Raw genomic sequence first — 72,089 nt, 5'->3', positions numbered from 1 at the left:
CTTGCCCCTACAATTCCTTCTGACTCATCTCACTTGCCCCTGCAATGGCTTCTGACCCTACTTGCCTTCGTATTCCAACTGCCTCCTACACCTCCGCTTAGGAAACACAACATTCTCTTCATCGCAAACTTACTCTTCTCCTTTTAAATCCAGTTGGTCAGTTTCTGGGCATTTAACTAATAATTCATTTATTAATTTAGCAGATAACCATGTGCTCTACTTTTCTGGTCCACTTTGCATCCAACTTGTGCATAGCATGTGATTTGTGTTCTTGATTTTCTTCATTTGGCATAATGAGAACTAGGCTTGCAACCATTGTATAGCTTCATTGCTTTTCAGGGTAGATAATATTCTATCAATATACCATAGTTTATTTATTCACTCATTATTTAGTGGACATTTGTGCTATTTCCATTTTGGCTGTACATGAGATTTTGTGTGAATGTGTGGTCTGGGGGAGTGGGGATTATATACTCAAGTTTGGAATTTCTGGACTATGTTCAAAATTGGAAGGAACTGCCAATTTTCCAAAGCAGTTGTAGGGTTCCAATGTTGTACATTCTCATTGGTTTTTGTCTGTTTTATAGCCATTCTAGTGGGATAGAGTGACACGTGAAATCTTGGTTTACATTTCCCTACTGACTATTAACATTGAACATTTTTTTCAGCTGCCCACTGGCAATTTGTATGTTTCTTGGGAGAGCTATTTGTGTTTAGTCCCTTCCAGTTTTGCAGTTGGATTATTTGCCTTTGTGTTATTGAACTCTTTATATATTCTGAGTACAATTCCCAAAGAGTGATTTTCAATTACTTTCCATGTTCTTCCTCTTCCTCTTCCTCTTTCTTTTCTTTTCTTTTTCTTTTTTTTTTTTTGAGGAAGTCTCTTGAAACTTCAATTTATCTTATTTTAGCTGACTTACTTTCAATGTGTCTAAGAAGGCTTTGTCTATCTTTGTTTGTTTTTGGGGGGGTTGTTTGTTTTTGGGTTTGGGGTTTTTTGTTGTTGGTTTTTTGAGACAAGGTTTCCCTGTGTAGCTTTGTAGACCAGGCTGGCCTCAAACTCACAGAGATCTGCCTGCCTCTGCCTCTGCCTCTCCAGTACTGGCACTAAAGGCCTGCACTACCACCACCTGGCAGCTTTGCCTATATTAAGGTCATGAAGATTGACCCATTTTCTTCTAAGACTTTTATAACTCTTAGCTCTTGTGTTTAGGTATTAGGATTCATCATTGGTTTAAAATTTTAATACATTTCATTAAAATTTTTAAAGACTTGTGAAGCATAAATCTGATTAATCTTAATCAATAAAAACCAGGAGTCAAATATCGGGGTAAAAACTGGAGGATCAGAGAACTGGGAGCAGCCGCCAATTGCTCCCTACCTCTTCTCTTTCCTCTAACCAAAAAGGCTGAGATCCTCTTTTTGCCCTGCCTTTTTACTTCTTCTTGCCTCTCTGTCTACAGTCCTCTAAACCTCTATGGTGAACTGGTGGCTAGCTCTGCCCTCTGACTCCAAGCAAGCTTTATTTGTCAGAACACAAACAAAATATCACACAACAGATTTTTTTTTTACTTATTTGCATGTGGTGGGAGAGAATAGGTACCCAAGGAAACCAGAAGAGGACATCAAATTCCCTGTAGCTGGGGTTACAGATGGTTGTGAGTCATAATGTGGGTGCTAGGAACTGAACCCAGGTCCTCTGCAAGAGCAACCAGTGCTTTTAATCACTAATCCCCTATCTTAACCATTCTTAAAGGGTAGACTAGTAGTGTTGAGAACATTCTTTTCATGGTTGCACCCACTCTCTAGAATTTTTCATCTTGCAAAACTGAAACACTAGATCCATAAAAAAAAAAACACTACCACAGCTCTAATGTAAGGGGGTTCAGTCTCACTCCCGTGTGTGCTGTCTGCAAAGATATATGCACATATCTTTATATAGTTCCTATTCATATCTTTTTTTTTTCAGTCTTTAAAATAGATTGAGTTGAGCTTTTTAAGTGCTGAGCCATTGAAGGTGTTAGGTTCTAGATACAAATCTGTTTCAAACTAGGCCTCGCAGTGCCAGCACTTGGGAGGCTGAGGCAAGAGGACACTTGGACTTCAAGTCTTACCTGGGTGACAGAGCAAGTTCCAGGCTGGGAAGACCGCTCAGAAAGACCCTGTCTCAACATTTACAGAAGATTAGAAAGGCTTAGGCGGTAGCTCAGCGGTAGAGCTGTTGCCTGACATGTGCAATCCTTAGGTTCACACATCAGCACTGCACACACAACCCCTGTGACAAATGTAGAGACACAGAGGTGTGCTCACAGTCATCACTGTCCACCTCCCACTCACTTCCTTAATGGTGTCTCTGCTGGGCAGAGATCTGTATTTTTTGTGAACTCCATTTTGGTTTTTCTTTTATTCTTCTCATTGTGTAGGCCACACCTGAGAAACCTTGGTCTTTCCAAGGATCTCGCCCATCGTCTAAAACATTTCTTCCTTCCAGAAATGTCTCATAGCTTACCCCAGCCTTGTTTGCTGAGTAGGCTTCTCTGTCCGTATTGAACTGCTCTGACCTTGGGATGAAAATCAATGGGCTACTTTGTATTTCTAGACTAACAATGCAGTCCTATCCACCTGATTTTTCCAGATAGTGCCAGTTGTACATTCTCCTGATTTCTGTGTCATTGTTGCCAGTTTGGAGATGAAGCAAGGAAAGTTCTTCACTGTCCTAGTTTAAGAAATTCATTCTATCTGGGTGTGATGGTAGGTGCCTTTTATCCCTGCACTCAGGAAGCAGAGGCAGGCAGATCTCTATGAGTTTAAGGCCAGCCTGGTCTACAAAATGAGTTCCAGAACAGCAAGGACCATTATACAGAGAAACCCTGTCTCAAAAAACCAAAGAATAAATTATTCTAGATCATTTATATTCCCATGTAATTTTCAGATCCAATAGCCTTTTTTCCTTCTTTTTTTTGTGTATATGTGTATGGCATGCATGTGAATGCATGTTTGCATGTGTGTGTAGGGGTGAGTATGCACGTGTGTGGATGAGCAGGTGGAGATGTGAGATTGATATACAGAACCATCCTCTCTCATCAGTCCTCTACCACATTCAGTGAGGCAGGGTCTCTCAATCAATCCCAGAGCTCACCAATATGGCCAGTCTAGCTAGTGAGTTAGCTCTGGGGATCCTTGTCTCTACCTTTTGAGGCTGGATTTACAGGAGGGCCACCAGGCATCTACATGAGTTTTGGGGATCTGAGATCCAGTCCTTAGACTTGTACAGCAAGAGCTTGAACCACTAAGCCATCTCCTCAGTCAGTTTCTACAGAAAGAAATGCCTGTTGGAAATTGATCGGGATTTTTTTTTTTTTAATCTATCCATCTGTTTGGTGAGAAGTGCCGAGTTCACAACACTGCACTCTCTCAGTCCTTCAACACGGTTGATGCCCGCTCATTTAAGTACTTCAGCTTCTTCCATCAATGGTTTGTAATTTTTAGTGTAAATGTCTTAGATGTTTGCTCAAGTCATCTCTAAATATTTTTATGCTTTGTAAATATCAAAATTCTTCTTCTCCAGTTGCTCCCTGCTAGCATGTAAACAGCTCTAGGTTAGGAGATTTGTCTCTGTACATGATCATGTTCTTTGAAAATGCAGTTTCACTTCTTCCAACCCAGTCTGAATGCCTTCTCATGACTTTTCTTGACATATTAAATGATAAGTTCCTGAAATGAACTGATGATGCAAATGTCACTGCCTTGGTCCCAAACGTGGCAGGGAGGTACTCGGTATTTCACCATAATGTGTGATATCTGAGATCCAGTCTTTAAAAAATTTCATTTTATGTGTATAGGTATTTTCCCTGCATGTGTGTCTGCATAAGGGTATCAGATTCCCTTGAACTAGAGTTACAGACAGTTGTGAGCTGGAAACTGAATCTGGGTCCTCTGGAAGAGCAGCCAGTGCTCTTAACTGCTGAACCATCTCTCCAGTCCAAAATCCAGGTTTTCATAGATTCCTGTTAACAGGTTGGGTGTGCTTTCTCCCATTCTTAGTTTTTACAAAGATTTTTTTTTCTTTTTCTCAAGTATAGGTGTTAAATCTTATGCAAACACAGTTTATCTTCCATGTGCAACTGAATGGGTTCCTTGTGGTCATTGAGAGCCTTAGTCTACAAATACTGCTCAGGTCAAGTCGGATCACAGTCTTACAATTTAATGTATCATATTGTGAGATATTTGTACACTGAAGATGTATTTCTGTGATTTTGTATAATAAAAAGCTGAATGGACAACAGCTAGGCAGGAGGTATAGGTGGGACTTCCAGACAGAGAGAGAACTCTGCAAAGACGAAAAGTCAGAGTTGTCAGCCAGACACGGGGAGGAAACAGGAGGTGCAAGATGGAAGGGAGGTAACACCACATGGCAGAATGTAGATTAATATAAATGGGTTCATTTAATTTATGAGTTAGTTAAGACAAGCCTAAGCTAATGGCCAAGCTTTCATAATTATTAATAATAAGTCTCTGTTGTTATTTGTGAGCTGACAGTCCCAGCGAGAAATGCTACATATAGCATCCAACATAGAGGCTAAAAGATCCACACAGAGCCTGAGAAAGCAGTCTCTCAAGTAAACTCAGCAAACAGAGGCAGGGCTCTTTTAAGAGGCCCTGCTGTGCAGCTCAACACTTGAATATTTTGGGTACAAAATCCTACAACAAATTCCCAGAACTGGGGCAGGTAAATGTGGCTCCAGGGCCAGTACCTACCTGCATGAGGCTAGGTTCTCACAGAGCTGAACTGGGCACTGCAGTAATCTAGCAGTTTAAAATTTGCCTCACGGTTGGGTGGTGGTGAACACCTTTAATCCCAGCACTCAGGAGACAGAGGCAGGCGTATCTCTGTGAGTTCGAGGCCAGTCTGGTCTACAGAGCAAGTTCCAGGACAGGCTCCAAAGCTACACAGAAAAAACTTGTCTCAAAAAAACAAAACAAAACAACAACAACAAAAAGGTTAGATATTTGTCTCATGTGGTCAGATGAGGCTACAGACACACAAAAAGTCTGGTCCAGGCTGAGAAAATCTCTGAACAGGTTACAGCAACTTAAAATGTGCTTAGATGGCAAAGAAAGAAAAGAAAATGGATATAGACTTTCATAGAAAATAAACAAATAAATAGTTTAAAAATAATAAAGTTTTTAAAGAAAGAGTAAAGTAATGCTTTTTTTTAAAAGCCATGGGAATATGGGAAATACACAGGGTGTTTGAATCCTGTATTGTGCTTTGTAGACTTTGAATCTTTTAAATGCTAGTGAACAAAAAACAGCAGCTGCTGAGAGACACTGGATTATGGAAGCTGCTGAATTAAACCAACCTACATGTTCTAAGAATGCTTTAACTTCAGAATGAGGTCAGAAAATGTGTTGCATTTCAGGAGAGGTTTTGCCTTTGTTTCCACAGGAAACAAAAAGTTATGGATCTCTTCGAAATTAATGAAGATCAGGTTTGAGAGTTCCTGAAAATCTTGTCTACAGACATAAAAAAAATAAACAAAAGGAAAATACAAGACAGGTGATGTATGCACTGGTCCCTCTATATAGGAACAGCTCTGAGACTGGATGAGAAATAGTAAATTTTGTTGACTACAGAGTCCTCATGAAAGTTTGGTTGTAGAGTCCAAATGGACTTAGTTGACAGATGCTTTTTATTTGCTAAAACATAGAACAGAAAGTCATCTTTAGCTGACTTGTACATACCACACGTTTATACTTGCATTAGTACAGATATATATGTTACCTTTAAGAGTTTGTGTGTTTTCAGGGGAAAAGAGCCAGACACCAATAATAACAAGGAGCCCAGGTGATCCAGCCTCTCAAAATGCATCTGTTGCAGTTTCCTCAAAATTATGCATCCAGAACAATTTCAACGGTGCTGGCTGAGATTGTCCAGCCTCACAGCCAGGACTTCAGATAAGCTCTGCACTTTCCCATCACACAGAGACTAAACAAGAAAATAATACAGGTAGCTCTCCCAGGGCTTGACCATTGTCCCAATTTTCTTAGGGTCCCTTGAAGATGCCATCACCCCCAGACAACAGAAAGCAGTCTAGAAAATAAATGCCTACATTACCAAGAGGTGGGATGGGTGGTTTCTGGTCATTCAGTGTGCTATGAGTGTTTGTCATCATTTAGGGGGTCAGTTACTGGTCATGGTCAGGGGAAAAATAAACAAAGTAGGTTAGATTCAGGGATGTTTTTCTAAAAAATAAAAATAAAAAGGGGGATATAGGAATGATAGGATAAAAGGGTAGATTGCTGAATCTACTTTTAAACTAAAAAAGCAACTACAAGTCTCAAATATTTCACATTGGTATGGATTTTTTTGTATATTGATACAAATTTAAGGTTATTTTTGTTATACTGTATATATGTTTCTACTCTTATTTAAGGTATTGTACCTATGCAGCTCATTTGAAAATGTAATGTATAATTAAGAAATACAGGTTAGTAGTTAATCATCTATAATAATCAAATTTGTAATCATGTTAGGTATATTTTCAAGGTTAAACAGAGATATAATTTTTGATAGATGTTGTTTAAACACTTCAGAGACCTATAGAATATGGCATTTAAAATGTTTAATAGCCTAATGCTTTTCTTTTTTTCCAGGTCTAATTATTTTTTTCTTTTTTATTTAAATTAGAAACAAGTTTGTTTTACATGTCAATCCCAGTTTCCTCTCCCTCCCTCCCCCTTGCTCCCTACCAACCCCCTATTCCATCCCCTTTCTGCTTCCCAGGGAGGGCGAGGCCTTCCATGGGGGATCTTCAAAGTCCGTCATATCATTTGGAGCAGGGCCTAGACCGCCCCCCTCCACCCGCCGTGTGCCTAATAACCTAATGCTTTTCATGACAATGAGACACACCTGCTCCTGGCAGCACCAACTTACCTCAAAAAAAGGATGATGGTCATTGAAGGGCCTCCATATGGAGTTTGCTTTCTATGTGGCAAAGCTAGCTATTTAGGAAAGAAACTGCCCTTGCCTTGACAGTTGACGGTATGCTCTCCAAACTGGATGAGCAAGACACAAAAGAAAGTGACTGCCAAACATTCCAAGACAATGTAGGACAGTCCTTCAAAATTCCTGCTTCACAGAAAAATCTATCAGATATTCTAGGCCTGTAGGCCAAAGATGGATGTCCCAACATTGCAGAGGAACCTTGGGTGTCTTCCATGCAGCCAGATGTTTCTGTCATTTCTATAGTTTTGGAAGTTGTTTGCTCTACACATCCTATTTACTCAGATAATATTATATCCTTACGTCTCTGATGGAGATTGAAGACTTAGATAGTTACATAGTTTTCCTGGTTACAAAATTCAGAAAAAAAACTTTCATAAAAGATTAAAGTTTATAAGGTTGAAAACATAAAAGCTTAAGCTGTTTAAGAAAATGCTTTGAGGTCTAAAAAGATATTTTTAGGATAGTAATACAAGTTATGATAAAAATGGTTTAGGTGTAACTTTAGACTCATCAAGATAAAATAGATAATAATTTCTCCAAATTTGCCAAATACACATAAACTGGGCATTATAAATGTAGTTTTTTGTTTTTGTTCTTTTTGGTTTTTCGAGACAGGGTTTCTCTGTGGCTTTGGAGGCTGTCCTGGAACTAGCTCATATAGGCCAGGCTGGTCTCGAACTCACAGAGATCCGCCTGCCTCTACCTCCCGAGTGCTGGGATCAAATGCGTGCACCACCACCGCCTGGCATAAATGTAGTTCTTATTTGATAATTGTTTTTATTATATATAGTTTAATATATTTAAAAGTTAAAACTTTTCCTTTCTATTTAGACAAAAAGAGAGCGAAGTTGTGGGATATCTGTACACTGTATGAACATGTATTGCTGTGATTGGTGTAATATAAAGCTGAATGGCCAACAGTTAGGGAGGAGGTATAGGTAGGACTTCCAGGCAGAGAGAAAACTTTGGGAGGAAAGTGGAGTTGCCAGGCAGACACGGAGAGAAAACAGGAGGTGCAAGATGGTAGAGAGTTAACGCCATGTAGCAGAAAATAGATTAAAATAAATGGGTTAATTTAAGTTGTAAGAGCTGGTTGAGACAAGACTAAGCTAATGGCTAGGCTTCCATAATTAATAATAAGTCTCTGTGCCATTATTGGAGAGCTGGCGGTACCACAAAAGATAGTCCAGCAAGAAAGCTTACTACAGTATCACTCCCCACCCCCCACATTTTACTATTTCTTGGTTCATCTCTATTGTTAAAAGCTGGATACTTTAGATAATTTATTCTGGCCCCTGTGGGATGGATTTCTGTTCTGGTTGTCTTGCTGTTATTTGCTGGTGACTTGACTGGACTAAATATGTGACATCTGCACTGTGGGACCAACGTTGTTTCTTATGTTTTTGTTGTTTTCTGTTTTATTTTTGAATTCTTGTATTTCTTTTTTCTTTTCTTTCTTGAATGTGCATGAGGCATGTATATGAATGCATGCTTGCAGGTGTGTGTGTGTGTGAATGTGCTTGTACAGTGATTTTTGAACACATGTGTATGCCTTCGTGTGGATGCCTGAGGATGACATGAGGAGTCTTTCTCTATCACTTTCCACTATCTTTCTCAGTTGAACCCAGAGCTCATGCATACAGCTAGTGTAGCTAGCCAGCTCACTCCCGGGATCTTCTCTCCTATTCCAGGTGCTGGGATTACAGGCTGCTTCCATGTCCACTGGCATTTACAGGGTTGCTAGGGATCTGAACTCTGGTCCTCACACTTGCACTGCAAAGCACTTTATCCACCAAGCCATCTCTCTACCCATCTTGTCTTTTTCTTTCAATCTTGCTTTCCAAGGACTTTGCCCATGTCCTCATTGCCTAATAGTCTGCCAATGACGTCAAAGATGTCACTCAAACATTCTGCAGCTGCCAAGACTTACATATTCTGTAACAGCTCTGTCAGAACCTTATGAATTGAGGGACAAATGAAAATCCAGGCAGTTTACGGGTCTGCCCCAGCTGTCACTTGCTGCTGTGCACTCTCATGCTTCCCCTGCCTGTCTCAAGTTCTACCAAGAGCATGCAGGCAGCTGAGTCACTCCTCACTCCCTCCTGCACATGTATATTACCAGGCCCAACTACAGGCTGCCCCACTGCCTATGTCTCCCTGGTCCCTAGGATGTTCCAACTAGGACTCAGCCTCAGGCTCCCTAAGTCGTGGTCTTCCTAGTGCCCTGGCACTGACACCAGTGTTACTTGAGGGGTGTGTGTGTCCCAAGCTTGGCTCAAAGTTGAGTGAGTCCCTTTTTAATTTGTTGTAGGCCTTTGGGCATTTCCTTGTTTTTACCAGGCTTAACTTTGAGGCTTATTAGTTGTTTATTTTGTTTTAGAAGAGGGGGTTTCAAGTTCCTCACTCCTTACTTAGCTATTCCAGAAGGTTCCCTGATCCCATCACTCTAGCTTTTCTAACCTGTGGGCTTTTCCTCTTCATGACTCTAAGTGAGCACAAGTTTGATGAACTGATTTTCTTGCTAAGAAATAATCTTGGGGGTGGGGAATGGCTTAGTGGTTAAGGGTGCATACTTCTCCAAAACACCAGAGTTGAATTCTAGCTCCAAAGCAGAGAGGGTCACAGCCACCTGCAACTCCAGCTTCAGGAGATCCGATGCCCTCTTGTGGCCTCTATAGACACTACACTCATACACACACACACACACACACACACACACACGACTTATTCCTTGTTCTGAAGTCTACTTCATCTGATGCTACGGTAGCCATCTCAGGTTTTTCGCTATTTACATGGTCTATCTTTTTCTATTCCAGGAATTTTAACCCATCTGCATACTCTATGCTTAACATGCTATCTTGCTTATAGCATAATTGGATCTAGAGGGTTTTTTTGTTTTTTGTTTTGTTTTGTTTTGAGACAGGGTTTCTCTGTGCCAGCTCTGGCTGTCCTGGAACTCACTTTGTAGACCAGCCTGGCCTCAAATTCTCTGCCTCCTATGTACTGGGAATAAAAGTGTGCACCACCACTTCCCAGATTATTTTTTCTCCTAATCAGTTCTGAGGCTTCTGCCATTTAATTGGAATGTTCAGTTCATTTATATTTTATGCTAATATAGTTATGTTTTAATTCTTCCAACTCCCTTTAATTTTTGCTTATATGTATATATGTGTGTGCAAATGTATATATATACATGAACATATGTGTGAGTGCTCAAATCCCCTAGAGCTGGACTTACAGGTGGTTATGAGCTGCCTGATGTGAGTGCTAGGAACCAAATTTAGGTCTTTTGCAAGAGCAGAACCCACTTATGTTTAGTCAGGGCTTCACTATGTACATCATATTTGATTTGTTGCCATATAACAACATGGTAGGCTTGCTTTCATGTACTTGTACAGGCAAGGCCTTAAAGCAATTGTGAATATGTATGTTATGTGCAGGTGCAGGAGACACATGTGTACATGCATGTTGAGGCCAAAGAGCCAGCCTTGAATGCTGTTCCTTAGACACTTGTATATTTGTTTGCTTGTTTTAATACAAGATCTCTCATTGGCTTGGAGCTTTCCAAGTAGACTAGTTTGTCCAACCAAGCAAGCCCCAAGGGACCTGCCTGTTTCTATATCCCAGGTGCTTGGGATTACAGATGTATGCCACCAAGCCTAGCTTTTTTTTTTTTTTTTTAATGTGGCTTCTGGGAATTGAGCTCTGGCCCTTATGTCTGCATGGCAAGAACTTTACTAACCGAGCTGTCACCCAAGTCCCTACCACATAGTTCCTGATGTCACATCAAGCATTATGATAGCACACTGGACTTAGAGATGTGCTAGCCACACATTAGCCTGCCAGCTTTCAGCCCACATCTGCCTTCTGTAGTCCACACATTATCTTTTGCTACTGAACACAGCACCCAAGGCAACTATATACCTCTTAAATTCACCAAATAACATTTCACAAATGTAGCTTTTCTATAGCCTGTCACCAGTCCACGTAACTTAGAACCAAATGTAGGGTTCTACTGGGGCAGCCATCACATGATTCTTGCAGAAGCCTTGTAAGGTCTTGTCTGATTTCAATTGCCTTTGAAGAAATTAATAAAACAGGTAAACATCTTTAATGCTTACCACATATGGGGCGTTTCCAGGATCTTCATGCAAGCATGTAAAACTGGGTCTCCACTTGTATTATGTTCTCCAGCCTGCAGAACCTCCTTTAGTGTTTTCTACAGCACATCTCAGGGATGACAAGTTCTGTCAGATTTTTTTATTTGCAACATCTTGTCTTAAATACTTTTTTATTTTTAATTGTGTGCACAAACACAAGTGCAGGTGCCTGTGAAGGCCAGAAGAGGGCATCATAGCCCATTGAGCTGGAATTATAGGTGGTAGTGAGCCTCCTGACCTGGGTGCTTAGAAATGAACTTGGGACCTCTGCAAGGACAACTGCTGGGCCATTTCTCCAGCCCCTGACTGTGGTGGTATCTTGTTTGTACTCTAACAAGTAAAGCTTGCCTGAAGATCAGAGGGTGAATCTAGCCACTAGCTAACCATAGAGGTCTGGAGGTCTGTACAGACAGACAGGAAGTGATATGGCTGGGCAGAGAGAGGAATATAAAGCAGGAGGAGACAGGAGCTTGGCTTCTTTCAGCAAGAAGGTTGCAAGGTAAGGTGTGGATGTAGCCTGTTCTTTTGTCCCTCTGATCTTTCAGCATTTACCCTGATATCCAGGCTTTTATTATTAAGACCAATTAGAACTCATGCTACACCTGTCTTAATTTTTAAAGTCCATTTTATCTGGATATAGAGTTATGGATTTTCTTTATCACCATGTTGTGTTATTCTATTGTATTGTCCTCTAGTTTATAATGTCATTGTTTGCCTGAACATAATGACTTTTTCATCCCATGGCTGCTTTCTATCATTTGTTTGTTTACAAAAATTATTATTATCTGGTACTGGGTATCAAATCCAGGGCCTTGAGCATGCCAGGCAAGTGTTCCATCACTGAGCTATATCTCAACCCTGCTGGTAGAAAGTTTACTTTGTTACCTCAGTGGAAGTTTCTTTATTTCATCCTGCTAAGGGAACTTCCTGGATCTATAGACTTAGAATTTCCATAAAATTTGTAATTTTTCCAGTCATGATTTCTCTAAATATACTGAAGCTTTGTTATTTTCCCCTTCTTGTGTTTTAAGAACATCTGTTATTTGTTTGCTTGTGGTTTTGGTCTTATTTAAGTGTTGGAGTTCAAACCTTGTACATGCTAGACAAGAGCTCGACCACTGAGCTACATTACTACCAACTCTGTGATTTGGTTTCAATCATTTCCACTTCTTTGCCTTCAAATTCACTAATCTTTTCTTCTATAGTGCCTGATCTGCTGTTAATTTTATCCTGTAAACTTTTAAAAAAGATTTTATTTTTATTATGTATGTACATGAATGCAGGTGATGACAGAGGCCAGGAAATGTTGGATCCCCTGGAACTGGAGTAAAAGGTATTTGTGAGCCACCCATATGGGTACAAGAAACTGAACTCAGGTACTCTGCAAGAGCAGCAAATGACTTTAACTACTGAGCCATCTCTTTGGCTCTCCCAGTACAAGGTTTTTAAAAGACCTTTTATAAAGTAAAGCTTCATATTGTCACCAGGCCTGGTGTCCACTGGATTTGTGCCATTCTAATGGTGTGTGGTTAGTGCTTCATTGTTGGTTGGCATTCCTAACAAAGGATGTTGAGTATGACCTCACTTGCCTCCTGTATGTCTTTTTCACTGAGGTCTACTCAAGTTTTGTCCATTGTGGTGATTTGAAAAGGAGTGGCACTATAAGGAGGTGTGGCTTTTTGGAGTAGCTATGGCCTTATTGGAGGAAGTGTGTCATGTGGGGGCAGGATTTGAGGTCTCCCATGCTCAAGATACACCAGTGACACAGTTCACTTCCTGTTGCCTGTGGATCAAGACGTAGAACTCTCAGCTCCTTCTCCAGCACCATGTCTGCCTCCACGCTGCCATGCTTCCCACCACGATGATAATGGAATAAACCTCTGAAACTCTGAGCCAGCCTCAATTAAATGTTTTCTCCATAAAAGTTGCTGTGGTCATGGTGTCTCTTCACAGCAATAGAACCCTAACACACCCACTAAAATGACAATAATAAGAACAAACAAAACAAAACAAATAAACAAAAAACCCCACAGAGGCTGGGGTGACAGATCAGCCTGTAAAGTGTTTGCCCTGTAGGCACCAGGATCTGAGTTTGGTCCCCAGAACCCACAGCGCAATACATGCAACCCCAGTGCTGGGGAGGGGAGACAGGATCCCTGGGGTTCACTGGCCAGCCACATTAGTCTACTCGGCAAGTTCCAGGCCACTGAGAAACCGTGTTTCTAAATAGGTAAAAATAAATGGATTAAAAGGTATATGGTGCTGGAGGCTGTCCTGGCCTCCACATGTGTACATTTGCACACACATAAACATGTATGCACCCATGTAAAAAATCAGTTTGTTCTCTTAATGAATTTTTAAAAATCTCTACATTCTGAATAATTGTCTTTTCTTGGATGTCTTCACAAAAATTTTCTCTCATTCTGTGGTTTGTCTTCTCATACCTTTAAAAACAACCGCTCCAGAACATATGTTCTCTCATTTTAGTGAACTCCAGTTTATTGGTTCTTGCACAAATCTTGCCTTTGGTGTTACACAGCTAAAAGGTCATCACCAAATCCAAGGTCACAAGTTTTCTCTTTTAGCTTCTTAGAGCATTGTATTTAGGCCTGAATTGATTTCTATGGTGGTCATAAGATCTATAACTTGGTTTTCTCCTTTTGTACATGGATGTTCAGTTGTTGCAGTGTCATTAGCTAAAAATACTCACTGGCTTTCCTTTAACGTACTGCCTATGCCTATCTGTTGGTGATTGGCTGATTGATGTGGATCTATTATCTGGATTCTCCTATTCCATTGATCTATTTGTCCATTCTCTTACCAAATTGCACTATATTTTGTTTTGTTTTTGAGACAGAGTCTCAAGTAGTTAAGTCTCGCCTTGAATTCTAATCTTCTTGCCTCCACCTCCCTAGTGCGAGGTTATGGGCATGTGCTACCATGCCTGGCTTACATAATCTTGGTTGTTGTCTCTTGTCTTACTTAGGGTTTCTATTGCTGTGAAGAGGTACCATGACCATGACAACTCTTGTAAAGGAAAATATTTAATTGGGTGGCTACATTTTCAGAGGTTCAGTCCATTATCATCATGGTGGGACATGGCATGTGCTGGAGAGGTAGCTGAGAGTTCTACATCTTGCAGGCAACAGGAAGTGAACTGAGATACTGGGCAGTATCTTGAGCATATATGAGACCTCAAAGCCTACCTCCACAGTGACACACTTCCTCCGACAGGACCATACCTACTTCAACAAAGCCACACCTCCCAATAGTGCCACACCCTTTGAGGGTCATTTTCTTTCAAACCACCACATGGCTTTACATTAAAAATCACACCCCTTTGATGAGAAAGAAACCACAGAAACATCACTCTTTACAATAGCCACAAATAACAAAATATATGGGGTAACTCCAACCAAACTAGTGAAAGACATGTATGACAAGAGCTTTAAGTCTTTGACAAAAGAAATTGAAGAAGACATCAGAAAATGGAAAGAGCTCCCATGTTCTTGAATAGGTAGGATTAACATAGTAAAAATGGCAATTTTACCAAAAGTAATGTACAGATTCAATACAATACCCAGCAAAATTCTTCACAGATCTTAAAAGGACAATACTCAACTTTATATGAAAAAACAAAAAAACCCACATAACCACAATCCTGAACAATAAAGGAACTTCTAGAGGTATCACCATACTTGACTTCAAACTCTACTTAAAACAGTAATAAAAACAGCTTAGTATCGGCATAAAAACAGACAGGTAGACCAATGGAAATGTATCAAAGACCCTGATATCAATCCACATACCTACAAACACCTGATTTTTGACAAAGAAGCTAAAATTATAAAATGGAAAAAAAAAGCATCTTCAATAAATGGTGCTGGCATAACTGGATGTCGACATGTAGAAGAATACAAATAGAGTCACATCTATTACCACTAGATTCATATCTATTACCATGCACAAAACTCAAGTCCAAATGGATCAAAGACCTCAACATAAAACCAACCACATTGAACCTCATAGAAGAGAAAGTGGCAAGTAGCCTTGAATGCACTGGCACAGGAGACCATTTCCTAAACATACCACCAGTAGCACAGACACTGAGAGCAACAATGAATAAATGGGACCTCCTAAAACTGAGAAGCTTCTGTAAAGCAAAGAACATGGTCAACAAGACAGAATGGCAACCTACAGAGTGAGAAAAAAAATCATTACCAACCCCACATCTGACAGAGGGCTGATCTCCAAAATATACAAAGAACTCAAGAAACTAGACATCAAACTACCAAATAATCCAATTTTAAAAATGTGGTACAGATATAAACAGAGAACTCTCAACAGAGGAATCCCAAATGGCCAAAAGACACTTAAGGAAATGCTCAACATTCTTAGTCATCAGAAAAATGCAAATCAAAACACTCTGAGATCACATCTTAGACCTGTCAAAATGGCCAAGATCAAAAACTCCGATGATAGATTATGCTGGAAAGGAGATGAAGTAAGGGGAACACTCCTCCATTGCTAGTGTGAGTGCAAACTTATGTCAGTTGCTCAGAAAATGGGGAATCAATCTACCTCAAGACCCAGCAATACCACATTTGGGCATATACCCAAAGGATGCACACTCATACCACAAGGACACTTGCTCAACTATGTTCATAGCATTATTTGTAATAGCCAGCCTGGAAACAATCTAGAAGCCCCTCAACCAAAGGATGGATAAGGAAAATGTGGTGCATTTCACAATGGAGTGATACTCAATGGTATTAAAAAAAAAATGACATCTTGAAATTTGCAGGCAAATGGATGGAACTAGGAAAGACCAACCTGAGTAGTAACCCAGACCCAGAAAGACAAACATAATATGTATTCACTCATAAGTAGATATTAGACATAAAGCAAAGGACAATCAGACTATAGGCCACAACCCCAGAGAACCTAGGTAACAAAGAGGACTCCAAGAGAGACATAGGAAGGAGAAAAAGACAAGATCTCCTGAGTAAATTGGGAGGAGTAGAAGAAGGGGGAATGGAAGAAGGAGGAAAGGAGAGTGGGGAAAAATGTATAGCTCAATATAAAAAAAATCACCCTCCTTTAGCTGGGTGTGGTGGCGCACGCCTTTAAACCCAGCACGTAGGAGGCTGAGGCAGGTGGATCTCTGTGAGTTCAAGGCCAGCCTGGTCTATAAAGTGAGTTCCAGACAGCCAGAACTACAGAAAGAAACCCTGTCTCAAACAAAACAAAACAAAAAACAAAACAAAAATTTATCCCTTTTCCCCTTTTGAGACATGGTCTTGCTGTATGCCCCCACGGTTAGGCAAGGCATTGTGGAAGATCAAAAAGCACATGTCAAATCATTGTTAGGAGCCAGGGGAGGAGGAAGCAACAACCATGGGCCCTGGCTCTGGTTGCTAATGTGGCACTCTTCACTTCACTGTGAACCTTCACCACTGCTCCCCAACTAACTCAGCCTCTCAATCCTCTCTCTGTCTCTCCGTGTGTGTGTGTGCGTGTGTGTGTGTGTGTGTGTGTGTGTGTGTGTGTGTGTGTTTATGTGTGTGTGTGTGTACCAGTGTGTGGGTTCATGTGTCCATGCACAGGACATTGAGTGTCTTCCTTATTGCTGTTTGCCTTACCACAATGAGACGGAGCCTCTCACTGAACCAGAAGTTCACGTTTTCAGCTAAGCTGGCTGACCAGTGAGCTCTTGTTGAAAGAACCCGTTTCTCTCATCCATTGCTGGTGTCAGAGGCACCAGCGGCCACACCTGTCCCTTTATACTGGTGGTTCTCATGTTTGCAGAACAAGCACTCTGTCCGGGCCCCTTCTCAGACTTTCAATGCCTCTAGGGTAAGAGTTCTGTTAGCTTTAGACTCACAAGCCTCCAAGTCATCTGTGTTGGCAGCGCGCGCGCGCGCGCGCGCACACACACACACACACACACACACACACACACACACACACACACACACACACACACACACACACACCACACACACACACACACACACACACACACACACACACACACACATATACACACACACACCACACCACCCCATTTCCTCCTCTCCCTGCACTCGCCTCCTGCTCCTTTGGACACTGTTCTAAAGTTCAGCCTTCGTCCTTCAACCACAATGTCAAAGCCTCCAAGTGAACAAAACAGGTCTGCTAAGGAGCTGGGTTCTACTGGCTTATTCAGATTTGGTTTCTGTGATTTGAGGCAGTGAGGAAAACCATGCTCATGTCCCTATAATGAGCATAAGAATGATAACAATCTTTGGGGAGGCAATCTGGATAGATATCTTAAGAGTTTCTTCAAGTGTCTACCCTTTGGGGGCTGGAGAGATGGGGGTAAGGGCGGAGCACTGGCTGCTTGTCCAGAGGACCCAGGTTTGATTCCCAGCACCCACATGGTGACTCACAACCATCTGTAACTCATGTGCCAGAAGATTTGATGGCCTCTGCTGGCCTCTGTGGGAACTATGCATGCACACAATACATAGACATACATGAGTATAAAATCTGCTCTAATGACCTAAGGGCTGGAGATGGTTCAGTGGTTAAGAGTACTGGTTGTTTTTCCATAGGACCCTGGTTCGATTCCCAGCATCCAGACAGCAGCTCACAACTGTCTGCAACTCCAGTTCCAGGGGATCTGATGCCCTCTTCTGGATTCTGCAGGCCCTACAAGCACATGTTGCACAGGCTAAACACCCACACACATAAAATAAGCAAATAAATAAAAAAGAATGATTACACATTTTAAAGAAAGAATGACCTAAAACATTTCCAGGATTTGGTTGTGGTGTCTCCCAAGCATATCCCTGTACTCAGGAAGTGTCTGCATCCCAGGTCTGCTTAGACTTTCAGACTGCCAAGCAGAAGGCATTAGGTCCGATATTTAGCCATCTGGAAGATGGAAAGAGGATCAGACTCAAGTCCTCATGCTTCTGAAGCAAGCACTGTGTTAACTGAACCATCTCCCCAATGACCACTTGATATTTCTTTATGTGGGCAAGTCCAGTTTCTGACTTTGTCGTTAACTGTGTTTTAAGGCTTGTGAGAATGCTCAGAGACAGGTGACTTCTTGACTTTTTTTTCTTTTTTGAGATAGAATCTCATGTGTCTCAGACTGCCTTGAACTTGCTATGTAGCAGAGGATGACCTTGAACTTCTGATCTTCCTGCCTCCATCTTGCAAATCCCAAGTTTACAGGAATATGCCAAAATACTATTTTATGTGGTGCTGAGAACTAACTCTGGGGACTTGTGAATACTAGGCAAATACTCTACCAACTGAGACACATCATCAGCCCCCTTTGAATAAATTCTTAAACCTTAGTGTACCCAGAGAGAAGCCTTCTCGTTAGAGTTGATGAAACTAAACCCAAAGAAGATAAACGACTTTCCTAGAATCACAAGTCAATGAATCAGAGAAGCAGTTTTAGAACTCATTGATTCATTCATGCTTTCATTAATTCATTAGTCTGTTGTTTTCTAAGTGCCTGCTATCTTCCAACCACTGTCCCAGCTGCAGAGATAGAATGATGGACAAGATGGCCCCTGATTTCCTGAAAAATTGGTAATGTGGTAGAGATCACCCATAAGCAGATAGCCCAACAGATGCTAACAGCTGGCTTAGTGGTAAGTGTTACAGAGAAAGTAGTGCTTCCCAAACTGAGCCAGCGAACACTCAAACCCTGGCTTTTGGCTTCTGAGGGCAAGGAGGGCAAGGCTCTTTTCACTACACCACCGCGATGTCTGCCCGAAGTAAACAAACAAAGTCATAATTTATGAGGCTCCCTCAGCTGCCCGTGTGTGTGCACTTGGTGGAGCTGACACCCCATGCTGTCCTGAAAGAGGGCCAACAGCATCAGAAGCAGCAGCTGACTGGCTTGCCAGCAAAGCAGGTGTCCCAGCACTAGCCAGCTTGGCCCCTGCTGCCTTGAAACTTCACATCTGGTGCCCAAGAGTGTGTTGGAATAAGACAGCTATTGAACCAGTGAAATAAGGAGGGCTGGAGTTGGCTGATTTGGAAAATGATGCAAACCACAAGGGGACAGTACTCAGGAACTACCAGGGAAAACAAATGGACTTGAAGTGCAGGCGTGACTACTGCCTGAGCATCCCATCACTAGGGAGGCCTCCCCACTGCTGGGGATCTGTTCAGTTTTGTTTTTTGTCAGTCACAGCAGCCTCTGATGTCTGCGCTTGGAGAATCAGATTGTGCACTGAGACCACTGGCTTCCCTCTGCTATGTCCAGGTAGAGCTGTGGCTGAGGCAAGTGTTTTCTATACACACACAGAATGGCACACAGCCCACCTAGAAGGCAGGGGTGCCAATGGATTAGAGGGAGCCATGGGATCACAACTGGGCACTATCCCAAGGACACCCACTCAAACATTGGGCCCACCAGCACTCCCTCATCATTTTGTTATGACGTCAGTTTTGAGGTTGACATGCTGTTTTGTAATATAAAGTAGACACTTGAATAAAACTGAATTGGAAAAAAATTAATGAAGTATGACAGCTCATTTTTCTTACAGTGGTAAGATTAATGGCCAAAGCATTGCTCTAAAAATAATAGTACTTGTTGACCAACCACTGGGAACATTTATTATCGTCAGTCCTCACAGTAACCTTTAGGTAGTAGGCTTAGCATAGTAGGTGAACACCAAAGACTCAGAAATTGCCTCTGAAGTCACACTCGGGCTGGGAATGCAGCTCTGGTTGTAGCGTGCTTGTATGGCATTCATGAAGCCCTGGGTTGAATCCCTAACACCACATACATCGGCAGTGGTGGGCACATCACAGCACTTGGGAGGAAGAGGCAGGAGGTTCTGAGTTCAAGGTCCCCTTTGATTAGTGAGTAGCCTGGGATACATGAGACCCTGTTTCAAAACAATTCACATTGGTGGTAAATGGGCACTGAGCTTCATCCAATCAGTGCAACTCTGAAGGTCAAGTCTTTTGTATTAAACCACAATGTGTCCATCTCTAGGTGCTTTGCTGCTTCTAAAGTGTGGAGCCTGGGAATCTACCTAACTCATATCATGAACTCTCAGCTATGTGCCAAGTTAGGATGTGGGAGTTATACGAAGCTGCCATGTTTTAGGGATGAACTTTGGGGTTCATGGCAAAGATAGCACTTATTGCTTGAGAAGCATTCTCTCATGTGCTGTTCCAAGTCTGATTACTGTTCGGTGGATGGCTAACACAAACACCAACTCTAACATGCAGAACTGTGTACTGCACTTTCCAGTGCTGGGGAAAACCCGCATCAAGAATGGATGGCAAGAGGACATCATCCTGCCTCTTGACTCCCTTCCCTGCCATGTCTTAGCTGGGCAGCCTCTGGACTTCTTAACTCATGAAACTGGGCTGACCACACTTCATAAGACTGCTATCAAGTTCACAGAAGCACCTGGCCATCCAGCAGGCTATGGCAAACATGACTTGGGCTGGGCCTAGTTGACCAGTCTGTGAGTATGGGTCAGTTTGTCTCAAAAAATTCCAGAGAGCTGCTGTCATTCCAGGTTTAAGTCAGAGTGTGTGCTTGTGCGTCAGAGGAGGGCCTCCGCGAGTCCTGAGAGGAATGGTGGAACCAATCCCATCACCATGCTTTAACCAGGACCATGGCTCAGGCAAGAGCCAAAGGATTTCCAAGCAGGAGGTGACCCAATGATGGCTAATCACTCCACACTGAAGTCACTCCTAATGTTTTCCCGTTCTGAGTTTCCAGCAGGATCAAGGGAGTCATCTGCTGAAAACAGAACAAAATCCAACTTCAAATCTTTTTCCTCCACTTGCTCTCTCAAGATGCAGTTGCAGTTTGGCTCTGGCTTCATACTGTAACTCACAGCTCTCTTCGGGCCATTAAGGGTGATTTTTCTAATGTACAAATCTGACACATTAAGATTCTTTGCATAGTGCAAAGTCTAAACTATTTAGCAAAGACCCCGATTATTTGGCATTGTAACCCACTGCTCTGCCTTCACTGAGCCACTCAAAACTGCAAGTATTGTGCTCACACATGCCTGCTCCTCCTGCCTGCCATGCGCTTCCCTCCTTCCCAGCTGGCAAACTCCAGTCTGCTCAAGATATCAGCCTGAGCACTGCCTCCTGCGTTTGTGCCCCCTTAACCTCTCAAGCAGGCATATTAGAAAAAGTTCAGGCTTCAAATCAGAAAACCCAGGAACTACCTTTGGGCCTTCTTCCAGGGCAGCCAGAATATCAGCCAAAGGAAAAGGCTTCCTTCTCCAACCCGGGGTACAGTTTTCCAGGATATAGATCCAGGAGATTACAGCCAAAAGGCTCAGGGTCCTGAAGCACACAACACCTTCTCAACCATCATCAACAATTTTAAAGGTGTGATTTGTGTAAGCGGAGATTCTTCCCTGCCAATTGGTTCCACATCTGCCTCAACCCCAAATAAACACACATACGCTATATGAGGTATAAAACTGTTGGCCGGTGGCTTAGGCTTCTTATTGGCCTAATTATTAACCCATTTCTATTAATCTATGTATATCCACATGGTCTTGGCTTACCGGAGGACGTCTGGCACGTCCTCTCTTCCCGGGCTCTACATGACAACTCTGTCTACCTACATTTCCCAGAATTTTCCTCATCTCCTAGCCCTGCCTATACTTCCTGCCTGGCCAATCAGCCAATCAGTGTTTTACTCATCAACCAATAAGAGAAACATATATACAGAAGGACATCTCCCATCAGATTTGTTTGTTCCTTATGAGGAGTCAGCATCCACACAGGTTTGCTAAGCGCAGACATGCAAAGATTCTGTTTTGTTTTTTTTCTAGCTGTTCATTTAAAATTTATTATTAAAAATAAATGTCTCACTTCTAATTGTTTGCAAAATATTTTAAACTCAGAGTGTGTGTTGTGTGTGCATATGTAGGCATGTTTGTATGTGGGTGCAAGTAAACACATGAGAGCACACATGTGGAGGCCCTCAGGAGATGCCAGGTGTTTGGATCACACCCTACTATAACTTACTGAATCAGGGTCTTTTGACTGAACCCAGAGGTCACCGACTGATTGGTGTCCTGTCCCTGCCTCTTGTCAAGTGGAGACAAAACAAGATCATATGGGTGAGTGCAGACTCCAAGAGGGACAAAGAAAGCCTAACAACCAGGCATTACAGTCTGGAAGTTTATTTGCTTTCTGCACATCCCACCCCAGACTAAAATAGCACTCTGTTGGTGTCATGCTATTTACAGCATCCTCAAATACCTTTCAAGAAAGTACCCAGTAAGTCACGGGTTTTGTTGTTTCGCATGTATGTGGACGGGCAGATAGGTGCCTGTGCGTGTGGAAGCCTGAGGTGGTTGTCACTGTAATCTTCCATTACCTTCTACTTTATTACTAAGGTGGATCTCTGGGCTAGTCTAGCTAGGCAACAAGCCCCAGGGAACCCTGTCTCTGCCTCCCAAGTGCTGAGATTACAGACAAGCCAATATGCCCACCTGGCCTTATATGGGGTTTGGGGGTCTGAACCAGTTCTCAAACTTGCATGACAAATGCTTTATACACTGAACCCCAGCCCCAAGGTTCTGATCCTTTAATTGGAGAATATCACTACAGCCTCACCCATTTGCAGTCATGGCAACAACTATCACTGGGCCACTGAACTTTTCAAGGCAAAGAGTATTCTTAACTTCAGCTGGAACAAAATAGATGGATTCCTCAGAAAGCTTCATTTGTGTAAGTTTCCTGGTGACCTAATGATTGGAAAACTTATTTTTGTCTAAACTTCTTCTAAATTCTTACCATTTATTAGTCTACTTTTCTACTTTATAAGTTAGTAAGTATGGTATACAAAACATAGTAACTGTTTAGAGTCAAGAGCACCTGGCAGGGAGGCTGCATGGGCTGAGAAACAGTGAGGCAGGCTTCAAGCTGGAGCAGATGGGGTCCGAACAGCCAGTGTCCCTTCATTTATTAAAACGAGCATCTCCAGTTGAGCTGGTGAGATGGCTTAGCAATTGAAAGCACTGGCTGCTCTTCCTGAGGATCTGGATTCAATTTCCAGCATCTACACAGTGGCTCACAACCATGTGTAACTCCAGTTCCAGGGGATCTGATACCCTCTTCTGATCTCTATAGACACCGGGCATTCACATGGTGCACTGATATACATGCAACAACCCCCCACACACACACACACACACAAGTCAGCATCAGCCATCATTGGACAGTATGGAATGATTAACATACAGTCAACATGTGATACTGCATGAAGTTAAGACTGGGCAATGGAGTCCAACTATCACAATGTACATGTCACAATGACTCTGCTACTTCTGAATTCTGTGGTCTTGAGCAAACTGCTTTAGTTTCCTCATGCAAAAATAGGAATAAAAGTGTCTGTGGACTAGAGACATGGTTCAGTTAGTAGCATGCTTGCCTAGTTTTCACAATGCCCTGGGCTCCATCCCAGTATCACACAGACGGGGTGTGATGGTTTATGTCTATAGTCCCATCACTCAGGAGGTGGAGAGGATCAGTTTAATGTCATTGTGGGCTACAGGAGACAGTGCCTTAAAACCTAAGAAATTACACACACACACACACACACACCACTCATGTCCAGATTGTTAGGAGCAAGAATTAATTAATATATACATTGCACACAACAGTGCTTGGTACATAGTAGGTGCTCAAAAATGAGCTCTTTTCTCTTAGTTTCATGTGTCAACATATAGGGTACTACCCACACATTATCTCACTAACGGTTTGCAGCAAGTGGCTGTGATTTTAAATAAAGAAGCTGAAGTCAGGGCAGAACCTTGTCCACAGGCACTGCTGAACAAAGGTCCTTCTGCTTCAACCCTGTGTCTCCATCGGAGCACTCTGCTATCCACTATGCCAAAACTGGTTGGGCTCTACATAATCAAGTTCAACCCACAAACTGTACAAACTGCCTCGAATAATCCTGGTTATCTGCTCCAAACTTGTCCATAACTCTCCAGTCTCAGAGTGGACAGGAACTATGTTAAACACCCCCAACTCATGCTTTCCTTACATGGACCACAGTATGTAGGTGAATGAAGTACCAGCCCAGCTGGCTGAGAGAACCCACTGGTAACCCTTCCCCAGCAGTTCCCTAAATCCTTTGATGTTCTTGGCAGGGGACTAAGAAACTCTGCCCATTGTGTTCATTCAGGTTCTCTGCTCAGCTAAGCACTGTCACTGTTATAGACATCATTAGTGCGTATACAACTGGTCTCCAAAAAAAGATAGCTTCCAGGCTCTTACAAATGAATGCAGTGTCTTGTTCCGAACCAAGGTGACTATCATTTAGATGCTTTGCATTTGAAGAATTCAAAGCAGACACCAGACAAAGTGGTTTTCCCATCCCTCAAGCGCAGTCCAGGAAAAGACATGCCACATGGAAGAAGAACTTTGAGAAAGCCTGAGACCAAAAAGGGCTAGCCACAGAGAACTCTGAGCCTTAAAAAAGGCGGCAAGAGCCAAGCGGAGGCCTCAAGGAACAAGGAGCCTGGCAAGATCAAGAGAAAAATAGAGGAGGAGGAGAGTGTGGCAACTTAGGCTTGAAATGGAAGGGCAATTCTGAAGTTACGGTGGGTTCTGATCCAATGGAAAATTAGACCAGAAGCCTTACCAAGCTTCTCGCTAAGGAGCCTGGGTGGTCATCTGTGGGTGGCCCACACTTAAGAACACACACACAAAAACTGGACAGGGACACAAGAGGGGAGAAGTGTCATGTAGTAGGGAGTGGCGAGAGCCAATCCTAAACACAGTTATTTGGGTACAATGTGCCCTTCAGAGAGGGCATGGTGACAGCATGGGCTAATTTACAGAGCCGCCAGGGTAATAACTCAGAGAGCAACGATGCCTTCTCACAGCAAAACGAGGCAGCCCCTGAAGGTTTCATGGTGGTAAAAGCTGCATTATCCAGCATACTGAGATCCCGGAACCAATGAAAGGAGAGACAAGTTTACCAAAACGAGCCTGACACTGAGTGCATTTCTGGCAGATCTGTTATTAGGCGCTCATTCTACCCTGTCCTCAAGAAACGATTTGTTTCCTTATAAGGCTCCTCTCCGGCTCCCTGTATAACAAGCACTGTCTTCTTAAAGGAACAAAGCTAGGACAGAGAACCTGTCCCACCCCAGCCCACTCCCTGTGTTTTAAGTAGTTGAGGCCCCTATCATTGAGAGTGTCAAGGAACTACCAGCTTTTAAAACCACTTCTTAGAACCCCATCCTGCTAAAGAAATCTAAGCTGAAAAGGAAAGTCTGCGGAACAATACAGCTATCTATGCCAGCTGCCAGAATGAGGCAGTCTGGGTGATGACAGTTTCTTAAATCCCATTAGCACTTTCCCACTACTAGACCTCAGATACAATGTACACTTACAGCTAGATATATTCTTATGGCACACAGGAGCACAGGCATGCAAACTGTCACTCATCAGAGAACTGGCTTCTAATGGAATAAAAAAAAAGATCCTCTCAACATTTTTCAGTTAGTACCCATTGTCTATGAGGTTAATCCAAACTACTTAGCGGTACCCCAACTGCACATCTCAATGTCTTTCCCCATTTTAAAAGTTTACAATCTGGGGCTAGAGACATGGCTCAATGGTTAAGAGCACTTGGTGTTCTTGCAGAGGACTCAGGTTCCATTTCTAGCACCCACATGACAGCTCAGGGATTCCTTCTTCTGTCCTCTAGGAACATACATGATGATATACATACATACATGCAGGCAAAACACTAATACACATAAGAAAAAAATATAATTCTACAATCTACTCCCTCACCCCCAAAGCCAGGCTCTTCTGCCTGGGAGACCCTGCCCATTCTCCTTTCTTGGTAAGCTCATACGTGTCCTTCAAAGAACTACGTGGTCCTCTTCTTCCTAGATTCTAACTTTGAGACCCACCTTCTTGAGAACACTTGGAGACCCTGACTTATCTATCACTGCACTCACAGCCCTGCAACTCCACTTTATTGTCTCATCTCCACCAAATTCTAAAGACAAGAAACAAATTCTACAGTTTCTATTGTATCCTCTTGTGTTCTGGTCAGACACCTGGCATGTGTTAGACACAATAAATGTTTTAATGAATAGTAAATACCGCCATTTATAAATCTTTCTTTTAATTAAAAATGAATATTCTACTCTTTAAAACCTGCCATAAGACAAGATAACCATCTTTCGCTTTTGACCAGGTGTACTGCCAGGAGGCCTCTGAGAAAACGCCATTTGGGTTGCGTGCTGGGTGACAGTTCAAGAAGCTGCCAGCTGCCTGCATCCGAATGGGGAGAGAAGCAGCAACCTGTGCCTGCTGCTATAGACCACATTCAGGCTACAGCTACCAGTTCAGCTCAGCACACAGAGCTGCTCAATTTAGTTCAACTTTGTTATGGAACCCAAGGCTCAGAAATTTGCCCAACATCACCCAGCCAGCAAGGGATGAAGCCAAACCAATACAGAATGCAAGATCAGGACTACATTTTCTTCTTAATGAACTGAAAAATAAGGTTGGCTAAAACTAAGATTTCCCAGAGGATTGAAAAGATGATGAAGACAGCAAAATAACTTGTACATTTCAGACTGTGGCTATGCACTTTTAGCAACATGAACTGAAAACCAGCCTGCTCCCAGTCAGCATTTAGATAACTACACACCCTGCCACCAGGGTGTCAAGTAACAGACTCGACAGACGTTCAGTTTGAAGTACTGTTTCAAAACAGCTTCTCAAATTTATTGAGCTTGTGGGTAACTTGGTTGAGAACTTTATAAAATGGAGAGAAAGCGCCACCACTCAATGCTTACTTAGCCTTGTAGTAAGCTCGAAACTCAGGTGGCGTGTTGGGTACAGGAATCAGAGACTTGCAGTCTCCTTGAGAGATGCAACCCCATCTTACACCAGAGCTCCAATTCAAATTTGGTTTTATTAGAAATCCCACCATGATCAGATTTCTTTAAAGACTGAATTGTTGCCTTGTACTTTTCCATTCCCATTTAGAAAAATGACTAGAGGCAATGACAAAAATAACCACTTAAGGGATTCTTCTCCAGCAGTTTTTTGTCAAGTTTAAGTCCAGGCATTCCACTCTTTTCCACTTTCAAAAAAAAAAAAACCTTTATTCAGTTTGGTGTGTGAAACCTCCTCCCTCAAGCCTTCCACGGAAGGCCAGGACTCATCTCCCAAGCTGCTGGTCTTAATCAAGCCCATGCTCAGTTGCTAAAGCATCTGTGCTAATGCCAAGGTCAGTCCCAACCCTAACCTCCAATAGTAGGCAGCTGCTTACATTTCTTATGACACAAGCCAGGCCTTGGTGGAAGGGTCGGGTCAGACACCCCTCATCGGCTGAGAGTGAATCACACTGACAGTTACAGCTCTGTTCCCTTGCCAACAGCTCACTGTGCAATGCCATTGCCACACAACCTAAGTGGCTCTCACCTCCTGCCCAGTCATGATGGAAGGTGCTTTGAATTTATTATCAGAACAGACAAAAGTACAAAAGCAAATGTTTTAATTACTGTCTAGATTGATAACCAGTCAGCACCCCATCTCTTCCTGGGGAGCCTGTATTGCTGGGCAAATGGAGGTCCTGAAAATACAGAGGAGCACCATCTAGGTAGAAATGTGTGCCTGAAGTTCTTCATTCCTTCCTGGAATGGGCAACCACAGTTCCTCCTTTCACTCAACATCTCAATGTTCCACCTTCTAGGTATTAAGAATGGAAAACGTGGGAGAAAAACCATAAACCTAAGAGTATACTGCACGCCTTGTGCTGGCAACATGGCAGCTCTGCCAGTGCCTGCCATGCTGACTCTTGGTCATTGCCGGTGAGGTTGGGTACATCAGTAAATTTCTATCTGTGACCACTGAGTGTGAGCAAAGTTCCGGAGAGCTTCTGTGGAAGGAACGGACACTTCACACTGGCTTGCCTGGAGCTGAGTGTCACTTACTGTTTCAGTTTTAGCTTTTCATCTGACGAACATTTAAAACATTTACAGAAAACAGATTTGTGGGCTCAGGGGACAGAAGTGTGGCAGTATGGACAGGAGAGTAAGAAGTGGTGACCACATCCAGTAGAATTCATGAAATAAAAAACACTGTCATCACACAAGTTCACAGAATACAGAGGACCATAATAGGAAAATGGCATAGGGTGAGTGGAGCCCAGCAGGTAATTCTCAAATGAATTCTCCTAGGCGGGTCAAAGATTGTGCTTTATAAACTCATTATAATGTAACAGCTTTTAAATCTTCTGCCTCCTGCTTCTAGGTGACTCCCTTTTGGTTGAAAAAAACCAGAATAGTACAAGTGTCACACGATGGCAGAGCAGCGTTTTGATACAGGTAAGGCAGGAACTAGGCGAACTTACACAGTAAGTGACAGTCTATGCTTGTTGGTCTTCTCTGTGACCACTCCAAGTCCTGCCAGGGACAGCATTTACTTCTTCTGGAAGAAGCCAGTAATGGACACTTGTCTGTTGGCTTTGCCCAGAGCAGTGGTCCCTTTCTTGGGGCCCTTTCGTTCTTCCTTGGGCTCCTTTCTCACAGTAGCAGCAGGGGGTCTGTGTACTGATGTCACCTTCATCTTACTCTCCTCTTCACTGTCTGTGCACGATTCACTCTCGTAGACTTTTTCAGTCACTGGAATAAGGAAAAGACAGAGACATGGTAGCCTGAGTCATTTACCAAGGGAAAGTTGTCCTGCGCATCAGGTCCTGAGTTTTCTCTTACTGGGAGAACACACCTAGCCTCAGCTGGAAAATACCCTGCAGTCACATGGCATCTAGGTGGGGCTGAGACCCCACCCCCTTCTCCCCGCCCCCCACTCCTTCACAGTTAAGCCCCAGGTCATCAGATGGGCCTTTAGTTGTCCAAGCCCATTACTTGAGTCCATGTCTACACTGGCTAACTTCCTAAGCTCTACAAATGGACTGTCTGTATCTCAAACACCCATTCCTAACTCCAGGCTCTAACTGGCTTCCTGTGTCCTATTTCGATGGCCCACACCCTTGCCCATTTCCAATGCTCACTTTCCTAGTTCCTCATTTAGCCCATCAGAGCTCGCTCTCTGCCTAGCCACTCTCTCACCATGGACTCTACTAGCTTGATCCATCCTGATGTCAACCACTGCCCCCATCTGAAGCCCCACCAGTTTGTTACTACTCAACTGTTCAGTTCTTGAGACTAAGTGACTACTAATGAGCCCAAGATTTATTTCAGCCTACATCATGAAAAAAACTTCCCCAAACAAACCATTCTAGGTCATTGGTGGCACACACCTTTAATCCCAGCACTCAGAAGGCAGAGGCAGGCAGATCTCTGTGAGTTCCAGGCCAGCCTGGTCTCCAGAGTGAGTGCCAGGATAGGCTCCAAAGCTACACAGAGAAACCCTGTCTCAAAAAACAAACAAACAAACAAAAATTCTAGATTATATATTTGAAAGACTTAGAACAATGATAAAATAAGCAAAGTTTCCAATTTCCTTACTCTCTAGCAGCCAAAGGCATATTTACCCTTCTCCTCTGCCATTAAAATGGGTCAGAGTGATAGCTCAGTGGCTAGAAGCATTTGCTGCTCTTGCAGAGGATCCAAATTCAGTTCCCAGAACCCACATGGTGGCTCACAACTGTCTGTAATGCCAACTCCAGGGTTCAACTGCCCTCTTCTGATCTCCTCAGGCACCAGGCACACATGTGATGCATATACATGCATACAGGATACATATAAAAAAAAACTAAAACTCCCCAAACTCTTCCCAAAGGAAACCTGGAAAAGAACTATGCCAGTGAGTAGTCCACAAAGAGCCCCAGTGTGCACAGGCAGAAGCAGTGGCTTCCAATCATGCTTCCACAGAGCAGATGGAGAGACTTTTCAATCCCACTGTATCACATGCACCAGCCACAGGTCACATATAGTGCCACTTCCCTGGGATAAGAACTAAAGAACTTAGCCTGTCTGGATGCAGCAAGTGATAAAGAAGCAGTGAAGGGAAACATCTCCTCACTGAAAAAGTAACCTCATATGCACAAAAGTGTTCAAAGCACTAGGCAGTGGTGACGAAGACCTTTAATCCCAGGGCTCCAGAGGTAAAGGCAGGTGGATCTCTGCGAGTTCGAGACCAGCCTGGCCTACAGAGTGAGTTCCAGGACAGCCAAGGCTACACAGAGAAACCCTGTCTCGAAAAACCAAAAAAAAAAAAAACAAATAAAGATATAACTCAGACTAGAAGACTCGGACCCTCTCTGGTAATCTAATTAGAAATGCAGTATCTCAGTCAGGTGTGGTGGCAAAGACCTGAAATCTGTGCCCTTGGAGACCGGCAAGAGAACCCTGATGAGACCAGCCTAAGTTATATGGTAAGAAAGGAAAAGAGAAAGACAAGAAAAATGAAGACTTTCAGGTACTTCACCTGGTTAACAGCATTAGAGAAAGGTGTCAATCATTTGAGAAGACACTTGAAACATTCCCATGGAATACCTATAGCCCAGCAAGCACAACCCCGGAGCATCCTCCACCCCCAACACGCACTACGCTACATGCATCCTACAACTCAATTCATGGACAAAATTATGAACTGTTATTTAATTCTGTTAGGAAGATCTGAAGAGCCATCTAAGAAAGGAAATTTGACTTCATAGTTGGTAGTAAGCCCATTACATCATGAGCTGTATTCTCCACTCAATAGCAACATGGCTATAACATCATATCTTATTTCCTTCTTAATGAAACCACTGGCTGTCTCATGGCTGACGTCATGTGTACATTGCTTGGAAAGTTAAAAGCCAGCCAGGCCATATCAACCAAATGTCTTGAGCACCACACTTAGTGTATCAAAATTTAAAAGAGCGTTTTTATAGTCAAAGGTATTGCTACTTTAAATTATAGGACAAAGAGATTTGAACTTCAAACCACAGCACCTTTATGTTAGCTGAACATGCCGCTTTCCTTGGCTGCCATTCTGAGAAGCCTGCTCTGTGTGACAACATTCCATTCAGCTTCTCTGACCTCAGAAACCTATTCCTTGATCAGAAATTCATCCCAACCTAACTCAGGGCCCAACTTCATAGTTCCTGCTACAAACCCACAGGAAAAAAATATAATCTAGCAAGGGCAGAGCCAGTCCCTGTGCTAGTACAACTGGCACAGTCAAAGCAGACTGAGGAAAGCACAACTTTGGCTGGCAACCAGAGCCAAGATCCAGTAGGCTGTACTTGGCCTAAAAACCTTGCAAAAAAAAAAGGTGCTATGTGAGCATTCTCATTACTGCCTCTAAGCCTGTTAATAGTCCGTGTGGAGAAAGACTCGAAAACAAGCCCAAGTTCCACACCTGGTCAAAACCTGAGGGCTTTGTTTTGAACATCAGCCACTAATTAGCTCTCATAAAGATATCCTTAAGTTTCTTCTTTTAGAATAAAAAAGGAGAAAAAAATGGCACTGATGCTTTTGCCTCCTGAACTTAAAAAAATATATCACACCTCTAATGGCCAAAGCATTCTAGTTATATTAAAAATGCTAAAAGCAAAAAAAAAAAAAATCATAAATGCATACCAAAGTTCAGAACACACAGATTCTCAAGAAGAGTGGAAGAGTGGCATGAAAAGAGGACTGCAACTTCCCTTAGCTGGCTTGTGGTGACATACACCTTTAATCCTAGCACTCAGGAGGCAGAGGCCGGTGGATCTTTCAGTGCGAGAGCAGCCTGGTCTGCAGAGTGACTTCCAGGACGGCCAGGACTACTCAGAAAACCTTGTCTTGGGGAAAAAAAGAAAAAAAAAGGAAAAAGAATGTTACTCAATTATATATGAGAGTCTCAATGACAGGAGGTGTGGATATGACAGTGTCAGAAGCACAGGAGATGGGGATAATAGGATAGTCTGTAACCGACACAATGTCTCCAGGGTCTTTATTAGCACCCAGGAAGAGCTGAACCAAAAGACAGAAACTTCAACAAGAAAATGAAAACCAAAACAGGCAGGGAAGGCAGACATTGACTGTGAACACCTTTAATCCCAGAGCTCAGGAAGAAGAGGCAGGTGGATCTCAGAGTTTGAGGCCAGCCTGGTCTACAGAGTGAGTTCCAGGACAGCCAGGGCTTCACAGGAAAGAAAAGGGAGGAGGGAGGGAGGGAAGAAGAGGGATGGCAGGCACTAAAACCTTCTCTAGAAGATCCACTTCGTGGTAGGTGCCATAAGGAAGGAGAAGGAACCATCCATGCTCCAAGGAACCAGAGCTTTACTAGCCAAAATCCACAACTGCATCCAGACACGAGAGCGTGGTGTTGTAATCTAAGAATCTCCACAGGAAGTGCTGGATCCCAAAAGCCCCACCCCAGACCATCCACCTGTGCAAAGAGCCTGACCTGGTACAAAGAGGAAACACACAGGAAGCAAGGAGGTCAAGTCACACTCTGCTAAGGCTGAATGGCACTGGACACCGGAGACCTGACTCTCTGGGTTGAATCATCCATGGGAAGCCTCCATTCCACTACTGAGTGGTAACACAATCAGTCTTTAAAAAACAAGTGCTTCTCAATGTGTCCGACAGTGGTTTCAAAGTACCTCATTGTTATCTTCACAAAGACTCTACCATGAGGCAAACAGACGTTTCTCTTCCATTTCACAGATCAAGAAAATCCCCAACCAAGATGCCCTGACTCTGAGGCCACACTCTCAGAGCTTCATTTCATGGTGTAGGGCCATGTGCTGACCCCACTGCAATGTTCTGTGTACTCTGCTACTCTGACAGGAGCAGCAGCACTGCCTGGGCTAAGCTCATGTGCGCTCAACCCGAGACAGCCTGCTCTGCAGGGGATTACAGTGCCCCTCTAATAAGGTAAGAACTCAAGCCTGATGCCAAACATTTGCCTTACCTATGCAGCCCTCTTCATCCACAAAGGTTTTAGATTTCAGTACACGCTTTCGTTTTCTTTTGTTTTCTCCACTTGAACTCTGAAAGATCAGTGAGTAATAATACTAAGTTGACCAGTGAAGTGATAGAGAAAAATAACAGAAGATTTTAAATCTATAATATGCCATTATGACAAAAGGTAGAACAAGGAACTCTCCACTGCATAGGCACAGAATGCTTGCTGTATGCATAGGCCTGGCGTCTTCCTGTTTACAGAAAGAGGAGCAGTATTCTTAGGAAAGATCTGTGTTCCTCCTGAAAAAGACACACAGATTAAGGACCTTAGTGGAAGGGAGATAAGGAAAGCATACCACTGCAATATGCTGTGTAGGGGCTTTCTAGAAAGCTGGGCAGAGATGCCCCTAGACCAGACCAGGGGCTCTCACGGTTGTAGAAGATACTTGCATGTTCAGCCTTGGCATTTGAACATCACACCCAACTAGTTTAGCCAGAAGCACATATTACTCTACCATCAGTTCCCTTTATCTCCACTGTCTTTCATCCTGTTTCTTTGGCTCTGATATATCAGTACGAGACTTACATTAAGTCTTAACAGAATGAATTAAAGAAAACTACTGGCTACAAAGCAAAGGAGGAGTCTCAGCACTCATCTTCTCAACACCTCACTATCTACTATTGTCTACTAATTGAAGCAGACAAGCCACAGCTAAAGAGCCTTCAAAACTGCATATTGCTCTTTGTTGTGGTTTTTCTCATCTAGTCCTTTCCCTGAGAATAAATTTGAGTTTCGCTTCCTTTTATCTTTCATAATTTGCCCTGGTGGAGGCAGCACCTCCTTTTGGGTTCCAACTGCAGCTGGGTAGTACAGCAGCCCTAATGGTGATGGTCACAAAAACCAAACAGCTGCCCAGAGCTAGCCCTGCAACCTAGGCTATACCCCACAGCAGAGTCCCCTTCACTAAGAAGAGAATCAGGTACTTCTGGCCATCCTGAAGGGAAGAACAATAAGACAAGAGCCAATTACCGGCACTGGAGAAGCACAGAGAAAGGCACACATGACTCAACACAATGACTGCAGGGTCCCAAGAGAGAAGACACACAGAATGGAACACTGTGGTGGGTTTACCTTGACAGGAGGGGGCTCAGTTTTAGGCATAGAATCAGGAGGTGGAGATGCAGGAGGAGGTGGAGATGGTGACTCTGCTTCATACATCTCAGGAGAGTCTGGGAAGACTGGGAAAATAGAACAAGCTTAATGAAGAGAACTACAAGCTCTAACTGGCATAATGCCATCTCCACTGTATCTGCTTTGAAACTTCGGAGTACCAAAAGGTATTTTGTAAACAGTAATTCATGACAAACAAGGTTTGCAGTCAGAGACTTAAAATACATATTAATACAATTGGAGAATCAAGAACTTATTGGTTGACATATACTGACCACTTACCAGATGTCAGCAGTTTCACTTTTTTCTCACCACAACCTAAGAGACAGATCTTACTCCATCATATAGTTGAGTAAACAGAGGTTCCAAGAAGCTCTTCACTTGACAGAGGCTTACAACTCATAACAACAGGTTTTAAGCCCAAGTATGATTCCACAGCCTTTGTGACCCACCCATCCATGTCCTGTTATACTCAATGCTCCACAGCAGCATCTTTGCCACAATCGTCTGAGGATGAGTTGCAAATGCCTGACATGACTGTTAGACCCAGACTGTCCAGCTGACATTAAGCACATGACTTTGGGAAGAATCACCTTTGAAAGCTGATATTCATGAAAGATCCAACACCCAAACCTGTGTGGGACTATTTCTAGTGACTTCCCCACAGATGAGCCTTATAAGCCTTGCTTTGCCACACAGAGAATGGGCAAGAAAAAAGTAGAGAAAGAATGTTGTGGAAATAGTATCCAACAATGGAGCACCATGGGAGGATCCCGGTTTCTCAGTAAAGAAACAGTTCTGAGAGACGGCCATCAGAGAGGAAGGGAGGAGCCTCAGCAGACATACTGCTTTTTTGTTGTTGTTGTTATTGCTATTGTTATCATCATCTTCCTCGTAATTTTATCTTCTCCCAACCCTGGAAGCTGAGCTGAGGTCTGACCCCAGAGCCCCATACTTACTAGGTGAGCAAAGAGCTAATCTCCCTAACCCCCAACCTACTGCTTAATCACCACAAAGAAACTGCTGGCCATGGGCCTGGGTAGCTGTTTAACCTCACCTGCTCCCTGAATCTCCTGGCTACATTCAAATTCTTTGCACAAATCTTGGATCTGAATTTCTCCCAACTGATTAGGTCAGTGTTAAAAATTATGACAGTGGAGGGTTCATGGCCAAATGACCTAAAGAGGTGAAGCAGAGTAAGAGCCAGAATAAAGCAATAAATTAGACACTTCAAGTATGAAATGGGCCCTAACTTTATAAGCTCAGTGAAACAAGAGACAGAAACAGAAGGGAAGCAGAGCAGCTTCAGTCTAGCTATTAACCCAGCTCTGTGAAGCCAGTTCATGATGAGAGTCTAAGCAAGAGCAGTGACACCACAGAACCAAGAACTCAATGTTCTGAAGTAACGGCTCATTACAAAGCTGGGCCATAGTTGTCTGAGAAAGTGTAGGCAGCAAGAAAGCCAAAGAAAAGGAGTTTTGAACACTAGGTGATAAAGCTAGGTATTCCGTTCTACTTTTAGTTCTTCAAAAACACGACTTACCCAAGGCAAACAACTCCAATGGTACTGTCTCAGACCCTCCTAGCACTGTATGCAACTGTTTACCTAAGCCTCCCTCACACTTACAGGCCAAAGAGGCAGGGGTGTCACAGTTGTCCTGGCACTGGACACAGAGCAACAGTACCTCTGATGTTTTAAATCAAGGAGAATAAGTACTTCCTGAATAAAATTTGGGGTGAGGAATATCCAGGTCAAGGGAAGACCCCAGACAGTTCCTACTTCCTACTTTCCAGTTGCCCACCTCCCAAAGAATCATACAGTAATAAAATGTCATAATCCCCCTGGAAAAGAAGAGAACGAGAAATGAAGAGATTTCAACACATCTGAGAGATGGAAGACAGCTGGGGAAACACTGACAACAAAAGTCAGTTCCGTGATTCAGACGGTAGGGATTATCGTTATAAACTTTGTTTTATCTGCCTTTAAAAACTTTGTATATGTAATACTGTGTTTAAACTTAAATATTTTAAGGAAGGATAAGCAATCAGCATTTTCTACTTTATAAACATTAATCATTCATTTTATAATAACTCCACAAATCATTTGTTTCGTACGACTGAGGTTCAAAGAAATTTTTTAAAAACTTGCCCATACTCAGTCTCTACCATTAAGCCAAGCAATCTGACTCAATGAGCTCCTACTGACGTAAACATAACGGTGCTTTGTGCATTAGTGTACTCAATGATGAGAAACATTCGGGTGGCAAAGCTTCCACCTCAAGGAAGCAGCTTTTACTAGGGCAGAGCAAGAACTGTGGGAAAACTCATTCCAGTGAACCAGCAATGTAACCACTTGTTTGTCAAGAGTCCTCTGGCAGAGACTAGTAATTCCAATTCCTGGAAAGCAAGCACTGCTTCCTAGGACTCAATATATATTTTTGTAATACCTATCCTTACTTTAAAAAAAGTGTGTGTGTGACGTGCTTAATATCCTCCACAAACAACCTACGAGGACTGAAAATGTTAGCAAATACTTAACACAGCCATAAAAACTGTTTCTTCCTAGCAACAGTTTTGTTTTGTTTTTAATTATGTAGAACTACTAAGGGCGCTTATGGCACTTCCAGGGTGAAGGAGAGCCTTTCCAATAAGAAGGTGAAAGGAATTTGCCGAGGCTCACATATAAGGATGGAGTGGGGGGAGGGGCACAATGTGAAAAGCTACTGTGTGTCAAGTGCTGTCTGGGCATTTCTGATGTATTGTTTTAATGTCTACAAAAAGCTAGTTTGTAGTAACACTGCAGTTCTAGAAGAGTAAACAGGGACTGGAAGTTAAGGCACCTGCCTAACATCAGCTAGTAAGGGTGCAGGAAGATTTAACCTGGGTCTGTCTGACTCTGGAGCCCTTGCCATCTCCTACACGCCTGCCGCACATCTGTTAATGACTAGCCTGAGACAGCAGATCAAGCTATTATAATCAGTGGAACACAAATAAAAAGAGACTGTGTAAAGGTTCAAAATAAAATCCTGCTGGCTTTCAGACACAGAAATTATAGAATAAAATGGTAGACTTTTATAAGTTCACTCAGATGCCAAAAATTATCTCTGCCAGAGAAAAGAACCTGAGGGCTTCTGCTCTCTGTCATCCTGTTGTCACGTGCTGCTCACCTCCATCACATTTCTTTGCAGTCCTTTCCCAACTGAGCAACCACAGTCACATTCTAATAGCCCTTGGGTATTATTATTTTGTGGGCTACAGAACAATAGAATATTTCAGAAGTATGCAAGAGTGCTCAATCAACCCAGGAACTCAATTCAGAACTGGCGCTTTCAGTAACACTAGACTATTCAGTTTCTACTCACAAAGTCTTAGCTTTGTGAGTAAAAGGAGTATGTGCATGTTCAAGTGTGTGTGGGTGTACATGTTTATACATATGTGTGGAGGACAATGCTCAACAACAGATGCTGTTCCCAGGAGATGCCTGTGTGTTTTGAGTTGGGCTCTGCAGCTGGATCCAAAGCTTGCTCACTAGGCTACGCTAACTGCCTAGCCAGCTCTGGGGATCAGCCTGACTCCATCTCCCCAGTGCTGGGATTACAAGTGCACACCTCTTACACAGGTGACAGGAGAGACCTTCGTGCTTATGAGGCGAACACTTACTGATGGAACTATTTCCCCAGCCCCTATCTTCTCAATGTACATTAATGTAGTGTGTTTTTCCACTCACTTGTATAGTTAGTGCCCTTTGGGGCAGAGGCTATATCACCTTTTTTCAGTTACTCTAGCGACTGTTTCTAGCAATTATTTTATCTTTAGTTTTGTCCTTTGACAGTCAGGCTCCTTTTTGCATTATCATTCTTCTCTCTTTAAACTGCTATGACAGCTCCAGGTTTAGCCCCATTCTCTCTGCATACTTTCCTGGATAGCACAATGTAGTCTAAGAAACTTTCTCTTTGGTTTTTTTCTATATACTTTACATGGTTTGGGGTAAGATCTTAAGAGTACTTGATATTAGGGTTGGAGAGGTGGTGCAGAGGTTAAGAGCACTGGCTGCCCTTTCAGAGGATTTGGGTTCAATTCCCAGCACCCAGATAGCAGGCAGCTCACCACTTTCTAATGCCTTCTTCTGAGAACTGTATACATATGGTGCACATACAAACACGTAAATGAAACACCTAATACATATTTTTTTTAATTAAAAGTACTTGATATTTGTTTTAAAAGCATATTAATTTCCCTGTAGAGACTCCTGTGTTTATTCTGCTTGCTTATCTTACTACAGTGCCCACATCTTGACCCTGGCAGGTCCACAGTGTCACTCCCTTTCAACAGTGACACTATGTATGATCTTCCAGTTTGACCTCAGTTTTATTTTTTGGTGTGTCTAGAATATGTACATGAAGGTAGCCAAAAGAACACTAGCCTTAAAGAGAAAAGAAAGGGCTTAGATAGTATGTGTAAAAGTAGTCATACTTTCTGTTTTCTGTATTTTCACAAGTTACCAAATGATCACTATTCTGATAAAAAGATTACAGCAGATTTCAAAGAGAGATATTCTAATTGCTAGTACTACTGCTGCCATTGTAGTTCATAGTAAGAGAAAATTTTAGATCCTCACGCATGAACCAAGAAATTATCCCTAACAAGAATTAACACCAATGTCTACCTTCATCTTCACTGCTATCGGACTGAGGGAGCTTGATTCTTCTCCTCTTTTTCTTCAGGTTTTCGGTTTCCTTTGCTTCCTCATCAGATAAGTCTACTCGCTTCCCCCTGTTGCCATCAGGAATAAATTAAGCACATTACAAAACAAAAAGTATGCATATGTTTAAGTGTGCATTTGTTCCTATGCAGCTTCTTTAAAGCTCACAGACATAACTCCAGAGGGTAGAAAACAACAAAGCAGATGAAGAAAAACTAATCTGTTTTTATTTGTTTGTTTGAGTCAAGGTTTCTATGTAGCCCTGGCTGTCCTAGAACTCACTATGTAGACCAGGCTGGCCTCCAACTCAGAGATCCCCTGCCTCTGCCTCCTGAGTGGTGCACCACCATGCCCAGCAGGAAGAATGATTCTTTGGAGATATATACACTATATAAAAGGTTTCATCAGTTCTCTGTAGGCCAGTTTAGAGTCTTGCCAATGCCTTTCCCCCTCCTGGCCTTTCAGTCACTTAACATGCATTAAATAAGGAGCTAAACAACAGTACTGCAAAGACCAGGAAAGAAATGCTGTTCTCAAAAAGCCCCCGGAGGCCAGATGTAGTGGCGCACACCTATAATTTCTGCAGAGAGCGAAGGATTCTAAAACCGAGGCCAGCCTGAGCCACACAGTTAAAACCTTGCCTCAAAAGATGAACATGCTTTGGCCAACTGCACTAGCCATTATAAAACATGATAAAATTTAATGGACAAATAACATTGAGGAGCACAACTGTTAAAAGCTAAGGAGATATTCAACAGGTAGGAAGGGAAGATAATATTCTAAAATGAAAGAACAACGTGAGCAAAGGCATAGACAAGACCATAAAGTCATTCTAATGATGTCATAAAAGCCTAGACTCTCTTTTGACATTATTTAGCTTCCCTGTCTGCTTTCTCTATTACAGCATTCATCAATAAATAATTTAAGGGCCTGTTGTATGTTAGAGACAAATACACATAAACCATAGTCTTTCTGTCATTGAGTTCCTATGTCTTATTTGATTTTGAACATCAACTTTTTTTTTCTACTTTTGCTAGGAAAAGAATAAAGTAAACCCAAAGTAAGCCAAAGGGAATAAACATTAGAGTAAAAAGCAATGCAATAGAAAGGAAAGAAAACTAACGAAGCCTAAAGTTGATAGGTTAAGAAGAAAAGATTAATAAGCCTTTTACAATAGAAAGAAAACATGTATTACCAAGTGGTAATTAAAAAATAAAGGAATGTGTAGTCATAACTATAGTCTACAAATACTCTAAGAACAAGGCTAGATTATGAACAACTTTAACAAGCTCAAGCACTTAGAGAAAATAAATTCCTTTAAAAGCACAATTTACTCAAAACTGATCCAAAAAGAACTAGAAAATTTGAGTAACACTATATAAAGAATCTCTCTCTTCTCTCTCTCTCTCTCTCTCTCTCTCTCTCTCTCTCTCTCTCTCTCTCTCTCTCTCTCTCTCTCTCTCTCTCTCTCTCACACACACACACACACACACACACATATCCTTCCTAAAAAGAAAATCCAGACCCAGATTCACTGATAGATTTCTATTATATATTTAAATGTTTTAGAAATTTATCTACATAGGGCCAGAGGTGGCTCAACAGAGCAAGGTGCTTGCTGCCAAACCTAATGAACCAAGTTCTATTCGAGAACCCCACACTGTAGAAGTAGAAAACCGACTCCCACAAGTTATGTCTTCTGTGCCATGGTATGTACATATACACATTCCACACATACACTAAATAAATGTAAAAGAAAAAAAAAACTCACAAACTCCTTTGGAAAACGGGAAACTCCTCTTAAGAAGTTAACACACGTTTGATACTAAAACCAGTCAATTACCAAGAAAGAAAATAGCTGAGCAGTAGTCCTCAAAAATATAGAAAAAAACCCTTGGCCCCAAGGCAATGTTAGCTAATCTAGCAGTGTGTAGCAACAATAAATACAACCAAAGAGCTAACCCTAAGAATGCAAGGCTCGTTTAACATTTTCATGTCAATCAGAATAACCCAACATAAATTACTGGAGAGAGAGCTCAGAGGTTAAAAGCACTGCTCTTCCAGAGGTCCTGAGTTCAATTCCCGGCACCCACATGGTAACTCACAGCCATCTTTAATGAGATCAGTGCCCTCTGCTGGTTTACAGGCAAACATGCAACAGAACACTGTGTACATAATAAATAAAAATCTTTTTAAAAAGAACTTGAAACCCAACATAATTAGCAGAAAAACTGTACCAGCCAGAAAAAGCATGTTAAATTTTAAAACCAATGAGTAAAAGCCTCTCAGAAAACTTGGAGTAAAAAAACATTCTTAACCTGGTACAGGACACCCACTAAAAACCTATACTTAACTTGCTATTTAGTGGACAGATGCTGAGTACATGCCTGGTGACAGTCTCCAGCACTGAGTGTTGTGATCATGACATTTTAATCCACGTATATCATGTGTTCCTGGGAGGCAGGCCCACTGGACAGAGCCTTAACCCTCTGAAATGTCACTATTTTGTTGCTCCAACTTTACCACAAAAGTTGGTTCTTTGTGGGCCTATCAGTGCTGACAGTGTCCTTTAAATTTTCTTTCAACAGACTAATTCCTACCAACTATGAGGTAGTGTCTCAAACTCCTGGATCCATTTTTAACAGCTTGTGTGCTTTTTATTTTCTTTTCTAATTACATTTTACCACTTGAAAAATAAACTCATTGATATAAAAAGAAAACAAAGAACTTCTTCTCTTAAACTGGACTGGAAACAGTAACTTCTAGCTGGGTAATTTAATGTAAAACACACACATACAGACACACTTTCACAGTGTCTATACACTTAAACTGAAGTCTGGGGGCAAAGAAGATTAATTTGCATTAGTGGGGACAAAACATGGCCCTGGATCCTAAATCACCCGTACAGGCAGTCCTGATTCTGTAGATGAGTTGTGGGGCTTCTCTCTTCGTTCTAACAGTATTAACAGGATTTAGTACTGAGCTGAAAACTGCCTGCTGTAGAAAGCCCAAACAGACCTTCTCCCCTTCACAGGACACTCTCCCTCCCCCAAGTGACAAAATTTTCCTACCATTTTTTTTCCTTCTGCTGCATCTTCACAGGCTCTGCCTTCCTGCTGGATTTCTTCAGAGCTGTGGGAGCTGCCAGCTTTGGTTCAATGACAGACACTGGAGGCTGCTCTACTGTTTTTTCTTCTTTCACTCCTTGCTCTGAATCCAAACTGACTTTAAGTTTATCTACAAATAAAGCATAGCAGATGATATACAGCCCATCGTGCAATATTAATCATCATTCTTGTGACAGTCCACTATGGGCCAGGTAACATGTTAGGAGCAAGGGATAAATAGTCCCTGTCCTAAAAACAGCATAGTTGATTGAGAAAACACCTATGATCTTCATCTCTGATTCTCACTAATCTCTCATTACACCATAGCCCTAATGGCAGCAAACACAAGACTTAAAAGTATCAAGTTCAGCTTTGGGGTTTAAAAAATGTTTTTAATTATATCTATTTAATTATTGTGTTGTATACTGGGCATGTGTATGCCATGGTACAAGTGTAAAGTTTAAAGGAGTATGTCCTCTCCTTTTACCCTGCAGAACCCAGGAGTCAAACTCAGGACCTCAGGCTTCACAGCCCCTAAATTCAACTTTGTGAAATATCATCTTAATTTCAAATGAGGAAAACAGAGCTGCAGGTAGTCGTGCTGTTCAAGAGTACAGCTTAAAAACAGGCTAACAGCTTCATAGCAACATCTTTTATCTTTTCTATTCTACCTTTTTAAAAAACTCTTTTTTTATGGTATTTTGTCTGCATGTGTATCTCTGCACCACATGCATGGCTGGTGCCTGTGGAGGCCAGAAGAGGCACTGGATCCCATGTGACTGCAGTTACAGGTGGTTGTGCTGGGAACTGAACCTAGGTCCTTAAAAGAGCAGCCAGTGCTTTCAACCATTGAGCCATCTCTCCAAGCCCTGTTTCCTCCTTTTAATGCCTGGATTGTCCTATCTCACTACTACTTTCAATGAGAAAACCGAATTAATTCAAGACCTGCTACCTTAGGGCAAGTCTAAAAGTCATTTTTCTCTGTGAGAACTGGGATAATATTTATAAGACTACCATCAGATATAAACATTAAGGAAGTTACCCAAGATATCACTGGGAAGAAAAGTAAGCACTGGACATGGGCCTCAGCTCAACTCCTGACCCGGATCCCTGTATTAAGTTGAGATACCACAGCACACATAAGTGGCCATGCAGGGCAGAAATGGCCCAGCCACCTGAGAAATACAGAAGCTCATAACCTAGCCTGTGTGTACCCAATGATAGCTTTTTATAGGCAAAGTCACAATATATGGTTAGAGAACTATACACAGTGAGAGGTTCTTCATTTCTATAACAGCTTAATCATCTACCATGTGGAAAGCCACCTATCTTAGTCTCAGGTTAGTACAATAGTTTTTAAAAGCATGTATGTTCTTTGATAGTGTAGATAGATCAGAATATAAAATACAATCTACTCATATTTTTGAGAATTTATGTGGAAAACCTAAATAGTCCACTAGTCCAATGGTGGTACCATTACTTCAATTTTGGATTCTGTTGTTCTTATCTGTGCTTTTCAAACTTTCCCACTAACATATCCCAAATTGACTAGGGAAGTGAACATTTTGCAAGTAACAGAATTTCATTCTTTTTAAGGCTAAGTGCCCTTTCACTGTCTGCATCTATCTACAGGCAAAAGTTTATTTGTCTTATTTTCCATTCCATCACTAGTCTGCAAGAGCCAAGCACATAGTAGGTATACAACCAACATTTGCATAATTTGGTTTTTTACTATTAACAGGTATTAACATATTTAATGTATTTTCTTAAATGATAAACAAAAGATTCTTCGCTGGGGCCTGGAGTGGCTCAGCGGTTCCCAGCATGTTCTATCTACTCTTCCCAGCACCCACATCAGGCAGCTCACAGGAGTCTGTAACTCCAGTTTCAGTGGATCCCATACCTTCTAGTGGCTTCCATGGGAAATTGCACTCATGCAAACTTATCCCCACAGATATACACAATAATAAAAAGAAGTCTTAAAAGGTTACAAACATAAAAACAACAACAAAAGCATCAATTGTCAAGAAACAGTATCAGACCAAGTACACTGAACCAGGCTAATGACATGACATTACAATGTGTGTTCACAAAATAGGAACCTCCTGTGCACTGTTCTGGCACCATCACCAAAGCATGTTTCTGGATAACTTCCAAGTACCACATTTTTCATACTTTCACAATACAAAAACATTCTTTTCTGAGAGCCCCCACAGCAAATAAAACACCATCACTCTAATCCCCATGGAGTACCAATCTGACCATCGTGGAAAAGCAGAATTCAGACTCATTTTGCTTGGACAGGCATGCAACAAAAGGCCACAGATCTCTGTAAAACTGATGCTCTAAGAAAGTGTGTGGTAAGTACCCTGTGGTTCCTACATTCTTCTTGGTATTCTGCCACATACCCCCAGGGGATGTATACTTGATATGAGAAGTATAAAAATATGTAACTACTGGCTCTTTCCATTAAGAAAGAATTCTTATTTATATAAAAGAAGTCTTTCCTTCCTCAAAAAAATAAATGCACTCAAGTGGCCTGGCCATTACTGCCTATATTAACATTGACATTTATTTCAGTGCTGTGAGTAATCTTAAAAAATAACTTAAGAAAGGCAAAATACTTGTTTTTGTGGTCCCTGGAGAGACATTAGTAGTTAGGGTCACACCAAGCAAACTGATGCCAACATCCACGATATTAAGTGCAACTCTATATAAGCAGCCATTCTCTCACTTTAATTACTCATTTTCAAAAACATCATGAAGTATTTTATTTTCTTCTTAAGAAGTAAAAACAGAAATACCCTCCAGGAGCTCTCAAGTACCCCAGAAAGTTCTCTGAGTGGTTGGTTACTTTGATCAACACTGGTCAGTACACTGTGAATATGTTAGGAAATGGGAATGCCTAGATGGGCAAAAATTAGACCAATGGCCTCCCACCTCAAGCATATGTGACTCTAGTAACATTCATTAAAGAAATTAAGAACATGCTTACTCATAGCAGCTTTTCCAAAAAAGTTGCTCATCACATTCCCCTTTCCTGGTGCTTTGCCCCCAGCTGAAGATGCCTAAAAGCATAAAAAAGAAAACACACAATTTCTAATTTTGTCTAATATATAGGTTATTCTTGAAGTACCATAGCCTCAATCATCTCTAGCAATACAGCACACACAAAAGTCAGATTGTAATTCCAGAATAAGGGAGGTGGGACTTGGAGAATCAGGAGTTCAAGCTCATCCTCAGCTATATAGCAAGATCAAAGCCAGAAGGGGCCAGGTGAGGAACTGTCAGGAAAACAAAGCACTCCACCTTGTTAGTGCCAACTCTATATTAATAGCACAGACACTGTACGTCATGGCATAATGTACAGATGTTAGCTATAAGAACCTAGAACAAGAATCCAGACCACCAGACAGTATTTGATGCTAACTCCCAAAGCTTGCTTTCTGTCTTTACAAATTATTTATGAATACATCTGAGCTTTTCTTGAGCAGTTTAAAACTGTTTGTCTTAAAAGAATTAAATCAGAAGTGGTATGTATAGTAAACAATGGGGAAGAAGGTAAAGCATCTTTAACTATCAGAGGTGGGTCTGAATCCTGGGCCTACCACTTAATAGCCGGATGACCTGCAGGCAAATTACTTTACAAGGCTGGGCTCTAGTTTTACACATACAAAATAAAAACAAAACAGTAAGATTCTCAGAACTGATGAGAGCTTTACACAAAGGTCAGACTGTTGGTGCACAGGGTCCCATGCTTGCTTGTTCCCTACCTTCTCTCTTCTTTCTCAAAGCAGAGACTTGGAAATGACAACGGGAGTAAGGGTTAGTAGTAACAACAGTAACTGTGCTTCTCTGGATTTTTAAAGTACTATCTTTATATTTCTCTTTTATTTTCTTTTTGAGATAGTCTCATTGTGTAGCTTCAACTTCCTGAATGCTGGGATTACAGGCATGTACCACCAAACTAAGATAAGTTATTTTTCTTAATGCCCTTAAATTAGTTCAGACTACTAAACAATAAAAAGCAAGAGAAACTAATGAAAGATAAGGATAAGAGGGGGAAAAAAAAAAAAACATAAAAAAGAACACGAATGTTAAATATGCCAGAAAGGAAAACACACAGCTAGATGCTCTCAAATGTCACACTACTACAATTCCTCAATTTGGAGTTTTTCAGAACCATATTTTCATGAACCATATTTTCAATGGCTGTCACAACAATCTTATTATACTACAAGCCTGGTATCACCATTTTATAGAAAGAGAATCCAATCTTGATGAAAAGTATTATGGAGAGGTGGGGGCGGGGGGGAGGGGGGACCTACCAGAGGAGAAAATTAAGCATTAACTAAAATATGGATCACACTAGGCCAGACATGGAGGCTCACGCCTCTTTCCAGGCTGGAGAGGCAGAGGGAAGAGAGCCTGAGCTTGAGGCCAGCCTGGCCCTGAAAGCAAGACCTCAAACAAACCATCATAAATGCTCAAACTAAAGTAGAGAACTCAGCACTGATTGTGAGCCCTTCTATAAATAAACTACCATAGTCTGTTTATATTTATTTATTTATGTAGCTCTGAAGGTTTTCCTGGATCCCATGCTGTTATAGAAAGGCTTCACATCAAGAAGACTTACATTTGTTACTTCTTTAGCCTCTGCTTTGGTTTCCTTGTTGGTGTCTTGGGTTTTAGTAGCAGCTTTGGAGAGCAACATTCCCATAATTCCTTTGGGCTGCTGGGAAGCCTGTTTGGAGGCAGGTGGACCATGGCCATTGGTGGTCAGTTCACTGGCTTGTGTCACACTTGCTGCCTGAAGATTTGATTGCTCAAACTTTCTAGAAGCTGAGGACTCTGCAGGAGCTCTGGGGACCGCAGCAGCACACTGTATGGCACTAAACCTAAGTACAGGAGATAAGATTAATCAAACCTCATTTTTAAACTCTGTACTTTCTATTTATCTTTTCACATTAATATAAAAACTAGGAAATTTAAAACTAGCCTATCATAGAAAAAAAATCATATAAACTCCCATTTAGGTAAAGAAATAGGCAGTGGGGAGAAGTAACTCTGCCTAAAACTTGCACTTATGAAGTGAGAACTGAATCAATCATTTTCCACCACATCATAGTGAACACACTTGCTTTTTTGTTTGAGTTTTCATCATCTTTCATTTTGTTTAGTTTTTAGACAGGGTCTCTCTACATGGTTCTGGCTGTCCTAGAACTCACTATGTAGACCAGGCTAGCCTTGAACTCACAGAGATCTGCCAGCCTTTGCCTCTGGAGTGCTAAGATTAAAGGAGTGCATCACCACACCCGACTTCTACACTTGTTTTTATTTACCTCCTACTCTCCACAAAACAGTAATAACTTCACCATCCTTGGGAAACAAGATGGTCCTCTGACCAAGTTCGAAGAGCACTACCAATCAAGAGAACTATCAACCAAATCAGAACTAAAAGCTATACAATATTAACCCATTTCTTGGCAACTCTCCAAGCCAAAGTGTGCCATGCTTTAAAACATGAAATAGGCAGAGAGCCCCTGATTCCCATAACTCATTCTCCTTTGCATTCACTTGTTCCTCATGTCTAAAAATACCAACTTACACCAGGAGGCTACATGCTGAAGGCTCAGTGATAACATTTGGTTAACAGTCTGCACAGCATATCACTGGAAATATCCACCTCTTACTCTCCATCCCATCCAATGTGCCTGTTTCACACGATGGCAATTCAATAGTCCACAACGTGAATGAGAACCTATTCACCCTTACCAGAGGTTAGACATAAAGCAGAGTTCCCCCAGCTTTTCCTAATAAAGAAAGCATTTTATTTCCCAGTGTTTTGCTTATTGGCGGTAGGTTTAAGTTCCCTAGAGGCCCTCTTCATTCTCTGCATTACAGGCACTCAGCTTAAGAACTGATACACAGCAAGGATTGAGAATGATTGGCTGAAGAGGAGGCTTCTGGCTCTCCTTTCTTCAGTGTATCTCAACTTGGACCTCAACTTGGAATGGGAGATGGAGAAGACAGAAACTGTGGAAGACAGAAGCTATTCAAAACTAACTAGAATAACTAACCACACAATGGTCCCTGACAGTACTTCATTTCAGAGGAAACTGTGTGGATCCAGAGCAACACACAGGTTCCACTGAGTCATAAGGTCCACTCAGAACATCTTCAGTTGATGAGAGCTGAGAACAGATGGAAACTATTTGCTTTTACCCACTGGTCTTCCTCTCTGGCCTTGCAGTGCTTCTAGGTACAATGGAAAAGGCAATGTTTTATATTTCATTGTCAGCACCTAAAGTTGGCCCTAAGACAACTCTTTATTTGGTCTGCATTCCACACCTTAGGATCAGGACCAGCAACTGGCAACCAAGAAGAGACCAAGTTAGAAGATGACTCAACCCTGAAATCTCATCTTCCTTGCTTTCATATCGTTTCCTAAAACACAACATCAGATCACAGAAGGCTCATGATTCTTCGGAACAAGCACAGACTTCTTTATTGGAGATAAACTCTCCTCTCTTTCCTCCTACTTTCTCTCCCACCCCTACTCCAGATGAGATGGTAAATCTCAACTGTCAATCTGATGAGATCTGGTAGGTACCTGGGAGTCCAGCTCTGGGCACACCTATGAACATGTACACCATGTGCCATGATTTGGTTAACTGAGGTAGGAAGACCTGCCTACTATGGGTAGCAACATTCCCTAAAATGGGATTCTGGACTACATATAAAAAGGAGAAAGTGAGCTGAACAAGCTTTCATTGCTCTCTGCTTTTTAATTGGGACTGTGATATGATCAGCCTTGACTTCCTCACCATGATAGACTGTGCCACTGAACTGTAAACCAGAATAGTCCCTTTGTCCTTTAAGTTGCTTTTGTCAGCAACAGGAAGAGAAACCATGACTCAGAGGTCTCATGTATTACAGGCTAGCCTCAAATTCCTACATAACTGAGGATGATGCTGAACTACTGATCTTCCTGTCTCCACCTCCCAAATGCTGTGTTCAAAGGACGCATCATCCTGGCAGGCTAATTCTGAAATTCTACAGAGGACATGTCCAACAGAGTTTACTGCAGTGCTTTATTCATCACATTCTTATTTGCCCTGGTATTTTTGTGCACGGGCAGTGTTTGCTTAAACCACTGGTTCCCAACCTGTGGGTCGAGACCCCGTTTGGAGATTTCATCAGATATCCTGCGTATCAGATATTTACATTATGATTCATAACAGTAACAAAATTACAGTTATGAAGTAGCAACAAAGGTTTTCTTTTTTAATGCACAACTGTGGTTTTTTTTTTTTTTTTAAAGATATATTTACTTATTGTGTATATAGTATTCTGCCTGCATGTTTCCCTGCAAGCCAGAAGAGGGCACAAGATCTCATTACAGATGGTTGTGAGCCACCATGGGAATTGAACCCAGGCCCTTTGAAAAGCAGGCAGTGCTCTTAACCACTGAGCCATCTCTCCAGCCCAGCAACAAAGATAATCTTATGGTTGGGGGGATCACCAAAACATGAGGAAATGTATTAAAGGGTCACAGGTTTTCAACCTTCCTAACTTTTACTCTTGTTTGTTTACTTGCTGGACATTAACAGGATTGGTTTTCTCTGAGGTCAGATGTGATGGGTCACAGCTTGACATGCCACAGATTTTTTTTTTTTTTTTTTTTTTTTTTTTTTTTTTTTTTTTGAGAGAGGTTTTCTCTGTGTAACAGTCCTGGATGTTCTGGAAACAGCTCTATAAACTAAGCTAGCCTTGAACTCACAGAGATCTACCTGTCCCTACCTCCCAAGTGTCAAGATTAAAAGCATGCGCCCCTACTGCCCAACCACATGATTTTAATACAGATTATTTTTTAAATAAAATTAATGCTTTACATAAAATAGAAAAGTACTACATTTTTCTTGAAATCCTTTTCTAAGAGACTTGTAAATTATTCTCTAGCTGTATATTTACCTAATAAATATTCAAATGCTTATTATATTCAAAGTTTTGAAATACAGAGTAAAAAAAAAGCCCACCTTAATGTTCATCATTAATAGTCAACATTAGTTACTGAAAATGTTTACTGTGTACTGGGCACTATTTGGAAAAGCAGTTAACTGACACAAATCCTAATCAGATGGTATTTAAAGGAAATAGTTGCCAATTCTGTATTAATTTCTCCAAGGAGCTGTCTCTATCTGTTATCCCAGCCCCTCTATTAACTTCAACCACTTCTCTCTGACTCTTTCCTAACAATACAACTTAAGTCTTTACTTGCTGCATGGCCTGGCTAGTCTGGTACTCACTAAGTAGTAAGCTGGCCTGGAGCTCAGTGATCCCCCTTCCTTCACCTCCAATCTTGTCATTATTTCTGTGGTTGGGTTTATTTTATTCTAAAGTGCTGGGGGCAGAGCTTGGGGCCTTATGAATGATAAGCAAGCTCTACCTCTGAACCATATCCCCTCAACTCTAAAATCAGACATATATCTTTCAAAGCTCCCACTTCTCCTTAGCTACTGTCCTCCCTTCCTTCCATCTCAGTGACACTTTCTGGAAAAAGCTCTCCATGTTAGCTGTTAGCTGCCTCACTTCCTCGTGTCTGACTTACTCATCTAGCTCAGTCTGGCCCTGCACTGAAGCACTCCATTTCTATCTGACTTGCTTCTCCAAAGCATTTGGCACTGTCCTACCAGTTCCTCTTTCTTGAAACTCTACCCTCAGCTTCTGGAACCCCAGATATTTTTATAATTTTCCACTTCACTGGAATGTTCCTCTTAGACCCTTCTTTTTTTGTCCATTAAAATAAAAAGCTACTAGTAAAGAGTACTTACTATGTGCCAAATGCAGCTATAAGAGCTCTGTTGGGAGGCCCTGCTGGTCAGAGGTTGAAGTCTACCATTGTCTGCCAGCTCTCTCCGAGCGCAGCAACATGGAGGACCCCATCCCAGTGAAGGGCCTCCTGCTCTCCATCTGACCTTATTTGGAGAACGTCTCTAGGCCCAGATAGATGCCTGACTATCTCTAGTGTGACCCCTGACACAGTTCTCTGCACAAGCTTTCCCCCTGCTACCCATATGGTAATTAGACACTGTGTTAGGAGCTTTACCATAGGACCTTACGCTTCCACATATGATAACCAAGACTTGTACTAGGAGCTTTATGATAGGAAAGTGCTGTTTAATGCAAATTAGGTGATTCCCCAGCCACTGTCCCCATCCTTTATGTCTCCCCTCACTCTAGAATAAGTTGAGCTGTCTCACTGAAGCTATCTCCCAGAAGGCTATTTCCACTGTGTTCACAGGCCATACAAAACTCTCTGTCCCTGCTTCTGCCCCTTTGTCCTGTAGACTGGTGGCCAATGAACTACAAGGAAAAAGGGGACCCCATAGCGCTCCACTTACTTTCATTGACTTAATCCCAATTACGTGTGAGGTTGGTAGTATTGTAGGTTCTACTTTACCATAAGGAAGTTGAATCACAAAGAGACTACTAATTTGTCCATGTCAGACAGCTGGCAAAAACTGCATTCCTGAGTTTTATTTTCTGACCTTCTTTCATTCTACACATTCTCTCTACATAGCTGTATCTGCTGCCCTGGCCCAGCAGCCTCCCAGTGTTCTGAATCCAAACTCATTCTGTTTACCTCTCGAGACTTATCTATTGCAGTGACTATCCTTACTTGAGACTTCCCAGTAATTACACATGTCCAAAACCCAACAGCACTTCTCAGAATAAAGTCTAAGCTCTCTGGAAATACTCAAGAATCTGACTCGTCTTCTAATTATTTCCCAGTTGTCACCCTATGTTCCAGCCACAGACAATAATGATTATGCAATGTTGGGTTTCTCTCTCAGCTCCATCTTTACTCTCACCCCTTTATCTGGCAGTTTCTATTGGGCCTTTAAGTCTCAACCTAGATGCCTCAACCTTCTGGAAAGCCACCCGTTTTTCTACCTCACCCCAACCAACCAGAAGTTGGTAATAAACACCTGTCTCCAAAATCTTCTCACATCATTCCTCTCATGATGACAATGTACTATAAAACTGCTATCTCCTGTAGGCCACTGCCCTTAGGAGCAGCTACTGGGCCACATTCTCAAGAGTATGTGGAATGGTAACTCAATGGTATTTATCAGATATATGCCAAATTCAAATTATCTTTTTTTTTAATTTGCCGGGCTTTATATTTAAGAATGTTTTACTGGCATGTACGTCTGTGTACCATATGCATGCCTACTGCCCAAGGAGCCCAAAGGGTGTTAGATCCCTGGGGGTTATGAATGGTGGTTGTAAGCCACCATGTGGGTACTGGAAATCAAACCTGGGTCCTCTGCACAAGTACTATAAACTATTGAGCCCCCAAACTTAAATTATTATTAAATCAAGGTGGTAGATACCCAAGTATGATTTTAGAGAACTGACTTGAGCCCTCACTATAATTTTACAAAGTAGGAAATATCACAACTGATTTAAAGATGAAGAAACCAAATCTAGAGGCTATTGGGTAATTTGTCCAAAGCCACTGAGCTACTAAGCAGCAAAACAAAACTAAAACCTATGATCATCAGTTTCTAAAATGCACACCCATTATAGTCTGCCACTATCCAGTGCCCTGAAGAACACAAAAGATTTACAAGATCTAATCTTGGCTATGGAGCTTTGGAGCCAAGTTACTTTTGGCTGGAAAGAATACGGACATCAAATTTAGGAACAGTTTTTTGAAGGGCAACATTTGAACTAGCTCCTAAAGGATGGCTAAGATTTAGAAAAGCAGAGACTAGGGCAAAGGAGAAGTGAGGGTACACAAAAAACATTTCTGGTGGTGATGACAGGATAAATAGATGAGAAATAGATTTATGGGGAGTCCACTGGGGTTTTCAATATGGGTTGTGGCTGCTATTTTTCACCTTATGATGTACTAATAAAACTAGGCATGTGTCCTACTGAAAGATAAATGGGGTTTTACTAGACTTGGCATTCACTCTTAAGAGGCAGCCACTGTGTAAACACCTTACAAAATCAATTCGTAAAGAAGCCCACAAGAACATTAAGAAGCTTACTTGCTGCAGTTCTGCAAATTGCTTTTAAGGATGTCATAGTCGGTATTGAACAGAGGCCCACTGTCCTTTAGCATAGCTTTCTGGATGCTGTACACATGGACGCTGGCAGTCACAGCTAGCTTGGACTTCACTGCTACAAGTCAACAGGAAAAGCAGTCTGTTAATACACAACTTCATAGCTTGTGGGGACTTTAACAAGAAACTCTTCTGCACTAAAACCATTTGCTATCTATGGTGGTCCAAAAACTCTAAAAGGCCAAACAGCTACTCATACAGTGTAACATGAAGCCTGTGTCTGTGACAGGCACAATGTGCTGAGTTGTTTCGAAGCACAGCACCTGTGAGGGTGTCACTCTCCAGGGACACTCAGCAAACAGTAATTAATGCTGATGATGACTATGCTTTGTTTTCAGCCAGTTAAAGACAATGAAGTGATCTCTACTTAAGACTTCTCTCTACCAGGAAAACTTAAGTTAGATGTTCCAGTTACAGTTCAGAGAAAGCAACTATACAATGTGATTATTAATGAGCTGAGTCTATAGAGCAAAATCAAAAGACGATCACAGGAACAAACTGTGGGCTCCACAAGGGAAGACACTGTGCCTAAACTGTTCCCTGTCCCCAGTGCCTAGCATAGAACTTGGGACATAGAAATCGTATGTTAACATATGGCATAGTTAACATTTGCTTTTTCGCCAGAGAAATTTTTATGCAACCTTATATATAAAAATAGGCACAAATTCAAATATTTACTGATAGTAAGTCATAAAGAATTTTATTTTAAAACAACTCTTTGACATACATATAATTACTTATTAAAAATGAAAACATACTAATGAAACAAGTGTGCATGCTTATTTTTACACAAAGAATTGACATCTTGGCTGAATATTTGATACTGCAGAATGCAGCACATATCAATGTTTTTTAGCTAATCAATATTTTGCTTTTATAATCGTTAGTGCTGACAATGCCACTATTTGCAGCAATACATAGTACAAAATAGAAGAAGTATATTTGGCCATTTCAGATTGCTGGAAACCCTGTTCTAATCCCAGCTGAAATTCACTCAATGATTTTTTTAAAAAAAGTAGTAACTCAAATAAACATTTTTAGAATCAAATAATCTAACATAAATACAATCTCAAACATATCAATTTGATACATACTAAGGAACAATGATGGGAAAATATTCTTTGTTTTCCATAATTAAAGCATTATGTTTCTGTAAGAGCACAGAAGTTTGTGTATACAGTAAAAAGTCTGCAACTGAGAACATCCAACACAGCATATGTCATACACAGCCTCAAGTTTGGGCCAAGGTATTTCAAGCCATGTTCATTGGTGTTGCATGGCAGGATGTCACACAATGGGAAAAGCACTCACTGTGTGTCCAGAACTAAGGCTACAGTGAAGTTACATGATACAACATGGGTGAGTACCACAACAAAACCCTCAGATTTATCACGTTTGATTTTGAATTAAGTTTCAGCTACAATGAGCTCATTTCGGTAACCTTTTTACAAGCCCTAGATTCGGTTATTCAACCCCACATAGCATCATGACCCACAGTTTAAGTAATCATGTCATCTGGAATTCATGACTATTTTTGTATGTGTCATGGGGCTTGAAATCCTGTCATAGATGTACTTTATAAATGTCAGGTGCTACTAGCCTTAAAAATGGGAAGTTAGGCAGATGTAAGATTTTAACTTTCAGAAGCCATTAATAAAAGGAACATTAAATAGTCAAATACACTCTATGCAGACTGTACCCAATCAATGCCATAAGCAGAAAAGCAAAAGCCTATTAACTACTCAAACTCTTACCTTCCAATTTATCTTCTCTCACTACTGCAACCTTGTGGCACTGCAAGGAATAACACTTCATCAGTGGTGAAGTTACAGAGTTTGGGATTTCAGCTTCCTTGATAGTAACTCAGTTATGCTTAGCTATGAAATTAGAAAAGCACTGGGTACCCTAAAAATACACTACAGTATAGGATAGTCTGACTTAGTTTTAATTTGCACGTTTTACAGCTTCTTGAAAAAAAGAGATAAAGGAAAATGAGAGACCAGCCTCAACACTTTTATGAAACAAAACTATATCACAGATCACTGTAAGCACAATTTTTAGTAAATGATTTAATGACAAATATTACATAATCTATGGAACTAGGTAATAGTTAGGTCTGTTTCACTTATGTATGTCACTCTAAGTTCTAGGGACTACCCTAAGATTAACTCAACATCCAGGATAACTAAAATAACCTTAAGAAAATGAAAGTCTTTTTTTTTCCTTATTGCAACTTTTTTAGTAATAAACATTTTTTTATTAAATTCTCAAGAGTACCCCAGGACTTAACCATGTTACACTAGAAACAGATACTGTTTTTAGAAATCAAGAATATTAAAAAAAAAAAAAATCAAGAATATTGGCTAGCAAGTAAGGCATCTGCAATTAACCTAAAAAAAAGAAAGAAGGCCGAAAAGCCTTTTAAATGAAAAACAAAAAAACTTTAAGGAAAGTACAAAGACAAATGATGAAGAAAAAAATTAAACTAAACTAAACTTGTATCACAAAGGGCATTACATCTTCAAAACATAAAGACAAAGATGAAGTGAGGAAAATGAGAGCTTTTAGAGAAACAAACAGGAAGTGTGAGAGAGACAGGAAGTGTGAGCAAACAGTTCACAGCCAAAACCCAGCAATGGTCCTGACCCCTGACTCCAGGTGCTACACAGAGCCGGGAGCTATACTAACTTATGGTGAGGAGAGCAGAAGCATCTGCTAAGCCCCAGTTAGCCTGTGGCACAGCAACACTACCTCCAGGAGTGCAGCCCTAAAACACTAGCAAAGACACAGAAGCCATATATAATCAAAGCTATTCACTGTGGCACCATCTGTAACAGGAAAGATGGTCAATAGTGCAGTAAGGGATTGCTCAATCAACTAACATCACAGTGCAGTCCTTATGTGTCCACAAGAGGAACATTTCTACCACTAAATGATTAGAGACTACAGTTTTAAAAGCTGAGTTCCAAATGGGTTGTAAAATCTGAGAACATTTATCTAAGAAAAGGATAACATAGATATATTTGTCTCTATTAAACACATATACAAAAACTACAACAAAAAACAGAAGGGAAAGGCAAAGCTAATTCAAAAACCACTTGCAGGGGACACGAGGGAACCAACAAATTGAAAGCAAAAGTGAAAAAAAAAAACAAAAAACTGAGTTTAAATAGAACTTTAATTGATAAATTACCACAATGAGGAGTTGGGTAATTTTAGCAGGATATATCCTATAGAAAAAACCTACAAAAACTCTTGAACAATTTTCAGTAATTGTTAGTAAAAATACTCATTTTTCTCCTCTAAATCCAGTATTTGCTAAAGCAACATACATTTATGTAAATGTTAGGAAACATCAAAATACATAATGTAGAAGAGCAATATAAAGATCAAGCAAGCATATTTTGTTTGATAGGTTTTTGGGAGACAGAAACTCACATTATGCTCAGGCTGGCCTCAAACTTAGTACCTACTACCTCAGCTTCCCAACTATTTTGGGTTACAGATGTGAGCAACCATGTTTGGCATCAAAGTAAATTTTTGTTTGTTTTAGTAATGAGGGTGAAACCTTGCACACCACTGAGCTACCTCCCCAATACTTCAAAAAAAGCTTTTCAAAAATATAGTCATAAATTTGAATTAAGAACATTTATGGGGGTTTTTTGTGTTTTCTCTTTTAAAAAATGAAACAGGACAATAGCTTAGTTAGTAAAATAGTTGCCATGCAAGCATGAGGATCTGAGTTCGATACCCAGAATCCATGTAAAGAGATGGGCATGGTAGCACCACTTATAATTCTGGTCACAGCACTTATAGTGCTGGGAAGACCAAGACAAAAGGATCACAGAGGCCACTGGCCAGTCAGCCTAGCCAAATCAGCAAGCTTTCATGTCCCAGTGAGAGACGAACTCTCAAAAAAAAACAGAGTGGAAAGCTCCTGGGAAGTAATACCCAAGATTGCTCTCTGGCCTTCACATAGCCACAAACACACGAACATACATACCTACACACATATGTATGCATGCATGCACACACATATGTGTACTGTACATACCTTTACGATCATATATACAAACTAAATGTTCCTCAAACTGTCAGATTCTACAAAACTGCACACTTTTAAAAAACTGCAGGGCTTATGAAAAAAAGCATTAGGAACTAACCATTAAAACACGGCACATTTGAAGTACAGCCTTAGAGACAGTAATTAATTCATACCTAAGGAAATAATCTAGACAGGCAAGCAGTTGAATATGGCTAAGTGCCCCTCTGCTTGGGGCTACTGAAAATGCACAGGCCAATAGTGGACATGGCACCTTGCTGGTGCAAAAACAGTGCAGACCAGAATAGAGCTACTACTGCACTGGCCACCTTTGAGGTGAAGGTACCAGCATCTTGGCCTATATAGAAGCTGCAGATCTTTGCCACCTTTTAGAATTTTATTTTATGTTTTTGAGAGAGGTCTTGCCCAGGTTGGCATCAAAATTTTGATTCTTCTGCATCAGCCCCATAAATGCTACAATTATAAGCATGTACGACCACACTGAGTTTCAACAAAAGTTCTTCAGAGAGGTCAGGTGTGGTGTTTACACCTTTAATCCGGCACTAGACAAAGGCAAGTGGATCTATATGAATACGGAGTCAGTCTAGTCTACTAGCCAGGCTGCACAAGTAACACCTGTCTTTAAAAATAAAAATTCTTCATAGAAAGACTCCAGCTTAAAACTTGAGTATTTTGTAACTCCTGGCAAATTAAATTAGGTGACTTTAAAAAATCATTCTCAACCAAAAACTACTACATGGAAAGCTAATGAGAACCTGTAATGAATGGGCAGACCGATCTGACAAGGCCTAATCAACATAACATGAACCCACTAGCCAGGGTTCTTAACCTGTGGATTGCAACCCCTTTGGGGGTTGTATATCAAATATCCTGCATGTCAGACATTTACACTTCAATTCATAGCAGTAAGTAGCAAATTACAGTTATAAAGTAGCAATGAAATAATTTAATGGTTGGGGGTCACCACAACATGTACTAAAGGGTCACAGCATTAGGAAGGTTGAGAACCACTACACTAAACACTTGAGAGTTTCAGTGAAATACGCATGTGCCCGCCCCTGAGGAGGACATGAAAGTCAGTAAGAGATCAGCAGACCCGAGACTGCTTTGTAGTTGAGATGAAAAGGCAATAGTACCCGAAATGTTGGTGGACTGGGTGGGACTAGAACAGAAGATTCGGGAGACTATACATAATCCCAGCCCTTGGCTCTGTACTGCACCAGCAGCTAGGCCTTCAGGCCTATCCCCGCCCAGAGGGCCACTTTTAAATAACCTACCAAAATGTATGTTCAAAATTTTAAAAAAAAGTCAGTTTTTCTTTTCTCCTTTTTTTAACACCCAAGTTTGTGGCTTGAAATTTGAACAGGATGAAAATTACATGCCAGTGTCCTCCACACATATTCAAGAGAAAAAAGGGGGTTCAAGGACAGCCACTCTCATTTCCTAGGTAACCATTTAATAATGGCAGTCTCTTCATCACAGCCAAGATGTCACCTAAACGTTCCTGTCAGATTTAGTTTAGAATTTCAAAATATGACTGGGTGTTGGTGGCACACACCTTTAATCCCGGCACTCAGGAGGCAGAGGCCAGCCTGGTCTACAGAGTGAGTTCCAGGACACCCAGGGCTACACAGAGAAACCCTGTCTCAACAAAACAAAACAAAACAAAAAAAACAACCCTCTTTTCAAGAGGTATTTTAAATCTTCCACACCACTCAATCTTGCTTTTCTCCTGCTATTTCTAATACTGTTTATATCTCACACACATGTAGGCTTATTACAAGAGAACTTACCGAATGTCCGTTCTGAATAAGACTGCCAGACACTAAGTAGGTAACATGTAGCTGAGCTCCCGAATTTTCCTTTCGTTTCCTTTCAACATATTCATAGAGCATCCTGTTCCAAACAAGTGACTCATTAATATGCATCTTTGCCCATCAACTCTTAATTCATGACTTAAAAGTCATATATATAAAATCTGACAGTTCTCTAAATAGCTCAATTTTTTACTTACTGAACAGAGAGATTTCTGAAAAAACAATGGATGGACTTTAGATGGAGCATGGAACTGGAGCCAACTTGCTTGAACTGGCTCAGTGACACAGGAAGTAACTGAGATAAATCTAGAAATATGCCAGGAGGGACAAAACCCATAGCCAAACAGTGGCAGTGATTAAGTAGCAGATACAACAGCGAGTCATTATCTAGCTATGGGATCCAGAATAAAGTGTTCTAGGCTTCAAATCTGGAGGCATAAAAGAGAAATGCCATTGCTACGTAAGTAATTCTTATAGCCCAAATCCATACACTGCCTACAAGCATCTACTCTCAAAGAAGCTGCAAGTCTGCATGTGCTTTTGGAGGACAGAGAATTGAGATTTTAGTAATTTTATGAGATCATCACGATGAACATTTCAAGTTATCATATACACGATGACAAACATATATCCACCTTTGGCAGTACTGAATTACTTAGAATCAGATGTTTCATGACTGTAGACTATACTATAGCAGGAATTGACACCAGCCAGCATCCAAATGTTCACTAACGTGGCACAGCCACACATGAATGCAGAAATGTTGCTTATAGTAAAATCTTACTTTCATCCCAACCACCCAGAATACTAACAGTTGACTCCCCTCGATGATCTAGAGTTTAACAGTTAAAATGCACATCATTTGTCTTTATTTCAAGAAATATTTAGCAAGCTTCTACACATGTCACACTTCAGTCAAGAAAGGCCAGAAACTCAGAAATTCTGAGAGCTAGATCTAGTGGCACGTGCCTTTAACCCTAGAGGAACCCTGTGAGTTCAAGACCAGACTGGTCTCCATAGTGAACTCCAGGTGACCCAGAGCTACATAGTAATACAATGTCTCAAAGAAAAAGAGCCAAAGAAAACATTCACCTCACGGTTGACCTCTCCCTTCTCCAGATGCTTCCATGATACCCTACCCAAAGTCTCCTGCTGCAACTGCCCCAGTTGTTCCCTGCAGTTTCTGTACCTTCCTTTCCTTACTGCTGGTATTGTCTTTAGTCATCATCTTATTCTACCCCAGTTAGACACACTAAAAAGCTTCCTGAGACATGGAACATGGCATCACCCCATGGTATTCTCTGTGCTCTATTATATTCAACTCCATGGCTTCATTTTTCCCTGATGACATGATCATTTGTTCAAACCACCTTAGCCAGAAGTCTGGGAGTCATTACCCTTTACTTCTCCTTGTGCAGTGAGTTGCCAAGTCTCTTTAGCTCTCTCTCCCAACTAATTTTTGACTCTGTGCCCTCCAAACCTCTTGACTACACTATTTCAATTCCAAGTGTCAACTGTACTCTCTTCTCACCATCATTATCTATGAGGCTGTCATAGTGAAGTTTTGAAATGTAAGTCAAATAAAAAAAAAATCCAACCAGTTTTAAAAAAAAATCAAAACTTTACTGAGTAGCCACTTGTGTTCTAAGAAGTGAACAAAGGCATCAAAGCTCATAACCCATTAGGACTAGCCATCTCTTTCCTAAAGTGTAAGCTTGAAATGGGTAGGAACTTGAATCAGAGATTTCCTTGCCTGACTTTGAGGCAGACGCAAGCAGATCTCTGTGAGTTCAAGGACAGCCTTACACAGAGAATTCCAGGCCAGCCAAGGCTGTATAGGTCTCATCACCTAATTCCTCATCAAGACAGAGGCTTAGGACACCTTCCTACTCCATACCTTCTCCAACATAGTCAGCCCAGCAGAGTACCTCTGCCTTCCCAGTGCTAACAGAGATTACCCCATGCCAAATATTATGACACCTACCACACTGCACTCTAACTGCTTTGTTTATATGGCTGCCTTTCCCGTTAGACCTTCAGTACAAGTACAAAGTGTGTCCCATCTGACAGTTCTGTGGATTCTTTCACCTTGTTCTCTCATGTCTCCCCCACTGTAGTGATTTCATCAGAAGGGCAGATGGGTGGAGGACTATTTACAATAATTAGTACCATGCTAGTATAAGACCAAATAGGCAAGCACCATGTCCAAGATACTCTTGAGCACGTCAGCCAAACGCAGAGTTTTCTCCACAGCTCTTGATCTTTGTATTTGTATTTTTATGAACATTGGTGTTTTGCCTGCGTGTATGTCCAGATCCCCTGGAACAGGAGTTACAGACAGTTCTGAGCTGCCATTTAGGTGCTGGGGACTGAAACTGGGTCCTCTGGAAGATTAACCAGTGCTCCCAACCACCAAGCAATCTCTCCAGCCCCTGTGAAATAATCTTAAAAATTAGTGACAAAATATGACTTCCTTCAGAATATATTTCTTACACATATGATAATTATAGCCTCCCCTTTGAGACCACTAATTTTTATCTTCTTACCAGTTCTAATCATAATTTCCCCCCAGGACTAACTCAGTTTTAGTCCTACATAATATGTTCGCAATCTGAAATTATCTTGTTTAATTCAGTGAGAGAGTATCTTATCTGTCAGAGACAAAGTCTAGAATAATACTTTTAAAAACTAAGAATTGAAAACATTTCTCTCTTTCTCTCTCTCTCTCTCTCTCTCTCTCTCTCTCTCTCTCTCTCTCTCTCTCTCTCTCTCTCTGGTTGTTTTTTGATTTTTGAGATGGGGTTTCTCTGTGTAGCCCTGGCTGTACTGGAACTCAATCTGTAGACCAGGCTGGCTTGGAACTCAGAGATCTGCCTGCCTCTGCCTCCTAAGTGCTGGGATTAAAAGCATGCACCATCATACTTTTTAATTTTACATTTTCTAAACATGGCTGAAACAGCATCTCCTAGGCTAGATGCTTTTCTACATTTTCTTATTGAGAGGTGGAGCCCAGCACTGAATCAAGGAGGACTACTGAGGCACTATTGCGGTGTGAAGCAAGTCAGGAAGGTGATGGCTTCTGTTGTATGTTAGAACAGCGGTTAGAGCTCTGAGTTACTGTGTAAGAAATCTGAATGCTTAAAGACATCATGCTGCAAGGAAGCCAGGCCCTACAGACGGGCCAGCAAAACAATCTAGTCCAAGCTCCGGCTCAGCTGATAAACAGCATCAACTGCCAGATGTACAGAAAGATGAGAAATATGACAGGACTTCAGTTGCTGTTACTTCCCAGCGATACCACAGAAAGAATACAGACTAATTCCCACTGTGCCCTGTCCAAATTTCAGAATCTGTGAGTGTGAGAAAATGGCTGTTCCTACCACTAAATTTTGGGTTAATTTGTTACACATCCATAATCAGAACACTGACTAACTTCATCAACAATCAAATCCTCTGTGTTTCAAACACCATCAAGAATGTGCACAGACAACCTGCAGAACTGAAGTCAATACATCTCTGGTAGGTTTTTCTGTTTGTTTTGTTTTTTAAGACAGGGTTTCTGGGGGCTAGGGATATGGCTCAGCAGTTAAGAGCACTTGGTTGCTCTTCCAGAGGTCCTGAGTTCAATTCCCCCGCAACCACAGGGGGGCTCACAACCATCTATAATGAGATCTGGTGCCCTCTTCTGGTGTGTGTGTGTGTGTACATAATAAATGAAATCTTAAAAAAATAAAAAATAGCGGGGGGGGGGGGTTGGGGTTAGTTGGTGCACGCCTTTAATCCCAGCACTCGGGAAACAGAGGCAGGTGAATCTCTGTGAGTTCGAGGCCAGCCTGGTCTCCAGAGCGAGTGCCAGGATAGGTTCCAAAGCTACACAGAGAAACCCTGTCTGGAAAAACAAAAAAATAAAATCAAAAATTAAAAATCAAAAAATAATAACTAATAATAAAAAGACAGGATTTCTCTATGTAGCTTTGGAGACTGTCCTGGAACTCACTCTGTAGACCAGACTGGTTTCAAACTCAAGAGATCTGCCTGACTCTACCTCCCAAGCACTGAATTAAAAGGCCTGTGCCACCACTGCCTGGCACAAATCTCTGATGTGTAAAGCTACCCAGTTTGCCATATTCTTATTACAGCAACCTTGGAGCTAGGAAACTAATATATCATATAATGGAATTTTTTTAGACATAAAAATAAATTAGGTACCAATACAACCTTTGAAAACATATTAATTAAAAGAAGCCAGACAAGTATACTATGAGGTATATATTAGATAAATGGTTGTCTAGGAAAGGTGAGGTGAGATAGAGGTTAGAAAAACAGTGACTGTTAACAGGCATGATTAATTTGGGAGTGGTGAAAATATTCTAAAATTGCTTGTTGTTGTATTGGAAGGAAAACGTACCTCATAGGAATTTTAATTTATATTCAGCTTATCACTAGTGATGCAAAGTATGTAAGGGCTGTTTCTGGTTTGTTTGTTTTGGTTTTTCAACAGGGTTTCTCTGTGGCTTTGGAGGCTGTCCTGGAACTAGCTCTTGTAGACCAGGCTGGTCTCGAACTCACAGAGATCCGCCTGCCTCTGCCTCCCAAGTGCTGGGATTAAAGGCGTGTGCCACCACCACCCAGCTTGTTTGTTTTTTAATGTGCATGAGTAACTGCATGTATGTCTGTGTAACACATGCAAGCAGAGCTCTTGGAGGCCAGAAGATGAGGGATTCGCTGGACATGGAGTTATAGATGTCTGTGACTTGCCATGTGGGTGTTGGGAACTGAACCTGAGTTCTCTGGAAGAGCAGCCAATACTTTTTACTGGTGCAGCATCTCTCTAACCCCTCTGGTTATTTTTTAAATCCTTCAAAATTTTTGATCATGTAGCTGTTGGGTTGCTTCTCTTTTACTAAGTGGGATGATTTCTGAATTGGCATTAAATGTCTTTTCTGCTTTGAAAAAGTAAAAAAAACAAACAAAAAACTGATAATGGTGAGAGCTGTAAAACTCTGTGAAAACACTAAAAAACATTAAATTGCATACTTCCAGTGGGTAAATTGCTTTGTGAGTGAACAGTTCAAATCTACTTTATAAAATGATTAACAATAGTGTGACATTACTAGGAAGGAGTAGTGATACTAGAAACAGATTAGAAAAGAACTGTTACACGTGAAATCCTAATTGAAACCTGGAAGGATAAGGCAAAAACTGGAAAGGACCATTCCAGGCAGAGGAAATAGTACAAGGGACCTAAGCTAAGAACGAGTTTTGCATAATCTATTGAAAAGCAACTGTACCAAGTCTACAATAAGGGAGGTATGAAGCATTATGAGATGAAGTTGGGCACATAACCAGAAGCCAGGTAGTATGTTAAGGCTAGAACAACTATCTGCAGCTCTAATCCTTCAAATGAATCTTTAAAGTCTATTAGGTGAAAATAATAGTAATTGCTCCATTTCATATTCAAAAATTGGCATTAAATATCTTTATGTGTGTGTTCACTGGGGGGGGGGGGGGGGGGCGACGGAGGACACAACCTGGCCTACATACAGAGTTCCAGGCCAACCAGAGCTACACAGTGAGGCCCTCTTTACAAACAGACAATGAATCAAGCTGTTATATGTGTTCATTCCCAAAGTTACTGTGGCTCTTGGGTTTGGGCCAAAGCTGATCTTGGGCAATCTTAGTGAAAACAGGTCTAAACTGTTAGCTCTGGACTAACAGTTCAGGTGATGAAAGCTTAAACATCACAGCTAAAGTCAGTCTCCTACATCCATCTAATGTTAACTCAAATAAAGCCCAATTGGCCTACTCTGGGAGATTGGGGGCTTTCAAAGACATGCTCCATGTTGGTACAGCTCAAAGAACGCCCCTAAAAATCAGCCCATCCAGGAGCAGGACAAACTAAACAAGGCATTTAACCCATACAAGATTTCTCAAATGGTTAACCCATTCTTCCTCTTGGGATTTAGACAACATTCTGTACCTTTGCATATCAAAACATTCTAGCATTGATTTCAAAGTTGTCTTTTCTTTTTTGGCCTCAAGTCAGATCTGTTTTAACAACAACAACAACAGAAAGATGTGGCAGAATGCAAGAAGGCAGTGCTCTGGCATCCTAAGCACGCTCTTTACTTTCACTTAAATACTCACATATCTTTTATTATTATTATTATTAAGTTTTTCAAGACAGGGTTTCTCTATGTAGCTTTGGAGCATGTTCTGGAACTAGCTCTTATAGACCGGGCTGGTCTCAAACTCAGAGAGATCTGCCTGCCTCTGCTGGGATTAAAGGTATGCACCACCACTGCCCGGCAAATACTCTCATATTTTTTTAAATTGTAATTAATTTGTGTGTGTGTGTGTGTGTGTGTGTGTGTGTGTGTGTGTGTGTGTGTGTGCAACAGTCACCGGTGGAGATTAGAAGACCACCTGTGACAGTCTGTCTCTCTTTCTGATGTGTAAGTCCCCAAAACTTAACTCAGGCCATCAGGCTCAACAGCAAGCACCTTTGCCCACTCAAGCCATCTCATTGGCTCCAGTTCTCACACTATACTATCAGACAGCTAATGTCAAACACACGTTGGCCTCTGGTACACTCAGGAATGGGGAACCTGAACTGAGGAACTGCCTCCATTGAATGGGCCTGTGGGCATGTCTGTGGGGCAATCTCTTAATTGTTAATTGATGTAGGAGAGCCCAGCCCACAGTGGGCAGATGGTCCTCAGTTGTATAAGGTAGCTGAACAAGCCAAAGAGAGCAAGCCAGTAAGTAAGCTGGGCTCCTTCATGGTCTCTGCTTCAGTTCCTGTCTTGTAAGACAAACCCTTTCCTCCCCACATTGGTTTTAGTCAGTATTTATCACAGAAACAGAAACCATTATGAAAATATGGGTCAAAGTTAGGCCTAATAAACACATGTGGAAACATGAAGATCTACAACAACAAACACATAAATCTGAGCTATAAACAGGATTGGTGAACCCATTTAATAAAACCGAAATAACGGAAGTGTAATATTACTTTTCTGTTGCTGTGATAAAAGACCATGACAAAAACAATAGATAGAATAAAGAGTTTATTTGGGAGTACAGTTCCTGAGAGTTAAGAGTCCATCGTGAAAGGAGGTGTGGGAGAGGCCAGGGAGGTTGAGAAGGAAGTTGAGAGTTCCTATCTTCAAAGGCAAGCATAAGCACAAAACAGACCATCCCCCAAACAGTGCCACAAACTGGGAATGTAAACATATGAGCCTATGGGGGAAGCATTCTCATTCAAATCACTATACAAAGTGATGTTAACCAAGTCTGGAGGGAAAAACAAAACAAAACAAAACAAAACAGCAAGTCCACTGATCTAAAAGAGAGAAAAACAGGGCTGGGGGAACAGCAAAGCTAGTCAAGTGGTTGCCACGCCAGCATAAGGACCTGAGTTCAGATCCACAAACCACAACAAAGCTGGATAAGATAGCATAGCTGTGGTGTGGTGAGAGGGAGGCAGACAGAAGAAACCTCACAAGCTTGAAGGCCAGTCTGGTGTACACAGCAGAGAATAACAAGAGATCCCATCCAAACTAGTTGGAAAGGGAGGAAAGGAGCCCCAAATCATCCTGACCATCCCACGTGTTCTGTGACCTCTGTGCAAGCATACATACATACATACATACATACATACATACACACACACCAAAAGAAAGAAGCAGTGAAAATAATATTCTCTACTAACCCAAGGGGGGGAAAGTCTGATCTAACCTAAGAGCTCTCTGAGCATTTAAAAACAAGGTGAAAAAAAAGCATCATTAAAATTAGCATAAACTGGACTTACTGTTTTGCCTGGTTAACATGAACTCCTAGTGTATAGCTTAACCACTTGTAAGTCACCTGAAAGAGGAAACATTTTTTAAGGTTTTATTAGATGATTACAGAGTACAGATAAGTGCCAAGAGCCTACTCCCAAAGATTCTTATTCTTGTATGATTATGTCCTGTAAACTACAATAGATATCAGTTAGAAAAACCATCTATGTGACAAGTAAGACCAAGATACTAATCTTACAAATACAGACTGATCGATGCAAAAGAATCTACACCCGGTACCAAACAGTGTCCATGGGCTCACTGTGACAAAGTTGCTTCACTTCCAGATCTGTCTCCATCGTTACACCAGCCCAGAGAGGCGGGTCATGCTGAATGCTTTCAATATTTAAATTTCCAGGAAGAGGAAACTGTGTCTGGAGGGTAAACCACCAGTCAGTAGCCCAGATAGGACGTCGGGTCTCCTCAACCGCTTGAGGGTGGGCCGCTTGAGGGGCCCACCACCCGACAGGACATGGGGGAGGGGGGCCTCACGAACTCTTGCCTGCTTCCCTTGCTCCACGCCCCAGAGACCCACACGTCCGCCCAAGGCCCGCGAACTTGAGAGCACGCGGGAGGCTCTGCCCGCAGGGACTGTCTCCCACCCGAGGGTGCGTCGCGGTGACCTGTGCCCCCCTCGACCTGTCCCCAGGAAGCCACAAGCGCCGGGGTCGAGACCCCCGGCGCCCTGGCAGGCCCAGGACCCCTCACATCCGCCCCGAACACGCCTGCCCCCTAGTCCTAGTTCCTCACGATCTTGTTCTGGTCCGTGACGAACTCGTCTATGTTTTCCAGATACAGCTGTTCCGCCATGGTGGTGCAGCTCCGAGCCCTTGGCTCAACCACAGCCACAGCTCCCGCCGGCGGGAAACGGATTCGCTCACTCCCAGGTCGCGGGTCGTCTCCCACGGCAACCGAGGCGACGCGCTACGGCGGCGGACGAGGGCCAAACCACTGCGAGTCCGGAAGGGAGTGACGTAAGGGAAACTGGATGTAGGACGGAAGTGAAAGGTGCGAGCTTGGTTGTCTGTGTGCACCAGGGAACTTTCCAATCTCTCCTTTGTCACTGGTATACTGACTGACCCAGGACCGTTTGTTTTACCGCTCTAAGCAAGAGTTTTTCCGCTTGGAACGTGAGAAAAATACCTCTTGTTGTCTAGCACTGGAACTCAATGGTAGCTCACTTTCCTAGCCTGGGTGGTGGTGTGAACTAAACGCTTGAAAAGAAGCCATGTCTGCAGAGACTGCTTGGCTGATCAGCATTTCTGTAATTTGGAGAGATTGGAATGTTGCAGGTCCAGAGACTAATTACCTTATCTTGGCCTAGTTCTAGCCCTCTGGAACAGCCCTTTCTTACCCACTTCGGAATCGGAATTATCACCTTGTGACTTAATGGATGGAAACCTTTTCGAATCGGTTAAGTTAGCAGACCACTAGCTTCCACCAATCTAAAAGCTAAGAATTGTCATCAGATAGCATCTTGATCCTATAGGAAAGCTTCCCCCATATTGACATACCTGCCTCTCTGAATGTATTTTAAACTTGCCTTGATTTGTGGCTTTCATTGCTCTGTAGAATTATAAAACTTCATGAAAGTGTTCCCACATTGGAACATGGAGTTTGGGGTACCCAGGCCATGGTCACTCAAAATAGCTCCAGAATAAACTATCACTCATTCCCTTTAAGATGAGAGCTGTGCTTTTTGCATCGACAATGAGGTAAAATGTGATACCCCATCCTTGCCATTTGATACCTTTATTCAACAACAAAGATTAAATGGATGTTCTGTTCTAAGTGTTTCTCTAGCAGTGAGAAATAGTGACAGTGTGCCTGTTAAAATCCTTACAAGCCAGGCGTTGGTGGCCCACGCCTTTAATCCCAGCACCTGGGAGGCAGAGGCAGGAGGATCTCTGTGAGTTCAAAGACAGCCTGGTCTATAGAGCGAGTTCTAGGACATCCTCCAAAGCAATACAGAGAAACCCTGTCTCAAAACACCAAAAAAAAAAAATCCTTCCAAAATAAGAGAATGGTGAAGGTTTTCCGGAGGGGTCTGGGGAGAAAGACTCTCTCAGATTGCTCTAGCTACTCAAGTATTGGGAGAAAAGGCCAATGGGGAGAAAGGACTTTGGAGGAGCCAGGTCCTGCTGTGCCTACTAAGCTGTGTAATGGGGCACACCATCTTTATTCCTAGGAAAACATCATTAGATTAGAAAATTTCTACTTAAGTTTTTGCCAACAATACACACACACACACACACACACACACACACACACACACACACACACACCTTCCTTAATAATAGCCCCCAGCCATTGTAGTTCAATCCTGTAGCATAGTGGATAAGAAATAGACTGTGAGCTGGGTAGTGGTGGTGCACACCTCTAATGCCAGCACTTGGGAGGCAAAAGCAAGCAGATCTTTGTGAGTTCAAGGCCAGCTTAGTCTACAGAGTGAGCTCTAGGACAGCCAGGAATACACAGAAAAACCCTGTCTTGAAAGAGAAAAGAAGAAAGGAAGAAAGGAAGGGAGGGAGGAAGGAATGAAGAGAGGTTGTGGAGGTAAGCTGACTGGTCTTGAATTCTGGTTCTGTTATTTTGTGCTCTTTGGTAAGTTATTTAGCTGCTGGGAGTCTGTTTATTCATCATAAGATGGAAGTAATAACTTCAAGAGTTAGCTGCAATACAATTTTATATAAGACATAATTGGCAAAAGCCTACAAAGGACACATTACTGTTCTCAGTGCTGGGATGGTGGATTAGAGCTGAGGTCAAGAGGACACATGTAGCTTACATTCACCAGAGAGATATAAATTTGGAGGAGGCGTGTTTTAAAATATGGTGTGGTTTCAGGCATAGTGGTGTGCACTTTTAATACCAGCAAAGGCAAGCTGATCTCTGTGAGCTGGAGGCCAGCATGGTCTACCTAGCAAGCTCCCACCTAGCCAGAGCTCCATAGTAAGACCTTAGTCAAAACACAAACTAACAAACAAAATATGATAGGTGTAGTGAAATCTGAAAAGACTGCATGATTTAGGTTATCTTTTAGAAGCAGGGAAAAAAGCTGCTAATTAGAGGAGGGGAGTGTACGGAGGATAGGAAACCTAGAGAGTGACAAGATTAGGGACCTAATCTTTAGGTCAACAGGAGTTTCTTGGAAGACGTGAAAAGACTTGGTGAAGAGCAGGTGAGAAATGAAATCATTCTATTTGGTTGGAGTTAAGAATGAGATAACAAAGTCTTCCAACTGTGCCCGCCACAGCCACACTAATAATAGTTGGCAGCTACACCATTACATAACAAACATATCGAGCAGGTGCTTTTAAAATAATAGTTCATTTAGCCTCATAGAAACCCAGCAACTGGACTGTGTGGGTTTCCTAGAGAACCATAGCTAGCAAATGCCAGTAAATAAACCTAGGACCATGTTAGGGGGATTAGAGTTTAATCTACAAATTCACTGAAAGGTTTTAGGGTCAAAAATAAACCAGAGAAGAGTATCCCTTGGGATTTTCCCTCCCACAAATGAAAGATGAAAGGAGTCTTTTAGTTTGTGTATATTCCTCAGATAACAATTATTTATTGAGCACCTAGTGTGAGATGGGTGTCCCTAGTGTCGACCCTAATCCTCAAGTAGCCTTGTTAGATTTTAGCATCCCTTCACATATACACATACAAAAGATGATTTCCTTTTTGAAATCAGCTTGTGCTGTTAATGGAAAGAGTGACTATGAAATAACCTGTACGGACTCTGAGAGAGGGTTTGCTTAAATAAAAACAATTTTAAGTATGATCTTGGGACTGGTGAGATGGCTCAACAGGTACAGTGCTTGTAGTGCAAGCCTGATGACTTGAATTCAGTCCCAGGAAGCCTTGTAGGGATGGAAGCAGAGAGCTGACTCCACAGAGTTTGTCCTCTGGTCTCCACACACCATGGTACATGCAACACCCCACACACACACACACACACATCCACACAATAATTAATAAATACAAATTTTAAATTACTGTCTTTATAATGCCATAACATCAGCATGTAATAGACTCTCAAGTGTATTTTGATTTAAGTCTAGTTACAATGAAGGCAATGAGATCTAAGTGGAAAATATTGTTGAGAAAGGAGAAGTGAGGCATGCCCACTATGATTTACCATTCACTGGTAAATCACCAGTGACAGGCACCACGACAGACTTCGTACTTAAATCTTCTCAGGTAACCTCTTCAATAATCTAGGATGTAAATGTTACCTGCATACTAGTATACTTATTGTACAGATGTTGCACAACTTAAATCTTTGTCTCAACTTTATAGAAATTGTTCACAATTAAGCCGGGCATTGGTGGCACACACCTTTAGTCCCAGCACTCGGGAGGCAGAGGCAGGCAGATCTCTGTGAGTTCGAGGCCAGCCTGGTCTCCAGAGCAAGTACCAGGATAGGCTCCAATGCTACACAGAGAAACCCTGTCTCAAAAAACAAAAACAAAAACAAACAAACAAACAAAAAAGAAAAGAAAAGAAAAGAAATTGGTCACAGTTAAGTAGTTTGCTCCAAACCATATAGGTAGTAAGTGATAGAGATGTGTTTCTATCCCAGGTATGCCTAAAGCCCACTTTCTCACACTGTGCTTGCTTCAGTGGTAGCACTGAGCTGCCTTTTGCTCTCTTCCTTGTTCTTTTATTTTTTTTCTTACAACTGTTTGACTTTTTACAGATCTACATATTTTTTATAATCAGAGAAAATGGGAAAGTGAAGCAGTTAGCAATGTAAAATCAATTCATTGTCTTCTCCCAGATATCTAAAGCGTATTTTTGTTTGTTTGTTTGTTTTGTTTTTTGTTTTGTTTTGTTTTTTTGTATTTGAAACATAAAATGCAAAATCTTTGACATGCAGTGGTGGTGCACCCCTTTAATACCAGCATTCAGGAGGCAGAGGCAGGAGGATCTCTGTGAGTTAGAGACCAGCCTGGTCTACAAGAGCTAGTTCCAGGACAGCCTCCAAAGCCACAGAGAAACCCTGTCTCGAAAAACAAAAATAAAAATAAAAATAAAGCAAGCAAAAAGGAATGGAGCTACTGTTTCTGCCCACACCTTCTATTCCTTTAAACAACAAACAGAACTCTTTCTCTTTCTGTCTTAAGGGTTAAAGCTTAATATCAGTGTGTCTTGCTGGGAATATAACAGTTCTCTAGAAACC

The 72,089-nt window shown here is 41.6% G+C and overlaps 1 protein-coding gene and 1 long non-coding RNA gene across 5 annotated transcripts; one reads left to right on the top strand and one right to left on the bottom strand.

Moving 5' to 3' along the window:
* Positions 1 to 26,895: 26,895 nt before the first annotated feature.
* Pold3 (DNA polymerase delta 3, accessory subunit) lies at positions 26,896 to 67,805 on the bottom strand. 4 transcript variants are annotated; one of them, XM_027407766.2, is made up of 12 exons: positions 67,652 to 67,805; positions 66,871 to 66,926; positions 59,034 to 59,136; positions 54,932 to 54,971; positions 53,103 to 53,235; positions 46,676 to 46,937; positions 45,035 to 45,107; positions 42,004 to 42,169; positions 38,897 to 39,003; positions 34,192 to 34,298; positions 33,067 to 33,145; positions 26,896 to 28,838 (listed from the first exon to the last, which is right to left on the bottom strand). In XM_027407766.2, the coding sequence occupies exons 1-12, from the start codon at positions 67,709 to 67,711 to the stop codon at positions 28,636 to 28,638; spliced, it is 1,389 nt and encodes a 462-aa protein (XP_027263567.1). In that variant the 5' UTR covers positions 67,712 to 67,805; the 3' UTR covers positions 26,896 to 28,635. The 4 variants fall into 4 exon arrangements, with proteins under 4 accessions (XP_027263567.1, XP_027263569.1, XP_027263568.1 ...); XM_027407768.1 differs by lacking the exon at positions 67,652 to 67,805 and adding an exon at positions 67,164 to 67,233; XM_027407767.2 differs by lacking the exon at positions 67,652 to 67,805 and adding an exon at positions 67,101 to 67,195.
* On the top strand, positions 67,287 to 68,583 carry LOC118238560. Its single transcript, XR_004769119.1, has 2 exons — positions 67,287 to 67,509; positions 67,694 to 68,583. It is a non-coding gene; the product is annotated as an uncharacterized LOC118238560 (long non-coding RNA).
* The last annotated feature ends 3,506 nt before the right edge of the window (positions 68,584 to 72,089 follow it).

Source organism: Cricetulus griseus, chromosome 3, assembly GCF_003668045.3.
Source record: "Cricetulus griseus strain 17A/GY chromosome 3, alternate assembly CriGri-PICRH-1.0, whole genome shotgun sequence".
NCBI classification, from domain to species: domain Eukaryota; kingdom Metazoa; phylum Chordata; class Mammalia; order Rodentia; family Cricetidae; genus Cricetulus; species Cricetulus griseus.
This window is presented reverse-complemented; position numbering and strand designations above follow the sequence as displayed.

What these genes read in the sequence shown, in the direction of transcription:
- Pold3 (XM_027407766.2), bottom strand. Translation starts at nt 67,711, where the DNA reads ATGGCGGAACAGCTGTATCTGGAAAACATAGACGAGTTCGTCACGGAC. An exon ending in AGGCTAAAGAAGTAACAAAT is followed by an intron (nt 45,108 to 46,675) that starts GTAAGTCTTCTT and finishes TTATGCTTTTAG; the next exon opens with GCATCTTCAGCTGGGGGCAA. An exon ending in CGATAGCAGTGAAGATGAAG is followed by an intron (nt 34,299 to 38,896) that starts GTAGACATTGGT and finishes CTATTTTCCCAG; the next exon opens with TCTTCCCAGACTCTCCTGAG.